The following is a 72,089-nucleotide window of genomic DNA, read 5'->3' as shown; positions in this document are numbered from 1 at the left end:
TAGTGCCTAAAACTAAATCAAACAAATGTCAGAAATAGAAAAGAAAACAAAAAAGGGAAAAACCCTTACCTGGGCTCACCTGGCGGCCCAGCTGTCCTAGCCCAGCAGGCCGGCCTAGCTGACTGGCCGACGCCAGTCGTCCCCTTCCTCGCGCCAGGAGGACAGGGGCACGCGCCCAGCACGCGCGTCCACGCGCGAGGCCACCTCCTGTCTGCCTGCATCCCTCCCTGATGCTCTGGACGACGCCACGCACCTCCCTGGTCTCCCTCTCACTCTTCCCCGTGCTTTCCCCCTCCTCTATTCTCTCTCTCTCTCGCACGGCCGAATGCCGCCGCCACCCCCGCTCACACTGCGCGCAGCCGCAGCCACCCCCGTGCCTCATCGTCATGACCACGAGCTCCACCAACCCATGTAGCACATCTCCACCGAAGAAAGCGATCCCGGACGGCCTCCATCGTCTCTACCGTCGCCTTCTCCACCATCGGCCGCCAAGGATCTTCTTCATCGATTCGACCACTCCAGCGCATCCCCGAGCCCACTAACCATCCCTGCAGCTCCGCGGTGAGCCGCTGAACCGATTCCTCCTTGCCCCGTCGTCCCTAGCATCCTGTAGCCGCCGTCCCCATGAGCTCTGAAGCTCGCCACCGTCAGGCCTTGTTGTTGCCGCGGCCAGAGCTAGCTATGACCGCAACCGAGCACTTCAACATGCTCAGAACGCCGTCAGGAGCCTAGAACACTCAGATGTTGCTCCTGCCGTGCGCTGCAGCATCGTTTCCGCCGACGCCCGAACTCCGGCTGCCGCGCAAGTCGCTGCCGCCGTTGATTTAGACCACCGGAGCAACTGCTTCCTGCACCCCTAGACGTGGAGCACTCCAGGCTTTTCGTAGAGCCTAGTCGCGCGCCAAACCGTCGCCGGACAGCGATTTCCGAAGCTCGCCGCCGTGTTCTGTGGTCACCGGCGACTTATCGCCGGCGTATCTGACTTGGCTATGACTTTAGCTGCTAATGACCCCACTAATCAACTCCTTGAGCCACCGCCACATGGGCCCCACGCCCTTAATTAACCATAGGTAATTCCTGTTCAATTTAATTTAATCACAGTGGCCCCACGCGTCAGCATTGACCCTACTAACGTGGCCCTTGACCGGTCCCACCTGTCTGTGACTCTAACCAGCCCTGAGTCACTGACCACTGGGCCCCACGGTTCAGGTTTGACCTGGACCAGCTCTTGTTGACTTGCTGACATCACACCGACGTCATGCTGACGCAATTAATAGTTTTCTGGATTAAAAATAGTCCAGGAAATTCCAGAAAATAGTATAAACTTCAAAAAATCATAGAAATTAATCTATAACTCAGAATGAAATAAGTTATATATGAAAAATGATCAGAAAAATCCAATCTATCAATTGGTACTGGTTTCGTGCATGATAAAGGAACTTAACCTTGCTTTATAGATCAAAACATGTTAATGCACTTTGGAAATTCATAGTTTGAATTTGAACCTTTGGTTCAAATCAACTCAAACCCTTCCGTTTCTAGCTGCATTAGCTCAAATCACAGCATATTGCCATGTCATGATCATGCATCATATTGTGCATTGCATTGATTGTGTCCTTTCTCTGTGTGCCGGTGGTTGTTCCCTCTCGATAGACGTGGTTCCGACGATGAGTTCGATGACACCGATGAGGAACTATACTATCTTCAGAAGTGCCAGGAAAGCAAACCCCCTTGTTCATTCCGATACAATCCCACTCTCTCGCTTCTGCTCTCTTTTACTGCATTAGGACAACAAGGGTTCAACTATTACATGCTGCGGTAGTTGAACCCCTTTCCTCCGCATGACCTGTCATTGCCACAGTAATTAGATGAAACCCACTAGCATGAGTAGGAGTTGTTTGAGCCCTGATGTGCCTACTCATTCATGCTTGTTTGTCATGCCTGCTATTGCTTAGAGTTGTGTCAGGTCTGATTCATCGGGGATGAATTGGAAAGTTGTGAACATGTCCTACTGCTGAGAGCTAAGTGTGTGAACACGATTTGGTAAAGGTAGTGGTGAGAGGCCATGTAGGAGTACATGGTGGGTTGTCTCATTGAAACCGTCCTCAGGAACTGAGTTATGTGTTTGTGATCCATGAACAGCTACTACCACACATTGGGCTCCGGGCACTCCAAGCTCTCTCGACTTATTAATCAACCTGATCTCTGTCCAGGAGTTGCAACTAGTTTCTGGTGTTTGTAGGTAGTGCTACTAGTCTACCAAGTGGCACCCGGTACAGGTGGGCTTGGGACAGACTAGGTGCAGTGGCACGGTGTACCAAATGGCACCCGAATGGTGGGCTTGGGAACCCTGCTCACATCGTTTGGGGCCGTGAGCGACACCCCGGCCGGATCTCCTTGCGGATGGAACCCGAATAGGCGATAAACCTGGACTAGAGACTTGCGTGGTTAGTTAGGTCATGGCCGACTCCCTCGCCAGGCTTTCGCTTGAAGGTTGACGAGATACACGACGTGTACATGGTGGTAAGTGGCGAGAGTGTGTGTGAAGAAGTACACCCCTGCAGGGTTAACATCATCTATTTGAATAGCCGCATCCGCGGTAATGGACTTCTGGGTTGCCTGTACAGTTCATAGATAACTTTAAGTGGATACTCTAAAATGCGCAAGATAAGCATGAGTGCTATGGATGGCGTTCTCGTAGGGAGACAGGAGTGGATCCATAGTGGTGTATGGTTTGGTGAATATGTGGACTCGTGTGCGCCACCTCAAAAGAGTTACTTGCAGTCGTAGTTCAGGATAGCCACTGAGTCAAAGCTGGCTTGCTGCAGTTAAACTCCACCACCCCTTTGTTGATGCTGATGCATATGTAGCTAGTTCTGATGTAAGTCTTGCTGGGTACATTTGTACTCACGTTTGCTTAATTTATGTTTTTGCAGAGAGACTTTGTCTCACTAGTAGTTCCGCGTGGACTTCGACGTTTAGCATGTTACCTCAACTACAATCTTGTGCCCTCGGCACGGTCTTGTAGATAGTCAGGCTTCTCAGCCTTTTTCATTTGTAGTTGTCTGTACTCAGACAAGTTAAGCTTCCGCATGTGCTTATTGCTTGTATGACTTGAATGTTGGGTCATAAGACCCATGTTTGTAATACTTGGCTCCTCGGAGCCTAATGAATAAATACTTTGAGTCATAGAGTTATGTTGTGATGCCATGTTGTATTTGCACATATCGAGCATATTGTGTGTATGTTATTGAAATGCTTGGTATGTGTGGGATCCGACAACCTAGTTGTTTATTCTTGGTAGCTTCTCTTATGGGGAAATGTCTCCTAGTGCTTCCACTGAGCCATGGTAGCTTGCTACTGCTCCGGAACACTTAGGCTGGTCGCCATGTGTCCTTCTTTGTTCCTGTGTCTGTCCCTTCAGGGAAATGTCACGCGGTGTCTACCGGAGTCCTGTTAGCCTGCTACAGCCCGGATTCTCCGGAGTCCTGTTAGCCCAGCTGCTACAGCCCAGATTCACTCGCTGATGACCGACACGTTCGTTGCTGGGTCATGTATGCATGTCCCTGTAAGTTAGTGCCACTTTGGGTGTACGACTAGACGACTAGTCATGTCGGCCCGGGTTCTCTGTCATATGGATACTAGCAACACTATCATATACGTGAGCCAAAAGGCACAAACGGTCCCGGGCCAGGTAAGGTGGCACCGTGGGAATACCGTGCGTGAGGCTGCAAAGTGATATGATGTGTTACATGCTAGATCGATGTGACTTATGATCGGGTGATAACCCACAAGTATAGCGGATCGCAACAGTTTTCGAGGGTAGAGTATTCAACCCAAATTTATTGATTCGACACAAGGGGGGCCAAAGAATATTCTCAAGTATTAGCAGTTGAGTTGTCAATTCAACCACACCTGGATAACTTAATATCTACAGCAAAGTATTTAGTAGCAAAGTAATATGGAAGTAACGGTAACGGTAGCAAAAGTAATATTTTTGGGTTTTGTAGTGATTGTAACAGTAGCAACGGAAAAGTAAATAAGCAAAGAACAATATGTGAAAAGCTCGTAGGCATTGGATCGGTGATGGAGAATTATGCCGGATGCGGTTCATCATGTAACAATCATAACATAGGGTGACACAGAACTAGCTCCAATTCATCAATGTAATGTAGGCATGTATTCCGAATATAGTCATACGTGCTTATGGAAAATAACTTGCATGACATCTTTTGTCCTACCCTCCCGTGGCAGCGGGGTCCTAGCGGAAACTAAGGGATATTAAGGCTTCCTTTTAATAGAGTACTGAACCAAAGCATTAACACATAGTGAATACATGAACTCCTCAAACTATGGTCATCACCGGGAGTGGTCCCGATTATTGTCACTTCGGGGTTGCCGGATCGTAACACATAGTAGGTGACTATAGACTTGCAAGATAGGATCAAGAACTCACATATATTCATGAAAACATAATAGGTTCAGATCTGAAATCATGGCACTCGGGCCCTAGTGACAAGCATTAAGCATAGCAAAGTCATAGCAACATCAATCTCAGAACATAGTGGATACTAGGGATCAAACCTTAACAAAACTAACTCGATTACATGATAAATCTCATCCAACCCATCACCGTCCAGCAAGCCTACGATGGAATTACTCACGCACGGCGGTGAGCATCATGAAATTGGTGATGGAGGATGGTTGATGATGACGACGGTGACGGATTCCCCTCTCCGGAGCCCCGAATGGACTCTAGATCAGCCCTCCCGAGAGAGTTTAGGGCTTGGCGGCGGCTCCATATCGTAAAACGTGATGAATCTTTCTCTCTGATTTTTTTCTCCCCGAACACGAATATATAGAGTTGGAGTTGAGGTCGGTGGAGCTCCAGGGGGCCACGAGGCAGGGGGGCGCGCCCAGGGGGCAGGCGCGCCCCCCACCCTCGTGGAAAGGGTGTGGGCCCCCTGGCCTTGATTCTTTCGCCAATATTTTTTATTATTTCCAAAAATAATCTCCGTGGAATTTCAGGTCATTCCGAGAACTTTTGTTTCTGCACATAAATAACACCATGGCAATTCTGCTGAAAACAGCGTCAGTCCGGGTTAGTTCCATTCAAATCATGTAAGTTAGAGTCCAAAACAAGGGCAAAAGTGTTTGGAAAAGTAGATACGACAGAGACGTATCAACTCCCCCAAGCTTAAACCTTTGCTTTACCTCAAGCAAGTCAGTTGATAAACTGAAAGTGATAAAGAAAAACTTTTACAAACTCTGTTTGCTCTTGTTGTTGTAAATATGTAAAGCCAGCATTCAAGTTTTCAGCAAAGATTATGACTAACCATATTCACAATAACATTTAGGTCTCATGTTTACTCATGTCAATGGCATAATCAACTAGCGAGCAATAATAATAAATCTCGGATGACAACACTTTCTCAAAACAATCATAATATGATATAACAAGATGGTATCTCGCTAGCCCTTTCTGAGACCGCAAAACATAAATGCAGAGCACCTTTAAAGATCAAGGACTGACTAAACATTGTAATTCATGGTAAAAGAGATCCAGTCATAGTCATACCCAATATAAATTAATAGTAATGGATGCAAATGACAGCGGTGCTCTCCAGCTGGTGCTTTTAATAAGAGGGTGATGACTCAACATAAAAGTAAATAGATAGGCCCTTCGCAGAGGGAAGCAGGGATTTGTAGAGGTGCCAGAGCTCGATTTTAAAGCAGAGGTAAATAATATTTTGAGCGGCATACTTTCATTGTCAACATAACAACCAAGAGATGGCGATATCTTCCATGCTACACACATTATAGGCGGTTTCCAAACAGAATGGTAAAGTTTATACTCCCCCTCCACCAACAAGCATCAATCCATGGCTTGCTCGAAACAATGAGTGCCTCCAACTAACAACAGTCCCGGGGGAGTTTTGTTTGCAATTATTTTGATTTGATTCGCATAAAGCATGGGACTGGGCATCCCGGTGACTAGCCATTTTCTCGTGAGTGAGGAGCGGAGTCCACTCCTCTTGAGAATAACCCGCCTAACATGGAAGATGCGGACAACCCTAGTTGATACATGAGCTATTCGAGCATACAAAACAGAATTTCATTTGAAGGTTTAGAGTTTGGCACATACAAATTTACTTGGAACGGCAGGTAGATACCGCATATAGGAAGGTATAGTGGACTCATATGGAATAACTTTGTGGTTTAAGGGATTGGATGCACAAGCAGTATTCCCGCTTAGTACAAGTGAAGGCTAGCAAAAGACTGGGAAGCGACCAACTAGAGAGCGACAACAGTCATGAACATGAATTAAAATTAATAAACATTGAGTGCAGGCATGAGTAGGATATAATCCACCATGAACATAAATATCATGAAGGCTATGTTGATTTTGTTTCAACTACATGCATGAACATGTGCCAAGTCAAGTCACTTAAATCATTCAAAAGAGGATACCACCCTATCATACCACATCACAACCATTTTAATAGCATGTTGGCACGCAAGGTAAACCATTATAAACTCCTAGCTAATTAAGCATGGCATAAGTAACTATAATCTCTAATTGTCATTGCAAACATGTTCATTCATAATAGGCTGAATCAGGAATGATGAACTAATCATATTTACAAAAACAAGAGAGGTCGAGTTCATACTAGCTTCTCTCATCTCAATCAGTCCATCATATATCGTCATAATTGCCTTTCACTTGCATGATCGAACGATATGAATAATAATAATAGTGTACCTGCATTGGACTAAGCTGGAATCTGCGAGCATTCAATAAACAGGAGAAGACAAGGTAATATGGGCTCTTGGTTAAATCAACAATAATGCATATAAGAGCCATTTCAACAATTTCATTATGGTCTTCTCTTATCGACCCCCAAAGAAAAGAAAAGAAATAAAAACTATTTACACGGGAAAGCTCCCAACAAGCAAAAGAAGAACAGGAAATATTTTTGGGTTTTCTTTTTAATTATTACTACTACAGCAAGAAAGCAAACTAGCTAAACGCTACAACTATTTTTTTGTTTTTATTAAGGTTTTTCAATCACACAAGAAGAAAGCAAGAAAAAGAAAATAAACTAGCATGGATATTACAGTGAAAAAGTATGAACACCGACAACTAGCAATGAGTGTGTGAACATAAATGTAATGTCGGTGAGAAATATGTACTCCCCCAACCTTAGGCTTTTGGCCTAAGTTGGTCTATTGCCATGGCTGGCCTAGCGGATATCCATAGTTGTAGTTGGGGTCGTACTGAGAAGAAGCCTCGAATTGCCACTGGTTGGCAATCGCCTCCGGATCCCACTGGTAATTGGACTGTCGTGGAGGATCGAATTGTGGTTCCGGATCTGGCTCTGTAGCTGACGTAGGGTTTCGGTAGGCGTGGATGGCAGCCAGCGGAATGAGATACTTGCCTGCAGACAAATCAAACAAGGAAGGAGCAGGCAAGGTAATAGTCTCAGGGTGACTTTTATCAAATAACAGTTTGTATTTAAGCTCCCTTTCCCTATTCTTAACAATAAAATCATGCGCTACCATACTCTTATAGTCTAGAAAAACAGTAGGCAACAACTTTTCTTCTTTCTCATAGTGCCTAATAGGTATGTTATAGTATGCAGCGAGGTGCGAGGCGAAGATGCCTCCGAAGATAGGGCCCTTAGTACGGTTAAGATTTAACCGCTTTGCAACAATAGCGCCCATACTAAATGTGTCATCACGAAACAAGGCATGGAACAAAATAATAATATCAGGGACACTCAAGTTTCCACAGTTTCCGCGACCAATTAAGCATCTACTAGCAAATATAGAAAAGTAACGTAGAACAGGAAAATGTATGCTAGTGATTCGTGCATCGGAAACTTTCCTCGTTTCCCCTACAGCAATTGTATCAATAAACCCCTCCACATTGTTACTATGTGGTTCCCTATGATACCCGGAAAAGGTAACTTGCAAACCTCACAAAATTCGCGAAGGGTCATCTCCTTATACTCATCATATAAATAGAAATCCACCGTAGGTGGTGTCCTCCTAGAATGGAAATGAAAATTTTGCACAAAGGTATTAGTGAGTAAGAGATACTGTTCGCGTTGGTCGCGGAGAAAGTCGGTGAGGCCTGCATTCTCAGCCAACTCATAAAAATCATCATAAATCCCGGCTGTTCTCAAGAAATCATCGCAAGGCCATTCACACGGCCGAACCTCCGTGGTGCGAGGCAAATTATATTTGGGCCTCTCTGCTTCTTCACTTTGCTTTTCCTTCGAGCTTCGGCTCGATGAGCCCCTCAAAAATCTTTTCATCATTTTCTGAAAATTTCTGAAATTTTTAGTAACTTCAAATAAAAGTGAACCAAGCTCAACAAAATTGATAGCAACTACTCCTACAAGTGCCTAGAGGCTATATCATGCATTAGAACTACTTGGAACCATATAAATTTGACATGCAAGCTCAAGAACATGGTCACCTAGGCAGCACAAATTTGCAATGAATAAAGCACTAGAACAAAAACTAATTGGACCATTGGAGGAGTCACATACCAAGGAACAATCCCCCAAAGCAGTTTTGTGAGAGGTGCTTTGAGCAAGGAGATCGAAAATCGCAGCAAAATTAGCTAGAACTCGTGCTTGAGCTGGTTGGTGATTTTTTTGGGAGGAAGAAGTGTGTAGGTGCAGGAATAAGTGGAGGGGAGCCACCATGGGCCCACGAGGCAGGGGGCGCGCCCAGGGGGGTGGGCGCGCCCTGGACCCTCGTGGCCAGGTGCTTGCTCCCCCTGATATGTTCTCAGTGCCAGATATTCTCAAATATTCCAGAAAAAATCATATTTCAATTTCGGGGCATTTGGAGAACTTTTATTTTCGGGGTATTTTTATATTGCACGGATAATTCAGAAAACTGACAGAAAATACTATTTTTACTTTATTTCAACTAAATAACAGAAAGTAAAAGGAGGGTATAGAAGGTTGTGCCTTCTAACTTCATCCATCTCATGCTCATCAAAAGTAATCCACTAACAAGGTTGATCAGGCTTGTTAACAAACTCATTCCGAATCGCATGAAACCGGAGAAATTTCGAATAACACTATGTTACCTCAACGGGGATATGCACATCCCCAATAATAAGAATATCATATTTCTTCTTGACAGTAGGTAGAGGAAATTCAAAACCTCCAAAAATAATCGATGAAAATTTTCCAATAGAGTTGATAATGTGGACTTGAGTTTGTTTCCTCGGAAAGTGTACCGTATGCTCATTACCATTAACATGAAAAGTGACATTGCCTTTGTTGCAATCAATAACAGCCCCTGCAGTATTCAAAAAAGGTCTTCCAAGAATAATAGACATACTATCGTCCTCGGGAATATCAAGAATAACAAAGTCCGTTAAAATAGTAATGTTTGCAACCACAACAGGCACATCCTCACAAATACCGACAGGTATAGCAGTTGATTTATCAGCCATTTGCAAAGATATTTCAGTAGGTGTCAACTTATTCAAATCAAGTCTACGATATAAAGAGAGAGGCATAACACTAACACTGGCTCCAAGATCACATAAAGCAGTTTTAACATAGTTTCTTTTAATGGAGCATGGTATAGTGGGTACTCCTGGATCTCCTAACTTCTTAGGTATTCCACCCTTAAAAGTATAATTAGCAAGCATGGTGGAAATTTCAGCTTCCGGTATCTTTCTTTTATTAGTAACAATTTCTTTCATATACTTAGCATATGGATTCATTTTGAGAATATCAGTCAAACGCATACTCAAAAAGATAGGTCTAATCATTTCAGCAAAGCGCTCAAAATCCTCATCATCCTTTTGCTTGGATGGTTTGGGAGGAAAAGGCATGGGTTTCTGAACCCATGGTTCTCTTTCCTTGCCGTGTTTCCTAGCAACAAAGTCTCTCTTATCATAACGTTGATTCTTTGATTGTGGGTTATCAAGATCAACATCAGGTTCAATTTCTACATCATTATCATTACTAGGTTGAGCATCAACATGAACATCATCATTAACATTATCACTAGGTTCATGTTCATTACCAGATTGTGTTTCAGCATCAGAAATAGAAATATCATTGGGATTCTTAGGTGTGTCTACAACAGGTTCACTAGAAGCATGCAAAGTCCTATCATTTTTCTTTTTCTTCTTTTTAGAAGGACTAGGTGCATCAATATTATTTCTCTGAGAATCCTGCTCAATTCTCTTAGGATGGCCTTCAGGATACAAAGGTTCCTGAGTCATTTTACCAGTTCTAGTAGCCACTCTAACAGCAAAATCATTATTCTTACTATTTAATTCATTGAGAAAATCATTCTGAGCTTTAAGTACTTGTTCTACTTGAGTGGTAACCATACAAGCATGTTTACTAATGAGTTTAAGTTCACCTTTAACTCTAGAAATATAATCACCCAAGTGTTCAATCATATAAGCATTTTGTTTTAATTGTCTACCAAAATAAGCATTGAAGTTTTCTCGTTTAACAATAAAATTGTCAAACTCATCTAAGCACTGTCTAGCAGACTTATAGTGAGGAATATCACCTTCATCAAATCTATAGAGAGAATTTACCTTTACTACCTGTGTCGGGTTATCAAGACCATGTGTTTCTTCAATAGGTGATGGATTAATACCATGTATTTATTCAACAGGCGGTAAATTAAGACCATGTATTTCTTCAATAGGAGGTAAATTCTTAACATCTTCAGCTTTTATACCTTTTTCTTTCATAGATTTCTTTGCCTCTTGCATATCTTCAGGGCTGAGAAATAGAACACCCCTCTTCTTCAGAGTTGGCTTAGGAATAGGCTCAGGAGTTGGCTCAGGAAGTGTCCAATTATTTTCATTAGTCAACATATTATTCAATAGAATTCCAGCTTCATCTGGTGTTCTTTCCCTGAAAACAGAACCAGCACAACTATCCAGGTGGTCTCTGGAAGCATCGGTTAGTCCATTATAAAAGATATCAAGTATTTCATTTTTCTTAAGAGGATGATCAGGCAAAGCATTAAGTAATTGGAGAAGCCTCCCCCAAGCTTGTGGGAGACTCTCTTCTTCAATTTGCACAAAATTATATATTTCCCTTAAAGCAGCTTGTTTCTTATGAGCGGGGAAATATTTAGCAGAGAAGTAATAAATCACATCCTGGGGACTACGCACACAACCAGGATCAAGAGAATTAAACCATATCTTAGCATCACCCTTTAATGAGAACGGAAATATTTTAAGGATATAAAAGTAGCGAGTTCTCTCATCATTAGTGAACAGGGTGGCTATATCATTTAATTTAGTAAGACTTGCCACAACAGTTTTAGATTCATAGCCATAGAAAGGATCAGATTCAACCAAAGTAATTATATCAGGATCAATGGAGAATTCATAATCCTTATCAGTAACAAAGATAGGTGAAGTAGCATAAGCAGGATCATATTTCATTCTAGCATTCAGAGTTTTTTGTTTAAGCTTAGCTAATAATTTCTTAAGATCACTTCTATCATTGCAAGCAATAAAGTCTCTAGCAGTTTCTTCATCCATAACGTAGCCCTCAGGCACAACAGGCAATTCATATTTATTGGGAGAGTCTTCATCATCACTTTCATCAATATTATCAGTTTCAATAATTTCATTCTCTCTAGCCCTAGAAGGTTGTTCATCAAGAAATTCACCAAGTGGCACAGTAGTATCAAGCATAGAAGTAGTTTCATCATAAGTATCATGCATAGCAGAAGTGGCATCATCAATAACATGCAACATATCAGAATTAATAGCAGAAGCAGGTTCAGGTGTCGCGAGCTTACTCAAAACAGAAGGTGAATCAAGTGCAGAGCTAGATGGCAGTTCCTTACCTCCCCTCGTAGTTGAGGGATAAATTTTTGTTTTCGCGTCTTTCAAGTTCTTCATAGTGACCAGCAGATATAAATCCCAAGTGACTCAGAGAATAGAGCTATGCTCCCCGGCAACGGTGCCAGAAAATAGTCTTGATAACCCACAAGTATAGGGGATCGCAACAGTTTTCGAGGGTAGAGTATTCAACCCAAATTTATTGATTCGACACAAGGGGGGCCAAAGAATATTCTCAAGTATTAGCAGTTGAGTTGTCAATTCAACCACACCTGGATAAATTAATATCTGTAGCAAACTATTTTGTAGCAAAGTAATATGGAAGTAACGGTAACGGTAGCAAAAGTAATATTTTTGGGTTTTGTAGTGATTGTAACAGTAGCAATGGAAAAGTAAATAAGCAAAGAACAATATGTGAAAAGCTCGTAGGCATTGGATCGGTGATGGAGAATTATGCCGGATGCGGTTCATCATGTAACAATCATAACATAGGGTGACACAGACCTAGCTCCAATTCATCAATGTAATGTAGGCATGTATTCCGAATATACTCATACGTGCTTATGGAAAAGAACTTGCATGACATCTTTTGTCCTACCCTCCCGTGGCAGCGGGGTCCTAGCGAAAACTAAGGGATATTAAGGCCTCCTTTTAATAGAGTACCGGACCAAGCATTAACACATAGTGAATACATGAACTCCTCAAACTATGGTCATCACCGGGAGTGGTCCCGATTATTGTCACTTCGGGGTTGTCGGATCATAACACATAGTAGGTGACTATAGACTTGCAAGATAGGATCAAGAACTCACATATATTCATGAAAACATAATAGGTTCAAATCTGAAATCATGGCACTCGGGCCCTTGTGACGTATCATCGGGGTCCTGACAACCGCCACCCCAGGCCATTAGGCCCATTACATACTCTAACACTACACCCCACCTGGACATGCAGCTTGTCCTCGAGCTGCAGCCTAACCAACTTATAACCATGACTCGACGCAACACAAACCTAACACCTAAAAACAAGCCTTTTGCATCTCGGCTTGTTTTATTACTCTCAACCTGAATTGGACTGGGACGATTTATTTTGGACACCTTAACAAAAAGTGGACACCATCCGCACGTCGGACGTGTTGGGGAACACGGTATTTCAAAAAAACTACCTACAATCAGGCAAGATCTATCTAGGTGATGCATAGCAAAGAGCGGGGAGAGTGTGTCCACGTACCCTCGTAAACCGAAAGCGGAAGCGTTCAATAACGCGGTTGATGTAGTCGAACGTCTTTGCGATCCAACCGATCAAAGCACCGAACGTGCGACACCTCTGTGTTCAGCACACGTTCATCTCGATGACGTCCCTCGAACTCTTGATCCAGTTGAGGCCGATGGGGAGTTCCGTCGGCACGATGGCGTGGCGATGGTGATGATGAAGTTACCGGCGCAGGGCTTCACCTAAGCACTACGACAATATGACTGAGGTGTGCAACTGTGGAGGGGGGCACTGCACATGGCTAAGACAATTGATCTTGTGTGTTCTAGGGTGCCCCCTGCCCCCGTATATAAAGGAGGGGAGGGGGATGCCGGCCGGCCCTATAGGGCGCGCCAGGAGAGGGGAGTCCTACTAGGACTCCAAGTCCTAGTAGGATTCCACCTGAGGAAGAGGGGAAAGTGTCACATCCTAGTTAGTTCATGCATTAGAGTGTTGCATCATGTCTACATTTCACAGAAACCTGAAATGGGGATGCCAGAAACCCCCAGCACCCCCCTGGAACAACTAGGGTTTACTAAAATTCTTTTCAATGAACCTGAAATGCCCTCCATAAATGTTCACCACCTTTGGTCTTGGCTAAAACCTCTGCCAAAAATGGTTTCATATTTTTGGAGGCCATCTTGGATTTTTTGCACAAGCCATAAGTATTTGCATTTGGGCATTTTAAATGCTATAAATATTTTCAAAAGCCCAAATAATCTTGAAGGTATTTTTAGGCTGTTGGGAATAATCTCAAAGGTGCCTCAGAATATTTTCAGGATTTTTCCAAATGAAATAGTATTTTTACTATTTCAAAACACAGTACAGAAATAAATAAAAAAGAGAAAGAACAGAAGGCAGAGAAACTTACCTGGCAGCCCACCTGGCGGCCCAGCACTGTGCTGGCCCGCGCCAGTCAGCTGCCTGCTCTCGCCAGAGCAGGCAGAGAGGTGATGCCGGCGAGCGCGAGCTCGCCACCGCGCCACCTGCTTGCCGCCCTCGCCGCGGATGAGCTGGCCGACCTCCCTCGACGCGCCCCGATCCCCTGGACATCGCCATTCTCCCCCCATCGCCTCTCCCTCGCCTTCTCCCCACCATGGCCGACGCCGCCGCAGCCACCCCACCGTGTCCTACAGCACCGCCGTTGCCCACTCCTTCGAGCAAGCCGAGCCCCGAGCGCCCGGTTGCCCCGAAGCTCCGTCACCGACCTCGCCTTCGCCGCTCACCGTCGGAGATCCCCTCCGCCGTCGCCACTGCTACAGCTCGTCTCCGACCTCGCCGCCTGCTCCGTCGCAACCGCCGTGAGCATGGCCACCTTCCCATCCTCTCCTCTCTCTCTCTTGAGCTCTGTAGCCACCGCACGAAGCTCACCCGTACGCGCCGCCGCACGAGCTCGTCGCCGACGAGGCTCCGGCCATCCAACGGCCACACCACCGTAGCCATTAGCTTCACCGCAACGCCAGGAACCCGTAGCACCCTCGCACGTTCCTCGCCGTGCTCTCTAGCTACGGTTCCAACCACGCCCGTACCCCGGCAGCCGCACGGCTCGTCGCCGGCGTCGATTCCGGCGACCCCGAGCTCCACTACCACCACCAGTCGACGCGGTTCGCCCCCAGCTACACGTAGGTACTCTCCGCCGTCCTTTTGGTCGCCGGAGGAGCAATCCCGCACACCACCGCCGCGTCTGGACGTCGCCGGCGGCTAAACGCCGGCGAGTCAGCGTGGTTTGACCACGGGTGACCCCCCCAGGGTCACTGACAAGTGGGGCCCGCCTGCTGATTAATCTAAGTTAGAGATTAAAATTAATCCTAATTAGCTAATTACCTAACAGTGACACTGACACAGGGGACCCACACGTCAGGTTTGACCTGGACGACCCCGTTGACCTGCTGACGTCACACTGACGTCAGGCTGACGCAGTAAAGCATTTACTGGAATTATTCTTATATTGGAAATTCCAGAAATTATCACAAACTTCAAAAAATCATAGAAAATAATCTATAGCTCAGAATGAAAAGATTTATATATGAAAAATAATCAGAAAAATCCATTCTATCCATATGTACTGGTTTCATGCATGATTAAGCAAGTTAACCTACTGTTTTATACAGAACAAGATAAAGCACTAATATGGGCCATTTATGAACTTGGAATTTGAATCTTTGATTCAAATTAGTCCAAACCCTTCTGGCCTTAGTTGCATTAGCCCAATACATCCATTTTGCCATGTCTCATGCATGCATCATATTGTTGCACTTGCTTGGTGTTGATTGTGCTTCGATGTGTTCATTGTGGTAGGTCCTGCCTCCAAGGATATTCATGAGTATCCAACTGAAGGGCAGTATCCCACCACCACTCTGTCAGGCAAGCAACCCATTGATCATTTCGATACAAACCCATCTTCTCGCTTCTGCTCTCGTTTACTGCATTAAGACAACGCGATTCAAACAGCTGTGTGTTGCGGTAGTTGAACCCACTTTCCTTTGCATGACCTGTCATTGCCACAGTAACTAGATGAAACCCACTAGCATGTGTAGGAGTTGATTGAGCCATGTTGTGTTCCTACAATGCTATGCTTGCTATGCTTAGAGTAGTGTCAGGTCTGGCTCATCAGGGTGATGAACTAGAGTGAAAGTGTGTGTGTCGGTAAAGAGAGTAAAGTGTTGAATACGATTTGGTAAAGGTATCGATGGGAGGCCATGTAGGAGTACATGGTGGGTTGTTTCATTGAGACCGTCCCTAGGAACTGAGATCTGTATGCGTGATTTAAGATTCAGCTACTACCACACATTGGGCCCGAAACCAATGGACCCCCTCGGCTTCTTAATCACCCTTGTCCTCTGTCCAGGAGTTGCACGTAGTTTCTGGTGTTTGTAGTAAGCTGGAGGCCGTGGACAGCGCTGACCAAGGGGTGGGCTGTGATGCGGTAGGCTCGTGGCACGGTGTACCGAGTCGCCCGTTTGGTGTCCGGGAACCCTGCACACATCGTTTGGGGCCGTATGTGGAAACCTCGGCCGGACTCCCTGCGGATGGAACCTAAATAGGCGATAAACCTGGACTAGAGACTCGAGTGTTTAGGTAGGCTGTGGCCGACACCCACGTTGGGCTTCCGCTTGAAGGTTGCCGAGTACACGTCGTGTAGCGACGATAAGTGGTGAGAGCGTGTGTGACGAAGTACACCCCTGCAGGGTATGAAACTATTCGAATAGCCGCGTCCGCGGTAAAGGACTACTTGGTCGCTTATGCAGTTCATAGACAAGTAAATGGATACTACTAAAAGCCTCAAGATAAGTGTGAGTACCGCGGATGGCCCTCTCGTTGGATGACGAGGGAGGATCCACGGTGGAGTATTGAGATGGTGATTAGTGGACTCGTGTGCGAAAACTATTTCACAAGTGGTGTATCGTAGGATAGCTTAGCCAAGAGTCAAAGCTGGCTTGCTGCAATAACCCCACTACCTTCTTGAGAATGAACATGTATAATAGGATCTGTTGTAAGACTTGCTGAGTACCTTTGTACTCATGTTGCTTTAATTACTGTTTTCAGACGACAACACCGCCCCTTCTGACGGGTTCTACGTAGAACTCGACGACGACGAGTGACGCGCCACCCAGGTGGTGATCTAGGCTTGTGAAGGGCCTATGTAGATAGACAGGCTTCGTCAAGCCTTCTTTCTTTCTAGTGTCTGTACCCAGACAGTTTGCTTCCGCATGTGCTTGTATGATTGTATGACTTGAGTGTCGGGTCATGTGACCCCTATCTGTATGAACAAGTTATGTAAGGCTCTCCGGAGCCCTTTAAATAAAGTACTTGGAGTTGTAGAGTTTTGTTGTGATGCCATGTTGTATTTGCACATATCGAGCATATTGTGTGTATGTTTGAAATGCTTGGTATGTGTGGGATCCGACAATCTAGTTGTTTATCTTTAGCAGCCTCTCTTATGGGGAAATGTAGTCTGGTGCCTCCTTGAGCGATAGTAGTCCGCTACAGCCCGGTTCACCGGAGTCCTGCTAGCCCAGCACTACTGCTCTGGACACTCGACTGGCCGGCATGTGAGTCATATCGTTCCTGTGTCTGTCCCTTCGGGGAAATGTCACGCGGTGACATCCGGAGTCCTGCCTAGCCTGCTACAGCCCGGGTTCCCGGAGTCCTGTTAGCCCAGTGCTACAGCCCGGATTCACACGCTGCTGACCGACACGTTCGATGTTGATTCATGTATGCCTGTCCCCATACGTTAGTGCCGCTTTGGGTTCACGACTAGCCATGTCGGCCCGGGTTCTCTGTCATATGGATGCTAGCGACATTATCATATATGTGAGCCAAAAGGTGCAAACGGTCCCGGGCCATGGTAAGGTGACACCCGTGGGAGTACCGTGCGTGAGGCCGCAATGTTATATGAGGTGTTACAGGCTAGATCGGTGTGATTTGGAATCGGGGTCCTGACAGAAAGAAGGAAGGGAGAGGGAGAAGGGAAGGAAAGGGGGGCGCCGCCCCCTTCCCCTAGTCCAAATCGGACCCAAGGGGGGGCGCGCGGCCAGCCCCCTTGTGGCCCTTCTCTCTCCCCACTAAGGCCCATCATGGCCCATTAGTTCCCCCGGGGGGTTCCAATAACCCTCCGGCACTCCGATAACTATCAGGTACCTCTCGGAACTCATCTGGTGTCCGAATAACATCGTCCTATATCATTCTTTATGTCTCGACCATTTCGAGACCCCTCGTCATGTCCGTGATCTCATCCGGGACTCCGAACAAACTTCGGTTCATCAAATCACATAACTCATAATACAAATTGTCATCGAATGTTAAGCGTGCGGACCCTACGGGTTCTAGAACTATGTAGACATGACCGAGACACATCTCCGGTCAATAACCAATAGCGGAACCTGGATGCTCATATTGGCTCCTACATATTCTATGAAGATCTTTATCGGTCAAACCGCATAACAACATACGTTATTCCCTTTGTCATCGGTATGTTACATGCCCGAGATTCGATCGTCGGTATCATCATACCTAGTTCAATCTCGTTACTGGCAAGTCTCTTTACTCGTTCTGTAATGCATCATCCCGTAAATAACTCATTAGTCACATTTCTTGCAAGGCTCATAGTGATGTGTATTACCGAGAGGGCCCAGAGATACCTCTTCGATACACGGAGTGACAAATCCTAATCTCGATCTATGCCGACTCAACAAACACCATCGGAGACACCTGTAGAGCATCTTTATAATCATCTAGTTACGTTGTGACGTTTGATAACACACAAGGTGTTCCTCCGGTATTCGGGAGTTGCATAATCTCATAGTCTGAGGAACATGTATAAGTCATGAAGAAAGCAACAGCAGAAAAACTAAATGATCATTATGCTAAGCTAACGGATGGGTCTTGTCCATCACATCATTATCTAATGATGTGATCTCATTCATCAAATGACAACACATGTTTATGGCTAGGAAACTTAACCATCTTTGATTAACGAGCTAGTCAAGTAGAGGCATACTAGGGACAGTCTGTTTGTCTATGTATTCACACATGTACTAAGTTTCTGGTTAATACAATTCTAGCATGAATAATAAACATTTATCATGATATAAGGAATTATAAATAACAACTTTATTATTGCCTCTAGGGCATACTTCCTTCAGGACGTGCACGTGAACAGCCACCTGGATCCCATGGACACCATCTGGACAAAAGGAGTGCATGTGTATGGCCACCTCGAAGTGGTCGCAAGAGAGACCAGCAGAGGCGCCCTCGCGGCAGCCGGCGGAATGCAGTGGTGCTACGTGGTGCGCTCCTGTCGGTGACACCCTGCCTTCTCCCCACCGGACGGCTGTTGGTCTGCACCGCACAGAGAAGAGTGGAGGGCTTGCGATGGAGAATGACTAGGAGTGGTGCGCCCCCCCAACCGTCGATGTCGCAGACTTTGAGGTCGCTGCCCGCGGGGAAAACAACATGCCCACAATCCCCGACGCAGCGGACGAGATCGAGGTCCATTGCGCAGTGAAGCGCAACTGGGAGGAGCAGCAGCTTCTGACCACGCATCTTCCGCACACGCCGACGCGCTAGGACGCCGCGCGCAATAGCCTGCAGCCTCACCGCCGCCGACACGTGGCGGGTAGTGATCCAAGCCGGAAGTGTTGACGGCAACAGTGGGAACTTGATCTGCTGGATGGGGACGCCCTGGGGAAGTGGTGATGGCGACGGCGGGAACTTGATCTGGTGGATCGGGACTCCCGCCGGCGCGGTCGATGCGGGGCTGGAGCTGACCGGCGGTGGCTGCTGCAGTGCCGCACCGGGCAGCGGCAACGGCGGAGCACCAGGGGCGGCGGAGGCCGCCAGGAGCGGCGGCTGCCACTGCAGCCAGGGCGGGGCGATGGTGGCGGTGGATGTCAGCTGCAGCGGCCCGGCGAACGCGGCAGAGGCTGCCTGGTGCGGCGGCTGCCACAGCAGCCATAGCGGCGCGATGGCGGCGATGGGTGGCGTAGCCGGGTGCGGCCCGTAGGACCCGGCCAAGAACAGGGGGATCTCCTGGATTGCTTGGGTTAGGTCCCGTAGCGCCTCGGCGCCTCCTCCAGGGTGAGGACGATGGGGGCGGGCGTGACAGAGGATCCCAGCGCAGGCAGGAGCGGGCCGACGGTCGTGGTGGTCGCCGGAGGCGACGAGATGACCGACAACGGAAGAAACAGGTTGGGCGGCGGTGAAGACATGATCAAACCGAAGCTAGCTGATACCAATTGTTATGTGGCTACTAGAAGGAGGGCGCGAGAGGGCCGGCCGGGGGCCTTTTTGCCCGCGGCCGGGCAAGAGGGAAGGGATTTTCTTCTTAATTCTTGCTTGATTAGATTGATACATCTCCTCTCTTTATATAGAGAGGTTTACTTGACTCCCAAGCAAGGCTTACTTGACCCCTAAGCAAGCGACTCTTATCTCTAATTAACCCTAAGACTAACGGGCTATACCGCCATCCCAGGCCATTAGGCCCATTACGTACTCTAACATCTGCTCTCTATGAATCATCCCTATGCCTCCATACGAAATGTCTTTTCTTTGGTGTTTGTGGAAGGCTAGGAATGATTGACTTTTTCAAAGGAAAATCTCATTCCCCCATCAGTTGCACTTCATGGAAAAGGCAATCTCTGATTGTTGTAATATGGTTGTAACTCAAAACCCCAGCCATGTTGATTCTTAACGAACCATAACTTCCCCCAGGCCCAAAGTTGTGCCTACTCAGGGTGCTACTATTTCTTCAGATCTTCTTATTGCAGGTCCTAAGATTTACTCTCACGCCTCGTGGAAGAACACTAAGATTCCAGGAAGATCACACTTGCAGGATACAAGGCTTGGGAAAAAAATTCATTTCGTGGATGGTGCCTCGACTAGCAGCATCATGATACAAGCCTCCATGGCGTAGGCCCCTTCCTCTCTTCTGGCTGAAGCTGGAGCTCTCTGGCTTGCTGCGGTTGTTGCAAAGTAGCTTAATTTGCAGGAAGTTACATTTTTCAAAGACAATTTGACTTTGGTCAAAGCAGCAGCTCAAAAAAGCATCACTGCTTCTGAAACTAGATGGCAGATCTTGCAGATTTCTTCAGCTACACCAAGCAGATTTCCAGAGATATTAATGGTGTAGCCCACAATTGTGCTCATCAGGTTTTTGCTAGCAATGTGGAACCTGTCTTTAGTTGTAGTATCAAACAAGCTCATAGCCAATTTAGCTGCCCTTTCTTACAACATCTGTTAGTGCTTGATTGCCCAAGAGTTGTAATCCATGCTGTAACATGTACATGAGCGTAGTTTTAAATGAATTTGGCACCTTGAGCGCTGCTCCCTTGTTCAAAAAAACTAAAAAAAGCTTTCTGGCAAGCTACAGAGAAACAACCTTGGGTAAAACATTAGCATAATGCGCCTAATGGCATCACACAACACAACATAGAAATACCTTGCTGGCAATAGTAAAGTTCAACTCTTTGTAATCCTGCATTCTCATGGTCGAAGGATATGTACCAGTCAGATGACTCATGAAAGGACAATAAAATTTCGACTTCTGAATTTGGAATTGCATTTAGCTAGGAAATGTGTTCCCCTTACAAACTTTGTTATATATACAACCATTACTATCATCGCAGATTATGTTAAGCCATTTTATGAAATACAGATAATTGCTAAAAGTAACAGGCTAATTAAAACAAGATGTTCAGCCATTTTCTAAAGATGTTTCCAGCTACTTAAAACAAGTCAAAACTGGAACATGCATATAAGCCAAAACATAACTGCATCATTAAAGATAAGTTCCAAGTAAAGTCATAGAAAACCAAGATCCATTCTCTAGTGATGTGATCCCGTTCATCAAATGACAACACATGTCTATGGCTAGGAAACTTAACCATCTTTGATTAACGAGCTAGTCAAGTAGAGGCATACTAGGGACACTCTTTTGTCTATGTATTCACACATCTACTAAGTTTTCGGTTAATACAATTCTAGCATGAATAATAAACATTTATAATGATATAAGGAAATATAAATAACAACTCTATTATTGCCTCTAGGGCATATTTCCTACAGTATCCCACTTGCACTAGAGTCAATAATCTAGATTACATAGTAATGATTCTAACACCCATGGAGTCTTGGTGCTGATCATGTTTTGCTCATGAGTTTGGCTTAGTCAACGGGTCTGCAACATTCAGATCCGTATGTGTCTTGCAAATCTCTATGTCTCCCTCCTTGACTTGATCGCGGATGGAATTGAAGCGTCTCTTGATGTGCTTGGTTCTCTTGTGAAATTGGGATTCTTTTGCCAAGGCAATTGCACCAGTATTGTCACAAAACATTTTCATTGGACCTGATGCACTAGGTATTATACCAAGATCGGATATGAACTCCTTCATCCAGACTCCTTAATTTGTTGCTTCTGAAGTAGCTATGTACTCTGTCGAATTTCGGGTTCCGGCAAACCCTTGTGAGGTTCGAACTCTGGGGTGCGCACAAAGAACACTCTCTTCCTAGCTCGCTCGCTCAACGATCCCACGGCCTAGCTTGATGGACCCAGAGAACAAGAGACACAAGGGTTTATACTGGTTCGGGCCACCTTGCGGTGTAACACCCTACTCCAGTGTGTGGTGGATTGCCTCAAGGGGCTGAGGATGAACTAGTACAGTAGATGAACAACCTCCGAAGGAGAGGTGTTCTTGGGCTCGATGAGCTGGTGAGATGGTCAGGGTGGAATCGATCCATCCCGTCTATGGTGGTGGCTAAGTCCTATTTATAGTGGCCTTGGTCCTCTTCCCAAATTTTAGGCGGGAAGGGATCCACAACGGCCAAGTTTGAAGGGGGGAAACTAGTACAAGCTATCCTGATGAAAGGTGGTCTTCGCCTGCCAAAGGCTCTAGTGGTGATGCTGTTGTGGGCTCCGCGATGACCTCCGTCCTGCCGTCCTTCTGTTCTTGATCTTGTTGCACCGATATGGAAAACCTTTGCCTGATGCCTCGGGACCCCGCGCCTGCGCTTGCCTCCTTAGCACCAAAGAGGAAACGGGTACACTGCGCCCACTGGTTCCCGCCTAGCCTTGGTCGCCATGGCTCACGTCACGCGAACCTCACGAGGTGTCCCTTTCATAGATATCTCCGCTCCTCGGGAGACAGCCTAGTGAGGCCACCCCTAGGGAGGTCTTGGTATCATCTGCCTCGCGAGGGTCTTGTGTTGCCGCTGCTGAAGCTGGGCTATACCAGGCCGCTGGTAGAGCCACGCCTCGGGCCGCAGGCAGGCAAGTCTGGGCACCCCCGGTCCCAGAACGCCAACAGTAGCCCCCGGGCCCAAGGCGCGCTCGAACTTGGCTTCGAGGCGAAGCCCAAGGGCAAGTGCGGAGCACCGCGGGCCCCAACCGCCTATGGCCTTTATTGACATGTGGCAATTGATGGGACGTGGGCGCATCCGCTTCCCCACGCTGCCTCGGCAACCGTTCGACTTGACGAGACCCTGCTACATGCAGAGGAAAACCATCATTACCTGCGATCGTGGAGGCCAGCGGTTGGCCTCCTTCTGGCTATAAATGAGGAGAGGAGCGGAGCCCCCGTCGCTCATCTTCTTCTCCATGCCGCCTGCTTCTTTTTCTTCCTCCTCGCCTCACCATCTTGCCGCGACACTCATGGCACCGACGAAGAGGTTCTCGGCCGCGGAGAAAGGGAAGGCTCGCCAGGAGGGGGCCTGGCTCGCCACCGCCCAAAAGTGGGCGAGGTCGCCCCTGTAAGCATGCTACGACCCCCGCCATGGCTCCTCGGGGGCGCGGTCGCATCCTTCGGGGGGCGGTGTCGTCCCCGGCGGCCGCAGCGGTGCCTCCTCCCATGGCGAGGGCCGCTCTAGGCGGAGCAGCCCTTGTGCCGAGGGGAGGCGTGTCGTGGTCGCCCGGCCTCCTCGGTCGCGCTTCCATTCGGCGGAGGTGCTCCCGGAGTTCGTTGTGTCGTCGGAGAGCCCGGCAGGCACCTGGCTCCAGCTCCCGCGCTCCTTTGCCGGTGAGTTGCCGGCCGAGGGTCTTGGCGGCCTCTGGCTGCAAGCCGACGGTTGCTGCAGCCAGGCCTCATGGGTCGCGGTGGAGACCTCCGTCACGGGCAACGTGGCCCTGGCCCACGGCTGGCAGACATTTGCCCGTGCGCGCGGCCTTAGTGGGCGGTGCACCCTCCACTTCAAGTATGACGGCGCCGCGACCCTCTTTGTGAGGGTTTTCGGGGAAGATGGTCGCCGCGCAGGGTGCTGCCCCGAAGACAGCGGTGGCGGCCACGAGCTCGGCCTAGGCGACGGCCGTGATGATGTTGAGGGTGAACTCGCCCTTGGCGACGGCCGCGGTTTGCCTAGAGGCGGCAGCTTGGCCGCGGTTTGCCTAGTGGCGGCAGCTTCTTCGCCAGTGAGAGCACCAGCAGCGGCGGCTACGACCAGCCGCCTCGCCGCCGGGCCCGCTTCAAGGATGGTGGCGGGTCGTCTCGCCGCCACGCGGCGGTGAAGCGCGAGAGGGGCTCAGACTGAGCTGAGTCCGGCGAGCCCATCGGTGCCGGGCCTCATGAGCCGCCACGGCCGCGCGGGCCGCTTTTTTTTGGCTTTTCCCTCCTTCCTGCACTTCGAAAGATGTAGATGGCCCTGCTGGGGCGTGTAATGAATTGTGGTCTTTATGCTATTATGTTATGCTTATTGTTCCGACATTGTTCGTGCTCCACGCAGATGTAAGAGGGGCAACTTAGCTTAATACGCTCGGGGTTGGTTTCCGTCTCATGAGGGCGCGCCTCCTGGCATCTGGTGAGGCTTCCTTGCTGCCAACTCGGGAGCCGCTGACCTCGGGAGGCACCGTGAAGTGGCAAAATTTTGTTAGAACATCTGTCGGGTGCCTTGTTCCTCCTTGCGCGAGCCCTCAGGCATGGGCTAATCATGGCTTAGCGCACCGCGTCGCGGTACCCGTTGGGGCATGGACTTAGGAGGGTGCGCCAATCACGAGCTCGATCGAGGGCGCCTCGCGAAGATCAAGGGAGCCGAAGCTCTGGGTTGGTAGGGATTTGGCGAGGTGTGTCCGTGGTTTAGGCTAACCCAGCGCACGCACACACCTACCCAGCCCCCGCACGAGGCACGCGAGGGAGAGCGTCGGGCAACTGCCGTCCTCCCTGGCGCAAGGCAAAGAAGCGAGTGAAGAAGTAAAAGAGAGGGGAACTCAACCAAGCAATCGAGAAACGCCAGAACTCCAAATTTCATTAAAAGGTTGCAAACCAGCTACAAAAAGCAAATGAACAGCCATGTCCGGCACCTAGTCTAGTCTTCTCACCAGCGCGGAGCTAAGTGTTGCCACTAGGACGTGGGAGGGAGCCCCCGAGGCCCGAGGGCGGCACTCCGGAGACTCCGGGGCGTGTACAGCCCCACTCATTATTACGTGAGAGTGTCACGAGCGGAGACCTTCACAGGCACTGGGCCTTGCTTCATGGGTACAACTTCCGGGGGTGCTGGATGTTCCAGGCATTCTGGATGGGGATCCCATCCTGCGTCTCCAGGCGCGCGGTGCCATGCCTGGAGACGCGGGCGATCCTAAATGGGCCCTCCCACATGGGCGAGAGCTTGTGCAGCCCTTCCCTGGAGAGCACCCGCCTCAGGACGAGATCGCCCACCTCGAGCGTCCTGGAGCGGACGTTGCGGCAGTGGTACCACCGCAGCGCCTACTGGTACCTTTCTGCATGGAGCAAGGCTTAGCGGCGACGTTCCTCCCCCAGCACGAGGTCCATCCCCCGCATGGCGTGAAGGAAATATGCCCTAGAGGCAATAATAAAGTTATTATTTATTTCCTTATATCATGATAAATGTTTATTATTCATGCTAGAATTGTATTAACCGGAAACATAATACATGTGTGAATACATAGACAAACAGAGTGTCACTAGTATGCCTCTACTTGACTAGCTCGTTAATCAAAGATGGTTATGTTTCCTAGCCAGAGACATAAGTTGTCATTTGATTAACGAGATCACCTCATTAGGAGTATGACGTGATTGACTTGACCCATTCCGTTAGCTTAGCACTCGATCGTTTAGTATGTTGCTATTGCTTTCTTCATGACTTATACATGTTCCTATGACTATGAGATTATGCAACTCCCGTTTACCGGAGGAACACTTTGTGTGCTACCAAACGTCACAACGTAAATGGGTGATTATAAAGGTACTCTACAGGTGTGTCCAAAGGTACTTGTTGGGTTGGCGTATTTCGAGATTAGGATTTGTCACTCCGATTGTCGGAGAGGTATCTCTGGGCCCACTCGGTAATGCACATCACTATAAGCCTTGCAAGCATTGTGACTAATGAGTTAGTTGCGGGATGATGTGTTACGGAACGAGTAAAGAGACTTGCCGATAACGAGATTGAACTAGGTATCGAGATACCGACGATCAAATCTCGGGCAAGTAACATACCGGTGACAAAGGGAACAACGTATGTTGTTATGCGGTCTGACCGATAAAGATCTTCGTAGAATATGTGGGAGCCAATATGGGCATCCAGGTCCCGCTATTGGTTATTGACCGGAGACGTGTCTCGGTCATGTCTACATAGTTCTCGAACCCATAGGGTCCGCACACTTAACGTTACGATGACAATTTTATTGAGTTTTCATGTACCGAAGGAGTTCGGAGTCCCGGATGAGATCGGGGACATGACGAGGAGTCTCGAAATGGCTGAGACGTAAAGATCGATATATTGGACGACTATATTCGGTCTTCGGAAAGGTTCCGAGTGATTCGGGTATTTTTCGGAGTACCGGAGAGTTACGGGAATACGTATTGGGCCTTATTGGGCCATACGGGAAAGAAGGAAAAGGGCCTCAAGGGTGGCCGCACCCCTCCCCTTGGTCTGGTCCGAATTGGACTAGGGAAGGGGGGCGCCCCTTCCTTCCTTCTCTTTTTCCCTTCCTCTTTTCCTATTCCATATGGGAGGTGGAATCCTACTAGGACTAGGGAGTCCTAGTAGGACTCCACACTTGGTGCGCCCCCTCCTAGGGCCGGCCTCCTCCTCCCTTGCTCCTTTATATACGGGGGCAGGGGGCACCCCAGAGACACAACAATTGATCCTTGAGATCTCTTAGCCGTGTGCGGTGCCCCCCTCCACTATATTACACCTCGATAATACCGTTGCGGAGCTTAGGCGAAGCCCTGCGTCGGTGGAACATCATCATCGTCACCACGCCGTCGTGCTGACGAAACTCTCCCTCAACACTCGGCTGGATCGGAGTTCGAGGGACGTCATCGAGCTGAACGTGTGTAGAACTCGGAGGTGCCGTGCGTTCGGTACTTGATCGGTCGGATCGTGAAGACGTACGACTACATCAACCGCGTTGTGATAACGCTTCCGCTGTCGGTCTACGAGGGTACGTGGACAACACTCTCCCCTCTTGTTGCTATGCATCACCATGATCTTGCGTGTGCGTAGGAATTTTTTTGAAATTACTACGTTCCCCAACAGTGGTATCAGAGCCTGGTTTTATGCGTTGATGCTATGCACAAGTAGAACACAAGTGAGTTGTGGGCGATATAAGTCATACTGCTTACCAGCATGTCATACTTTGGTTCAGCGGTATTGTGAGATGAAGCGGCCCGGACCGACATTACGCGTACGCTTACGCGAGACTGGTTTCACCGTTCGGAGCACTCGTTGCTTAAAGGTGACTGGCGGGTGTCTGTCTCTCTCACTTTAGTTGAACCGAGTGTGGCTACGCCCGGTCTTTGCGAAGGTTAAAACAGCACCAACTTGACAAACTATCGTTGTGGTTTTGGTGCGTAGGTAAGAACGGTTCTTGCTAAGCCCGTAGCAGCCACGTAAAACCTGCAACAACAAAGTAGAGGACGTCTAACTTGTTTTTGCAGGGCATGTTGTGATGTGACATGGTCAAGACATGATGTGATATAATGTGTTGTATAAGATGATCATGTTTTGTAACCGAGTTATCGGCAACTGGCAGGAGACATATGGTTGTCGCTTTATTGTATGAGATGCAATTGCCATGTAATAGTTTTACTTTATCACTAAGCGGTAGCGATAGTCGTAAAAGCAATAAGTTGGCGAGACGACAACGATGCTACGATGGAGATCAATGTGTCGCGCCGGTGACGATGGTGATCATGACGGTGCTTCGGAGATGGAAATCACAAGCACGGTGCTTCGGAGATGGAGATCACAAGCACAAGATGATGATGGCCATATCATATCACTTATATTGATTGCATATTATGTTAATCCTTTATGCATCTTATCTTGCTTTGTTTGACGGTAGCATTATAAGATGATCCTTCACTAAATTATCAAAGTATAAGGGTTCTCCCTGAGTATGCACCGTTGCGAAAGTTCTTCGTGCTGAGACACCACGTGATGATCGGGTGTGATAGGCTCTACGTTCAAATACAACGGGTGCAAAACAGTTGCACACGCGGAATACTCAGGTTAAACTTGACGAGCCTAGCATATAACAGATATGGCCTCGGAACACGGAGACCGAAAGGTCGAGCGTGAATCATATAGTAGATATGATCAACATAGTGATGTTCGCCATTGAAACTACTCCATCTCACGTGATGATCGGACATGGTTTAGTTGATATGGATCACGTGATCACTTAGATGATTAGAGGGATGTCTATCTAAGTGGGAGTTCTTAAGTAATATGATTAATTGAACTTAAATTTATCATGAACTTAGGCCTGATAGTATTTTTGCAAATTATGTTGTAGATCAATAGCTCGCGTTGTTGCTTCCCTGTATTTATTTTTGATATGTTCCTAGAGAAAATTATGTTGAAAGATGTTAGTAGCAAAGATGCGGATTGGATCCGTGATCTGAGGATTATCCTCATTGCTGCACAGAAGAATTATGTCCTTAATGCACCGCTAGGTGACAGACCTATTGCAGGAGCAGATGCAGACGTTATGAACGTTTGGCTAGCTCAATATGATGACTACTTGATAGTTTAGTGCACCATGCTTAACGGCTTAGAATCGGGACTTCAAAGACGTTTTGAACGTTATGGACCATATGAGATGTTCCAGGAGTTGAAGTTAATATTTCAAGCAAATACCCGAGTTGAGAGATATGAAGTCTCCAACAAGTTCTATAGCTAAAAGATGGAGGAGAATCGCTCAACTAGTGAGCATGTGCTCAGATTGTCTGGGTACTACAATCGCTCGAATCAAGTGGAGGTTAATCTTCCAGATAAAATAGTGATTGACAGAATTCTCTATTCACCATCACCAAGTTAGTAGAACTTCGTGATGAACTATAGTATGCAAGGGATGACGAAAGTAATTCCCGAGCTCTTCGTGATGCTGAAATCGACGAAGGTAGAAATCAAGAAAAACATCAAGTGTTGATGGTTAACAAGACCACTAGTTTCAAGAAAAGGGCAAAGGGATAGAAGGGGAACTTCAAGAAGAACGGCAAGCGAGTTGCTACTCAAGTGAAGAAGCCCAAGTCTGTACCTAAGCCTGAGACTAAGTGCTTCTACTGCAAAGGGGCTGGTCACTGGAGGCGAAACTGCCCCAAGTATTTGGTGGATAAGAAGGATGGCAAAGTGAAGAAAGGTATATTTGATATACAGATTATTGATGTGTACTTTACTAGTGTTTATAGCAACCCCTCGTTAATTGATACTGGTTCAGTTGCTAAGAGTAGTAACTCAAAACGGGAGTTGCAGAATAAACAGAGACTAGTAAAAGTGAACAAAGGTATATTTGATATACAGATTATTGATGTGTACTTTACTAGTGTTTATAGCAACCCCTCGGTAATTGATACTGGTTCAGTTGCTAAAGAGTAGTAACTCGAAAACGGGAGTTGCAGAATAAACAGAGACTAGTAAAAGGCGAGGTGATGATGTGTGTTGGAAGTAGTTCCAAGATTGATATGATCATCATCGCACACTCCCTGTACTTTCGGGATTAGTGTTGAAACTAAATAAGTGTTATTTGGTGTTTGCGTTGAGCATGAATATGATTTGATCATGTTTATTGCAATACGGTTATTCATTTAAATTAGAGAACAATTGTTGTTCTGTTTACATGAATAAAACCTTCTATGGTCATACACACCAACTAAAATGGTTTGTTGGATCTCGATCGTAGTGATACACATATTAATAATATTGAAGCCAAAAGATGCAAAGTTAATAATGATAGTGCAACTTATTTGTGGCACTGCCGTTTAGGTCATATTGGTGTAAAGCGCATGAAGAAACTCCATACTGATGGGATTTTGGAATCACTTGATTATGAATCACTTGATGCTTGCGAACCGTGCCTCATGGGCAAGATGACTAAAACGCCGTTCTCCGGAACTATGGAGAGAGCAACAGATTTGTTGGAAATCATACATACAGATGTATGTGGCCCGATGAATATTGAGGCTCGTAGCAGGTATCATTATTTTCTGATCTTCACAGATGATTTGAGCAGATATGGGTATATCTACTTGATGAAACACAAGTCTGAAACATTTGAAAAGTTCAAAGAATTTCAGAGTGAAGTGGAGAATCATCGTAACAAGAAAATAAAAGTTTCTACGATATGATCGCAGAGGTAAAATATTTGAGTTACGAGTTTGGCCTTCAGTTAAAACAAAGTGAAATAGTTTCACTACTCACGCCACCTGGAACACCATAGCATAATGGTGTGTCCGAACGTCATAACCGTACTTTATTGGATATAGTGCAATCTATGATGTCTCTTACCAATTTACCACTATCGTTTTGGGGTTATGCATTAGAGACAGCTACATTCACGTTAAATAGGACACCATCAAAATCCGTTGAGACGACGCCTTATGAACTATGGTTTGGCAAGAAACCAAAGTTGTCATTTTTAAAGTTTGGGGTTGCGATGCTTATGTGAAAAAGTTTCATCCTGATAAGCTCAAACCCAAATCGGAGAAATGTGTCTTCATAGGATACCCAAAGGAGACAGTTGGGTACACCTTCTATCACAGATCCGAAGGCAAGACATTCATTGCTTAGTATGGATCCTTTCTAGAGAAGGAGTTTCTCTCGAAAGAAGTGAGTGGGAGGAAAGTAGAACTTGATGAGGTAACTGTACCTGCTCCCTTATTGGAAAGTAGTTCATCACAGAAATCTATTCCTGTGACTCCTACACCAATTAGTGAGGAAGTTAATGATGATGATCATGGAACTTCAGATCAAGTTATTACCAAACCTCGTAGGTGAACCAGAGTAAGATCCACACCACAGTGGTACGGTAATCCTGTTCTGGAGGTCATGTTATTTGACCATGACGAACCTACGAGATCCATGTATGAGAACAAAGTATGGACTTTGATTGACTTGCCCAATGATCGGCAAGCCATAGAAAATAAATGGATCTTCAAGAGGAAGACGGACGCTGATAGTAGTGTTACTATCTACAAAGCTAGACTTGTCGGAAAAAGGTTTTTGACAAAGTTCAAGGTGTTGACTACGATGAGATTTTCTCACTCGCAGCGATGCTTAAGTCTGTCCGAACCATGTTAGCAATTGTCGCATTTTATGAAATCTGGCAAATGGATAAACAAAACTGCATTCCTTAATGGATTTATTAAAGAAGAGTTGTACATGATGCAACCAGAAGGTTTTGTCAATCCTAAAGGTGCTAACAAAATATGCAAGCTCCAGCGATCCATCTATGGACTGGTGCAAGCATCTCGGAGTAGGAATATACGCTTTGATAAGTTGATCAAAGGATATAGTTTTATACAGACTTGCGGTGAAGCCTGTATTTACTACAAAGTGAGTGGGAGCACTACAACATTTTTGATAAGTATATGTAAGTGACATATTGTTGATCGGAAATAATGTAGAATTATTTTGCAAAGCATAAAGGAGTTTTTCAAAGAAAGACCTCGGTGAAGCTGCTTACATATTGAGCATCAAGATCTATAGAGATAGATCAAGACGCTTGATAAGTTTTTTCAATGAGTACATACCTTAACAAGATTTTGAAGTGGTTCAAAATGGAACAGTCAAAGAAAGAGTTTCTTGCCTGTGTTACAAGGTGTGAAATTGAGTAAGACTCAAAACCCGACCACGGCAGAAGATAGAAAAAGAATGAAAGTCATTCCCTATGCCTCGGCCATAGGTTCTATAAAGTATGCCATGTTGTGTACCAGATCTATTGTATACCCTACACTGATTTTGGCAAGGGAGTACAATAGTGATCTAGGTGTAGATCACTGGACAGCAGTCAAAATTATCCTTACTGGAATAAGGATATGTTTCTCGATTATGGAAGTGACAAAAGGCTCGTCGTAAAAGGTTACGTCGATGCAAGTTTTGACACTAATCTAGATGACTCTAAGTCTCGGTCTAGATACATATTGAAAGTGGGAGCAATTAGCTAGAGTAGCTCCATACAGAGCATTGTAGACATAGAAATTTGCAAAATACTTACGGATCTGAATGTGACAGACCCGTTGACTAAAATTATCTCACAAGCAAAACATGATCACACCTTAGTACTCTTTGGGTGTTAATCACATAGCAATGTGAACTAGATTACTGACTCTAGTAAACCCTTTGGGTGATGGTCACATGACGATGTGAACTATGAGTGTTAATCACATGGTGATATGAACTATTCATGTTAAATCACATGGCGATGTGAACTATATTATTGACTCTAGTGCAAGTGGGAGACTGGAGGAAATATGCCCTAGAGGCAATAATAAAGTTATTATTTATTTCCTTATATCATGATAAATGTTCATTATTCATGCTAGAATTGTATTAACCGGAAACATAATACATGTGTGAATACATAGACAAACAGAGTGTCACTAGTATGCCTCTACTTGACTAGCTCGTTAATCAAAGATGGTTATGTTTCCTAGCCATAGACATAAGTAGTCATTTGATTAACGAGATCACCTCATTAGGAGAATGACGTGATTGACTTGACCCATTCCGTTAGCTTAGCACTCGATCGTTTAGTATGTTGCTATTGCTTTCTTCATGACTTATACATGTTCCTATGACTATGAGATTATGCAACTCCCGTTTACCGGAGGAACACTTTGTGTGCTACCAAACGTCACAACGTAAATGGGTGATTATAAAGGTACTCTACAGGTGTCTCCAAAGGTACTTGTTGGGTTGGCGTATTTCGAGATTAGGATTTGTCACTCCGATTGTCGGAGAGGTATCTCTGGGCCCACTCGGTAATGCACATCACTATAAGCCTTGCAAGCATTGTGACTAATGAGTTAGTTGCGGGATGATGTGTTACGGAACGAGTAAAGAGACTTGCCGATAACGAGATTGAACTAGGTATCGAGATACCGACGATCAAATCTCGGGCAAGTAACATACCGGTGACAAAGGGAACAACGTATGTTGTTATGCGGTCTGACCGATAAAGATCTTCATAGAATATGTGGGAGCCAATATGGGCATCCAGGTCCCGCTATTGGTTATTGACCGGAGACGTGTCTCGGTCATGTCTACATAGTTCTCGAACCCGTAGGGTCCGCACGCTTAACGTTACGATGACAGTTGTATTGAGTTTTGATGTACCGAAGGAGTTCGGAGTCCCGGATGAGATCGGGGACATGACGAGGAGTCTCGAAATGGCCGAGACGTAAAGATCGATATATTGGACGACTATATTTGGACTTCGGAAAGGTTCCGAGTGATTCGGGTATTTTTCGGAGTACCGGAGAGTTACGGGAATACGTATTGGGCCTTATTGGGCCATACGGGAAAGAAGGAAAAGGGCCTCAAGGGTGGCCGCACCCCTCCCCTTGGTCTGGTCCGAATTGAACTAGGGAAGGGGGGCGCCCCCTTCCTTCCTTCTCTTTTTCCCTTCCTCTTTTCCTATTCCATATGGGAGGTGGAATCCTACTAGGACTAGGGAGTCCTAGTAGGACTCCACACTTGGTGCGCCCCCTCCTAGGGCCGGCCTCCTCCTCCCTTGCTCCTTTATATACGGGGGCAGGGGGGCACCCCAGAGACACAACAATTGATCCTTGAGATCTCTTACCGTGTGCGGTGCCCCCCTCCACTATATTACACCTCGATAATACCGTTGCGGAGCTTAGGCGAAGCCCTGCGTCGGTGGAACATCATCATCGTCACCACGCCGTCGTGCTGACGAAACTCTCCCTCAACACTCGGCTGGATTGGAGTTCGAGGGACGTCATCGAGCTGAACGTGTGTACAACTCGGAGGTGCCGTGCGTTCGGTACTTGATCGGTCGGATCGTGAAGACGTACGACTACATCAACCGCGTTGTGATAACGCTTCCGCTGTCGGTCTACGAGGGTACGTGGACAACACTCTACCCTCTCGTTGCTATGCATCACCATGATCTTGCGTGTGCATAGGAATTTTTTAGAAATTACTACGTTCCCCAACATGGCGTCCTGACGTGCTTCATCAAACACCAGGACCCACGTGGAGCGATGCCTGACCTCGTGAGGGAGAACCGCTTCGGCTCCCTAGACGAGGAAGAACGGAGTCTCGCCCGTCTGCTTGGTGGCGGTGGTGCGGATGGACCAAAGCACGGACTGGAGCTCGTCGTACCAGCCCCTGCCAAAGGCCTCGAGCTTCTTCTTGAAGGTCCTTGTCTTGAGGCCTCTCAAGACCTCCGCGTTGGCGCGCTCAGCTTGGCCGTTGCTTCTGGGGTGCGCCACTGAGGCGTAGCATATGTGCGTTCCAAGATTTGCACAATATGTTTTGAAGAGATTGCTAGTGAACTGCGAGCCGTTGTCGGTGATGATGCGGTTAGGGACCCCGAAACGGCTCTCTAGGCCCTTGATGAACTTGACCGCGGATCTGGCTAGGATGGTGCGGACGGCTTCCGCCTCTGCCTACTTGGTGAACTTGTCGACGGCGACGTAGAGGTAGCGGTAGCCCCCGGGCGCTCGAGGGAACGGGCCCAGGATATCCAGCCCCCAGACCGCAAACGGCCATGAGAGTGGGATAGTCTGGAGGCCCTGAGAAGGCTGGTGGATTTGCTTGGCATGGAACTAGCAGGCCTCGCAGAATCTGACCAGCTCGATTGTGTCGTTGAGTGCCGTGGGCCAGTAGAATCTACTGCGGAACGCCTTGCCCACCAAGGTGCGTGACGACGAGTGATGCCCGCAATCTCCACCGTATATGTCAGCTAGCAGTTCGTACCCCAGCTCCCTAGAGATGCATCGTAAGGAAACATCATTCGGTCGCTTTCGGTATAGCTCACCGTCCCAGATGCAGTAAGCCGTAGCTAGCCGAGCCACGCGTTCCGCGTCCTCCTCCTTCTCCGGCAGGGCCCCTTGCAGCAGGTACGTCTTGAATTCCTCGGTCCAGCACCCCTCTTGAGGCTCGAGCGCGAGGAGCAGGCGTGCTCCTGAGGTTGGGCCGCAGGCGGGGGCTCCTAAGGCTGGTGGCGGGGGAAGCTCGTCTCGAGACGGTGTCGGCTCCGCAGCTGGAGGGGTTGCTGAAGGCTTGAAGAGCCACTCCTCGAATACGTCGGGTTCCTGTGGCTGACGCCTGGATGCCCTCTTGGCAATATCGTCAGCTTCCTTGTTTGTGCCGCGGGGCACATGTTGCAGCTCCAGGCCCAAAAATTGCTTCTCCATTTTGCGTATCTCCGCGAGGTATGCCTCCATGTGCTCGTCCTTCGGTTCGTACACCTTGTTGGAGAAGTTGACGAGGAGCTGCGAGTCACCCTTGATGGTGAGGCGCTTTACCCCCAAGGCCGCCGCAGCCTTGAGGCTGGCGATCAAACCTTCGTACTCTGCGATGTTGTTGGAGACCTTCTCACCCCGCTGGAAGCAGAGCTGCATGGCATAGTAGAGTTTGTCCTTGGTGGGCGAGAAGAGTACGGCCCCGACCCTCGCGCCTTGGCGCGCGAAGGCGCCGTCGAAGTACATGACCCAGCCGTCTGGTGCTTCGCTCCCTGGCGAGAGAGACTGATCCTCACCTGCTTCGGGCGCTGGAGCGTCAGTCCACTCCGCCATGAAGTCGGCGAGTGCAGCTCCCTTGATGACCCTGGCGGTGCTGAACTCCAGCTGGAATGCCTGCAACTCAATGTTCCATTCGGCGACCCTTCCCGCAGCATTGGGGCTCCGGAGTACCCTCTCCAGTGGGTAAGCAGAGACGACTTTGATGGGGTGGCCTTGAGAGTAGTGGCGTAACTTGTGCGAGGCCACCAGGAGTGCGAGCAAAAGCTTCTGCGCCATGGGGTAGCGCGCCCGCGCATCTCGTAGCACCGTGTTGATGAAGTACACCGGGTGTTTGACAAGGACGAGAGCGTTGGTGGGGTCCGAGATCTCCTGAGGCTGGGGCGCTTCCTGAGGCTGGGGGCCCTCAGGAGGTCGGTCGCCTATCGGTGCTACCGCGACCTCGTGAGGGTGGTCTTGTGGGGCCCGATCATCTCCTGGCGATGCAGCGGCTTCAGTGGCGCCGTCTTGGTGCTGCATCATTTCGACCGAATGCGCGGCGTCGCGCGGCAGACTCTTGGCCTGGCGCTCCTCCCGGACGGCTACCAGCGCCGCGCTAGCGGAATGGGGCATGGTGGCCAGGTAAAGCACCAGGGGCTCGAGGGGACTGCTACCTCTTGAGCACTGCGTTGGTTTTCCCTTGAAGAGGAAAGGGTGATGCAGCAAAGTAGCGTAAGTATTTCCCTCAGTTTTTTTCAGAACCAAGGTATCAATCCAGTAGGAGGCTACGCGCGAGTCCCTCGCACCTACACAAACAAATAAATGCTCGCAACCAACGCGATAAGGGGTTGTCAATCCATACACGGTCACTTATGCGATAAGGGGATAATATTTTTGGTATTTTTATGACAAAGATGCAAAGTAAAATAAAAGCAAAGCAAAAAAGCAACGGAAATAACTAAGTGTTGAAAGATTAATATGATGAAGATAGACCGGGGGCCATAGGTTTCACTAGTGGCTTCTCTCAAGAGCATAAGTATTTTACGGTGTTACTGTTGAGCAATTGACAGAATTGAGCATAGTTATGATAATATCTAGGTATGATCATGTATATAGGCATCACGTCCGAGACAAGTAGACCGACTCCTGCCTGCATCTACTACTATTACTCCACACATCGACCGCTATCCAGCATGCATCTAGAGTATTAAGTTCATAAGAACAGAGTAACGCTTTAAGTAAGATGACATGATGTAGAGAGATAAATTCATGCATTGTGATAAAAACCCCATCTTGTTATCCTCGATGGCAACAATACAATACGTGCCTTGCTGCCCCTACTGTCACTGGGAAAGGACACCGCAAGATTGAACACAAAGCTAAGCACTTCTCCCGTTGCAAGAAAGATCAATCTAGTAGGCCAAACCAAACTGATAATTCGAAGAGACTTGCAAAGATAACCAATCATACATAAAAGAATTCAGAAGATTCAAATATTGTTCATAGATAAACTTGATCATAAACCCACAATTCATCAGTCTCAACAAACACACCGCAAAAGAAGATTACATCGAATAGATCTCCACGAGAGAGGGGGAGAACATTGTATTGAGATCCAAAAAGAGAGAAGAAGACATCTAGCTAATAACTATGGACCCGAAGGTCTGAGGTAAACTACTCACACTTCATCGGAGAGGCTATGGTGTTGATGTAGAAGCCCTCCGTGATGGATGCCCCCCTCCGGCGGAGCTCCGGAACAAGCCCCGAGATGGGATTCGTGGGTATAGAAGGTTGCGGCGGTGGAATTAGGTTTTTGGCTCCGTATCTGATCGTCTGGCGGTACGTAGGTATATATAGGAGGAAGGAGTACGTCGGTGGAGCAATGTGGGGCCCACGAGGGTGGAGGGCGCGCCTAGGGGGGTAGGCGCGCCCCCCTACCTCGTGGCTTCCTGGAAGCTTCCTTGACTTAGGGTCCAAGTCTCCTGGATCATGACGTTCCGAAAATCACGTTCCCGAAGGTTTCATTCCGTTAGATATTCTTTTTCTGCGAAACTCTGAAATAGGCAAAAAACAACAATTCTGGGCTGGGCCTCCGGTTAGTAGGTTAGTCCCAAAAATAATATAAAAGTGAATAATAAAGCCCAATAATGTCCAAAACAGAAGATAATATAGCATGGATCAATCAAAAATTATAGATACGTTGGAGACGTATCAAGCATCCCCAAGCTTAATTCCTGCTCGTCCTCGAGTAGGTAAATGATAAAAACAAAAAATTTGATGCGGAATGCTATTAGGCATAATTTCAATGTAATTCTTCTTAATTGTGGTATGAACATTCAGATCCGGAAGATTCAAGATAAAAGTTCATATTGACATAAAAATAATAATACTTCAAGCATACTAACTAAGCAATTATGTCCTCTCAAAATAACATGGCCAAAGAAAGTTCATCCCTACAAAATCATATAGTTTAGTCATGCTCCATTTTCTTCACACAAGAATGCTCTCATCATGCACAACCCCGATGACAAGCCAAGCAATTGTTTCATACTTTAGTAATCTCAAACTTTTTCAACCTTCACGCAATACATGAGCGTGAGCCATGGATATAGCACTATGGGTGGAATAGAATATGATGATGGGGGTTATGTGGAGAAGACAAAAAAGGAGAAAGTCTCACATCAACGAGGCTAATCAATGAGCTATGGAGATGCCCATCGATTGATGTTAATGCAAGGAGTAGGGATTGCCATGCAACGGATGCACTAGAGCTATAAATATATGAAAGCTCAACAAAAGAAACTAAGTGGGTGTGCATCCAACTTGCTTGCTCACGAAGACCTAGGGCACTTGAGGAGGCCCATTGTTGGAATATACAAGCCAAGTTCTATAATGTAGCGACCAGACCTCAAATGGTCTGTGCTGCTGTGCACCAGTGTCATCCCTGGATCAGTAATGCTGACACGCACAGTACAAATGGAGGATTTATAACAGAGTAGCAATCACACACTTATTACATCGAATATCTCCAAAGAGATAAGTATGAAAATATGGCTTAAGGCCATCTAATAACGATAACAGCGGAAGACTTGGAAGATAAGTGAGTCCATCAACTCCAGCGGCATCACTGAGTATAAGACCACGACCTAAGGCACCTTACTCGTCGTCTGAAAAGTCTGCAACATGAAACGTTGCAGCCCGAAAACGGGTCAGCACATAGAATATGCTGGCAAAGTAACACATAGAGAGCAATGAACAATGATAGTGCTATACTATATGCATATATGGCTGGTGGAAAGCTCTATGGTTACAGTTTTGCGAAAAGCCAATTTTATCCTACTGCAAAGGAATAAATTTTTATTTAACTATCATGGTGGTTGAAACATTGAGAAGGTACCTCCAACTCAATCCCAATTAAGTGTCATCATTAACCCAACAAAATTAATTATAAGTATCACGGTGATGAGATTCAAATGATAATCCAGGTACTAGATACTCAAGTTGTCCATAACCGGGGACACGGCTAATCATGATCAGTTTGTACACTCTGCAGAGGTTTGTGCACTTTTCCCCACAAGACTCGATCGCCTCCGCTTGATTCTCGCACTGCATGATGTTTGAGAAACGGATGACCGAGACACAGTCTTTCAGAAACAATCACTCTCTACTCTGGATGGACCGGTACACCTACTTTCCCCTACATCTGCTAGTCCACCTCTTCAAGAGATCCTGTAACCTACTCAGCTATGCTAGAGCCCATAATAGCTTGTGGCTGCACACGGAAGTTTCTAGCATGAATAATCTTATGATCCCTTTGAGCCTGGGTGGCGGACCTTATACATACAGGCAACACTGGGTTCTCCAGGTGCCTCAATCCACCCAGATGTGAGTTTTAGTTGCCACCTTAAGTTGAACCATTATTAACAATCTCACATCTGTCATGGATATCTCTCAAACCCAATCCACGTCTACGAGCATAGCATGGCAATAATAAAAGCAACGTAGAAGTAACTCCCAAGGGTTTGATAGTAAACAGGGCAATAGGTACTACCTCATCTACTTCCCAATACCCACAGTTTAATTAGATCCTAATCATGCAATGTGTTTGAGGAAAATAGATCTAATGCAATAAAAACTGGGTATGAACGGGGTATGATCAAAGTGTTACTTGCCTTGCTGATGATCCGCAAAACCTAGCGATTCGAAGTAACAAGCGGCACACTCCGGGTACTCTATCGCAAACAAACAAGCATACAATCAGTACTCATCTAATGCACAGGTAAAACTCGAATAAAAGATCCAACCAGAAAGTTCAACTTAAGAACTCCGGTTTGCAAAAAGAATCAACTCGAAATAAGCAACGAAAATCAAACGGTGGAAGAAAGAAACTTCGTTTGCTAATCTGGATCTAGGTCAAATTTTACTATTGCAAAAACTTGTTTGAGTAGATTAAACGGAAAGAGAATTTCGAGACGAAACTCTAGGCGCTTGAATCACCTGATTCCGATAAACGAGCGAAAAGTTAAACAGAATCGAAAATTCGATCAGAAATCGAATCTGAGAAAATAACGAGAAAAATCGGTCGAAAAGAAAAACGGACGAACGGTAAAATAACGGACGTTCGTTAACAGAGAAAAACCGACGAACGCGTTCGTCAAAACGAACGGTTCGGTGAACGCTCGTAAAATAATAAAACCAAAAAAAACCGATCTAGGGTTTTTTTTAACAAAAGGTTTTTTTTCAGAAAACCGGTCACAACGAGACGGCCGGCGGTAGTACCTCGGCGGCGGCTCGGCGAGGGGCTCCGGCGGGCGGGGCTCGGGCGTGATGGGCGGCGGGGCTCGGGGAGGGGCTCCGGCGACTCCCGGCGGGCGGCGACGAGGCAAAAGGCGGCGGCGGCGGCGGGCTAGATGCGGGCGGCGGCGGCGTGCTCCTCCGGCGGCGGTGACGAGGAAAACGGAGGGGGGTGCTATTTATGGAAGGGAGGCTTGGGGAAGGGGCATCCGAGGCGGCGGCGGCTTCCGTGCTCCCGGCGGACTCCGGCGGCGGCGGGCGTGCGGGAAGAGGAGAGGCGACGGGGCGGGCCGTCGGCTTGGGCTCGGCCCAGCCGGCGCGGGCGCGTATTTTTTTTTAATAAGTTCCGCAGAAAATATTGTGTAGAAAAATAAATAAAAATCAGAAAAATATGAAATAAATTTTCCCCGTCTAGTTAGAAAATCTAGAATAGGGTGAACATTTTTATAATTAAAAATAAATATTTCGAAAACATGCATATTTTTAAATGCAATAAAATTGCAAATAAAATCCAAATAAATTCCAAATAATGATTTTAACATTTTTCCTCCAGTATTTCAATATTTTGGAGAAGTCATATTTTCTCCTCTCGTTTATTTAAAATTGAAATATTTTTCCGGAGAGAAAAATAATTAAAAATCCCAATCCTCGTTTGAAAAATCAAATAAGAAAATTCGAGAAAAATCCCCAACTCTCTCCGAGGGTCCTTGAGTTGCTTAGGATTTATCGAGGATTTGTCAAAATGCAACAAAACATGATATGCAATGATGATCTATGTATAACATTCCAAATTGAAAATTTGGGATACATATAATGAAAAATTCCCACTAGTATATGAAAGTGACAAAACAAGAGACTCTCTATCATGAAGATTATGGTGCTACTTTGAAGCACAAGTGTGATAAAGGATAGTAACATTGTCCCTTCTCTCTTTTTCTCTCATTTTTTTGGGCCTTCTCTTTTTTTAATGGCCTTTCTCTTTTTTTTATTCCTCACTTGGGACAATGCTCTAGAAAATGATGATCATCACACTTCTATTTATTTACAACTCAATGATTACAACTCGATACTAGAACAAAGTATGACTCTATATGAATGCCTCCGGCGGTGTACTGGGATATGCAATGAACCAAGAGTGACATGTATGAAAGAATATGAACGGTGGCTTTGCCACAAATACTATGTCAACTACATGATCATGCAAAGCAATATGACAATGATGAACGTGTCATGATAAACGGAATGGTGAAAAGTTGCATGGCAATATATCTCGGAATGGCTATGGAAATGCCATAATAGGTAGGTATGGTGGCTGTTTTGAGGAAGATATAAGGAGGTCTATGTGTGAAATAGTGTATCATATCACGGGGTTTGGATGCACCGGCGAAGTTTGCACCAACTCTCAATGTGAGAAAGGGCAATGCACGGTACCAAAGAGGCTAGCAATGGTGGAAAGGTGAGGGTGTGTATAATCCATGGACTCAACATTAGTCATAAAGAACTCACATACTTATTGCAAAAATCTACAAGTCATCAAAAACCAAGCACTACGCGCATGCTCCTAGGGGGATAGATTGGTAGGAAAAGACCATCGCTCGTCCCCGACCGCCACTCATAAGGAGGACAATCAAAGAACACCTCATATTTCAAATTTGTTACATAATGTTTACCATACGTGCATGCTACGGGACTTGCAAACTTCAACACAAGTATTTCTCAAATTCACAACTACTCAACTAGCACAACTTTAATATTACTACCTCCATGTCTCAAAACAATCATCAAGCATCAAACTTCTCTTAGTATTCAAAACACTCATAAGAAAGTTTTTACTAATCTTGAATACCTAGCATATTAGGATTTTTTTAAGCAAATTACCATGCTATTTAAGACTCTCAAAATAATCTAAGTGAAGCATGAGAGATCAATAGTTTCTATAAAACAAATCCACCACCGTGCTCTAAAAGATACAAGTGAAGTACTAGAGCAAAAACTATATAACTCAAAAGATATAAGTGAAGCACATAGGGTATTCTAATAATTTCCGAATCATGTGTGTTTCTCTCAAAAGGTGTGTACAGCAAAGATGATTGTGATAAACTAAAAAGCAAAGACTCAAATCATACAAGACGCTCCAAGCAAAACACATATCATGTGGTGAATAAAAATATAGCTCCAAGTAAAGTTACCGATGGAAGTAGACGAAAGAGGGGATGCCTTCCGGGGCATCCCCAAGCTTTGGATTTTTGCTGTACTTAGATTATCTTGGGGGTGCCATGGGCATCCCCAAGCTTAGGCTCTTGCCACTCCTTGTTCCATAATCCATCAAATCTTTCACCCAAAACTTGAAAACTTCACAACACAAAATTCAGCAGAAAATCTCGTGAGCTCCGTTAGCGAAAGAAAACAAAAGACCACTTCAAGGTACTGTAATGAAATCATTCTTTATTTATATTGGTGTTAAACCTATTGTATTCCAACTTATCTATGGTTTATAAACTCTTTTACTAGCCATAGATTCATCAAAATAAGCAACGAACACACGAAAAACAGAATCTGTCAAAAACAGAACAGTCTGTAGTAATCTGTAACTAACGCAAACTTCTGGAACTCCAAAAAATCATCCAAAATAGGAAGACCTAGACAATTTGTTTATTGATCAGAAGCAATTGGAATCAATATTTTATCACGTTCTGGTGATTTTTAACAATTATTTTCGTGAACAGAAAGTTTCTGGAATTTTCTGCAAGATCAAATAACTATCATCCAAGAAGATCCTATAGGTCTAACTTGGCACAAACACTAATTAAAACATAAAAACACATCTAACCAGAGGCTAGATCAAATATTTATTACTAAGAGTCAAGGAAAAATATTGGGTTGTCTCCCAATAAGCAATTTTCTTTAAAGCCTTTTTAGCTAGGCATTAAGATTTCAATGATGCTCACGTGAAAGACAAGAATTGAAGCATAAAGAGAGCATCATAAAACATGTGACAAACACACTTAAGTCTAACATACTTCCTATGCATAGGCATATTATAGGCAAACAAATTATCGTAGCAAGCAAAAACTAGCATATGCAAGGAAGCGGAAAGGAACAATAGCAATCTCAACATAACGAGAGGTAATGTAGTAACATGAAAATTTCTATAACCATATTTTCCTCTCTCATAATAATTACATGTAGGATCATAAGAAAATTCAACAATATAGCTATCACATAACATATTCTCAACACGATCCACATGCATGCGAAGTTGAAACTCTTCCAAAATAGTGGCATTATCATTAACTAAAGTCATGATTTCTCCAAGCCCACTTTTATCAAAAAATTCATAAGATTGAATATTATCCAAATATGTGGGATCTAAAGTTGACACTCTTCCAAACCACTTTCAATATTATTGCAAACACTATTATCAATCTTATATTCATCATGGGGCTTAAATAAATTTTCAAGATCATAAGAAGAATCTCCCCAATCATGATTATTGCAACAGGTAGTGGACATAGCAAAACTAGCATCCCCAAGCTTAGGGTTTTGCATATTATTAGCATAATTTACATCAATAGAATTTATAAAAAAATCATTGCAATCATGCTTTTTATTCAAAGATCTATCGTGAATCACTTCATAAAGCACTTCATCACAGTTTTCAGATTCACGGATTTCAAGCAAAACCTTATAAAGATAATCTAGTGCATCCAAATCACTAGGAATTGGTTCATCATAATTGGATCTCTTAAAAAGATTGGCAAGTGGATGAGGATCCATAGATATTAGCTTCTCTGTTTAGGAATAAATACTCAACTATTTCAACCAAACGAGCAAACGAGCCAAGTAAGACATCAAGGAAAACGAAAAGACGAACGGAAAAAGGGCGAATAAAATGGCAAGGGTGAAGTGGGGGAGAGGAAAACGAGAGGCAAATGGCAAATAATGTAATGCGGGAGATAAGGGTTTGTGATGGGTACTTGGTATGTTGACTTTTGCGTAGACCTCCCCGGCAACGGCGCCAGAAATCCTTCTTGCTACCTCTAGAGCACTGTGTTGGTTTTCCCTTGAAGAGGAAAGCGTGATGCAGCAAAGTAGCGTAAGTATTTCCCTCAGTTTTTGAGAACCAAGGTATCAATCCAGTAGGAGGCTACGCGCGAGTCCCTCGCACCTACACAAACAAATAAATCCTCGCAACCAACGCGATAAGGGGTTGTCAATCCCTACACGGTCACTTACGAGAGTGAGATCTGATAGATATGATAGGATAATATTTTTGGTATTTCTATGATAAAGATGCAAAGTAAAATAAAAGCAAAGCAAAAAAGCAACGGAAATAACTAAGTGTTGGAAGATTAATATGATGAAGATAGACCCGGGGGCCATAGGTTTCACTAGTGGCTTCTCTCAAGAGCATAAGTATTTTACGGTGGGTGAACAAATTACTGTTGAGCAATTGACGGAATTGAGCATAGTTATGATAATATCTAGGTATGATCATGTATATAGGCATCACGTCTGAGACAAGTAGACCGACTCCTGCCTGCATCTACTACTATTACTCCACACATCGACCACTATCCAGCATGCATCTAGAGTATTAAGTTCAATAGAACAGAGTAACGCTTTAAGCAAGATGACATGATGTAGAGGGATAAATTCATGCATTGTGATAAAAACCCCATCTTGTTATCCTCGATGGCAACAATACAATACGTGCCTTGCTGCCCCTACTGTCACTGGGAAAGGACACCGCAAGATTGAACCCAAAGCTAAGCACTTCTCCCATTGCAAGAAAGATCAATCTAGCAGGCCAAACCAAACTGATAATTCGAAGAGACTTGCAAAGATAACCAATCATACATAAAAGAATTCAGAAGATTCAAATATTGTTCATAGATAAACTTGATCATAAACCCACAATTCATCGGTCTCAACAAACACATCGCAAAAGAAGATTACATCGAATAGATCTCCACGAGAGAGGGGGAGAACATTGTATTGAGATCCAAAAAGAGAGAAGAAGCCATCTAGCTAATAACTATGGACCCGAAGGTCTGAGGTAAACTACTCACACTTCATCGGAGAGGCTATGGTGTTGATGTAGAAGCCCTCCGTGATGGATGCCCCCCTCCGGTGGAGCTCCGAAACAAGCCCCAAGATGGGATCTCGTGGGTACAGAAGGTTGCGGCAGTGGAATTAGGTTTTTGGCTCCGTATCTGATCGTTTGGGGGTACGTAGGTATATATAGGAGGAAGGAGTACGTCGGTGGAGCAATGTGGGGCCCACGAGGGTGGAGGGCGCGCCCAGGGGGTAGGCGCGCCCCCTACCTCATGGCTTCCTGGAAGCTTCCTTGACTTAGGGTCCAAGTCTCCTGGATCATGTTCGTTCCGAAAATCACATTCCCGAAGGTTTCATTCCGTTTGGACTCCGTTTGATATTCTTTTTCTGCGAAACTCTGAAATAGGCAAAAAACAGCAATTCTGGGCTGGGCCTCCGGTTAGTAGGTTAGTCCCAAAAATAATATAAAAGTGAATAATAAAGCCCAATAATGTCCAAAACAGAAGATAATATAGCATGGAGCAATCAAAAATTATAGATACGTTGGAGACGTATCAGGGACGCGGTGCCACCATCACCGGTGGGCTGGTTAGGTATCTCTTGAGGTCTTGAAACACCGTGTCGGCCTCCGGGGTCCACTCGAACGGGCCCTTCTTCTTCATCATCTTGAAGAACGGGAGGGCACGCTCCCCCAGCTTGGAGATGGAGCACCCCATCGAGGTCACACAGCCCGCGAGCTTTTGCATTGCCTTGAGAGTCTGCGGCGGGCTCATGTCTTCTATTGCCTTGACCTTCTCGGGTTCACCTCGATCCCCCTATGCGACACGAGGAAACCCAGCAGCTTGCCGGAGGGGACGCCGAACACGCATTTCTCCGGGTTGAGCCACAGATCTACTGCGCGCAGGCTGGCAAAAGTCACCTCCAGATCCTGAATGAGGGTCCTTGCCTCCCGAGATTTTACCACAATGTCGTTGATGTAGGCCTCTGCATTCCTCCCAAGCTGTTGACCCAGAGCGATGTGCATCAACCGCTGGAAGGTCGCCCCAGCGTTACGCAGCCCGAACGGCATGCAGGTGTAGCAGTACACTCCGCACGGGGTTAAGAAGGCTGTCTTCTCTACGTCCTCCACCGCCATCTTTATCTAGTGGTAACCTAAGAAGGCATCTAGGAAACATAATGGGTCGCACTCGGCGGTGGAGTCGATGATCTGATCGATGCGCGGAAGCGGGAACGGGTCCTGAGGGCAGGCGTTGTTGAGGTTGGTGAAGTCGACGCACATGCGTTCCTTCCCGCCCTTCTTAGGCACGACGACGGGGTTCGCCAGACACTCCGGATACTGGACTTCACGGATGACTCCCACTTCCTGTAGCTTACGGGTTTCCTGGACGATGAAGGACTGCTTCTCTGTAGACTGTCGTCGTGCCTTCTGCTTTACCGGGCGCACATTAGGGCACACCCTTAAGTGGTGCTCGATTACTCCCCTTGGGACACCAACCAGCTGCTTGGGCTCCCAAGCGAATACCTCCTTGTTCGCACGCAGGAATTTCACCAGTGCCTTTTCTTGGTCTGGGTCGAGGTTGGCGCCTATGGTGAAGGTGGCTCCCGAGGTCCCATCATCATCGACCGGTACTTGCTTCGTCTTGGCCCGATCTTGCGAGAACAACTGCTTCTTCTTCGCTGGCATAGCCCCCTATGCCCCAGATACTGCTTCATCAGTGGGGCGAGCTGCCGCTGCGGCCCTGAAGGCGAGCCTGAGGGCCGTCAGGGCCTCCTTGGTGTCTCCGGCCACGGTGAGGACACCGCTGCTCCCCGGCATCTTCATGAGGTTGTAGGCGGGATGGGTTGCCGCCATGAACTGAGCCAGGGCAGGGTACCCGTGGATGGCGTTGTACGGGAGGCCGATGCGAGCGACGTCGAAGTCGATGAGCTCAGTGCGGTAGTTATCGCGAGTGCCAAAGGTGACGGGGAGGCGGATCTGCCCTAGGGGGCTTGTAGAACCACCGCCAACTCCGGAGAAGGGCTTGGTGTGGCGGAGCCGGCCGAGCGGCACATGGAGCAAGCTGAAGGCTTCCACGGAGAGCACATTGAGGCCAGCTCCTCCGTCGATGAGGGTCTTGGTGACTGCTACGTTGCAGATGGTGGGTGTGCAGAGCATCGGGAGCGCGCTCGAGCCCGCGGTGATTGCTGGATGGTCCCCTGAGTAGAAGGTGAGGTCGGCCTGGGGTGCCGCCCATCCCGGGGGAGCCCCTGCTATGCACGGGCGGCGCCCATCTGGCGGACGAACTGCTTGACATGGCGATCCAAGGGAGGGGCCTGCGAACCACCAAGGAGGGCTGCTACGGCGGGGGGCACCGGTGCCGCGAAGCACGCGGTGAAGAGGTCGTGTAGCTCCTCCTAGGAGGCCACAGAGGACTCCGGCAGGTTGAGCAACCAGGCGTGCAGCGCACCAGCGAGGGCCATGGGGAACCAGTTGGTCATGATCTGGTCGTCACCTCCAGCCTCCCAAATGGCCTCCTCGTACGCCTAGAGGAAGACCGCTGGATCCGCCGCGTCGAAGTAGCGGGGCGGCATCTCCGGCTTGAACTTGCGCGGCCACCGCACCTGCCCCAAGGCGGGGGTGAAGGCACAGAGCCCCACAACACCCCCGCGCGGGCCTGCCGCTCCGGCCAGAGGAGCAACGCTCGCCATGGGAGCTGGATGGAGAAGTGAAGCGGGTGAAGAAGCGGAGCGGACGGAGAGGCGCAGCTTCGACGCACCCCTACCTGGCGCGCCATATGTCGGATTTCGGGTTCCGGCAAACCCTTGTGAGGTTCGAACTCTGGGGTGCGCACGAAGAACACTCTCTTCCTAGCTCGCTCGCTCAACGATCCCACGGGCTAGCTCGACGGACCCAAAGAACAAGAGACACAAGGGTTTATACTGGTTCGGGCCACCTTGCGGTGTAACACCCTACTCTAGTGTGTGGTGGATTGCCTCGAGGGGCTGAGGATGAACTAGTACAGTAGATGAACAACCTCCGGAGGAGAGGTGTTCTTGGGCTCGATGAGCTGGTGAGATGGTTAGGGTGGAATCGATCCATCCCGTCTATGGTGGTGGCTAAGTCCTATTTATAGTGGCCTTGGTCCTGTTCCCAAATGTTAGGCGGGAAGGGATCCCACAATGGCCAAGTTTGAAGGGGAAGAGCTAGTACAAGGTATCCTGACAAAAGGTAGTCTTCGCCTGCCAAAGGCTCTGGTGGTGATGCTGTTGTGGGCTCCGCGATGACCTCCGTCCTGCTGGTCTTGGTCTTGTTGCACCGATATGGAAACCTTTGCCTGATGCCTCAGGACCCCACGCCTGAGCTTGACTCCTTAGCACCAAAGAGGAAACTGGTACACTGCGCCCGCTGGCGCCCGCATGGCCTTGGTCGTCATGGCTCACGTCATGCGAACCTCGCGAGGTGTCCCTTGCATAGATATCTCCGCTCCTCGGGAGACAGCCTAGTGAGGCCACCCCCAGGGAGGTCTTGGTGTCATCCGCCTTGCGAGGCTTGGCCCCTCACGAGGGTCTTGTGTGGTCGCTGCTGAAGTTGGGCCGTACCAAGACGCTGGTAGAGCCACGCCTCGGGCCGCAGGCAGGCAAGTCTGGGCACCCCCGGTCCCAAAATGCCAACATACTCCGCTTCACACGTAGATCCCGCCACGACACTTTGCTTAGAACTGCACCAACTGACAGCTCCACCATTCAATATAGGGATTTTTATTTCTGTGCCCCTGGTTCCTTAGCTCTACTCATTCATCCCACTCTGTTAACTTTTGCTCACTTTTCCCCACTCCCTTGCCCGAAACCCTCATAACTGGTTATAACGGACGTTGCCGTCGGGTCAATGCCTTTGACTGTTAGCTGACGAGTGGGGCCGTGTATACATCGTCGCATGCAAGACCGCGGTCGTGGGGTAGCACGTGACCATGGACATGCCCGAAACGTCCCATCATATAAAGAGGGCAACCACCTCCATCGCCCCTACCATCCCTTTCCCCAAATCCCCTCGCAGCGCCCAACGCGTTTGGGTCGGCTCATGCGCCCAACGCTGGCCCGACCCATTTTGACGGCGTCGAGAAAAAAATGTGCATGCATATTTAAAATAAAAACAACTTAATTAAACATTAAAGCCGGCCAGGAAGGCCGGCGAGAGTCCACACATCCACATTAGCATTAAAAGAAATTAAAAACAACCTAACTACAAGGCAGCGCGCTGCCCAGCGCGCCCTAGGCGTCGTCGTCGTCCTCGGGGTGGGTGAGGTCGATGAGCATCGGCGCAGGGCTGGCCCAGGGGAACGCCGTGTTCCAGGCGGCGGCGATGTAGGCCGCGGGCAGCTGTTTCGGCGGGGGCATGTTGGAACACGCGGTATGCTACGCTAGCGCCAAATAAAATTTTCTACCGCGCACCCAAGATCATGCTGCTGGAAATAGATCACGGGATCGGGTTTACCACTAGAAGCGCAGTCACCACAGCGGAAGTAGAGTTGGTGATGCGTGTAGCCGATCTCCCGGGCCGTCTCCTCCTCGCGTTGCCGATCTCCCGCGAACAGCGAAGACCCATGAACGGTGATCTCCCGCGAACGGCACCTCGCGGTTCCCTCGAACGGTTCGTCCAAGCACCGCAGATGTGATGCCTCCAAGGTATCCACACGTACGGGGAGCAGCGTCGAGCGGCGGACTGCTAGGTCCGGTCGCGCGGCATGGGCATGGGGAGTGGCGGTGGCTAACCAGGGTTCAATCCGGTCCCCTTAAGTGGTGTGCCCACTCCCCTTTATATAGACCTCCGAGGTGGGCTCAACACTTGAGCCCACTAGGAGTCCACATCCATTTTCCACTCAGATCCAATCCGAATGGGCTGCAGCCCCTTAAGTGTGCGACCCTATAGGTCCACGTACACATGGACACGACCAGAGTCGATAGTTGGTAGCGGCTCCTAGCAGAACGTGCCAACTCCCATGTGGGCGTAAAGTCGTTTGACGAACCTCAACAATGTGGCATATGCAACATTCCTTTTGCCTCACGATATTTGTTGTCGAGCTCAAGGCGAGTACTTATCACCCTTGTGTTAGCTCGACCCCTCTTCTCGAAACCATGATACAGATTCCCGAACTGGGTTAACACTTAACCCAAGTCGCATGGCCATGCTTTCCGAATCTGATCACTCGAGAGGGCCCAGAGAATATCTCTCCAAATAGGAGGGGCAAATTCCATCTTGGTCAACCATGTCTCGCGGCATGTCTCACGACTCACCTGAAAGCTACCTTTATAACTACCCAGTTACGGAGTAGCGTTTGATAGACCCTAAGTGAGTCGATCCTCATCCCGAGAACATGCGAGGACCTCAGGTCTAGGACATGGCATAGACATTGCACTTGAGACTAACAGATGACTATATCTCGCTGCGTCTCAAAGTAGGTCTGTCCGGCTCGGTGATCTCCATCCCCGAGCCCATACTATCGGTTTAGCATCTCCATGCACATGACTTGTGAAACATAGTCATCAACCGAGTCGTATACTAGTCAAGGATATGTGTCCGCATAACCTTATCAACTAGGGACCATTAAAACAATCATCATACAATACATAGTTGCACAAACAAGTCACATACTTATTGATACATATCATTGATGATGTTTAAGGACAATACAAAGGACTCATGAATACATATGGAAATATCATCATCACATGATTGCCTCTAGGGCATATCTCCAACAGGGCAGTGCCGGCGCGGGGGGCTGTGCGGCCGCCTGAAGGAAATATGCCCTAGAGGCAATAATAAAGTTATTATTTATTTCCTTATATCATGATAAATGTTTATTATTCATGCTAGAATTGTATTAACCGGCAACATAATACATGTGTGAATACATAGACAAACAGAGTGTCACTAGTATGCCTCTACTTGACTAGCTCGTTAATCAAAGATGGTTATGTTTCCTAGCCATAGACATAAGTTGTCATTTGATTAACGAGATCACCTCATTAGGAGAATGACGTGATTGACTTGACCCATTCCGTTAGCTTAGCACCCGATCGTTTAGTATGCTGCTATTGCTTTCTTCATGACTTATACATGTTCCTCTGACTATGAGATTATGCAACTCCTGTTTACCGGAGGAACACTTTGTGTGCTACCAAACGTCACAACGTAAATGGGTGATTATAAAGGTGCTCTACAGGTGTGTCCAAAGGTACTTGTTGGGTTGGCGTATTTCGAGATTAGGATTTGTCACTCCGATTGTCGGAGAGGTATCTCTGGGCCCACTCGTTAATGCACATCACTATAAGCCTTGCAAGCATTGTGACTAATAAGTTAGTTGCGGGATGATGTGTTACGGAACGAGTAAAGAGACTTGCCGGTAACGAGATTGAACTAGGTATCGAGATACCGACGATCGAATCTCGGGCAAGTAACATACTGATGACAAAGGGAACAACGTATGTTGTTATGCGGTCTGACCGATAAAGATCTTCGTAGAATATGTGGGAGCCAATATGGGCATCCAGGTCCCGCTATTGGTTATTGACCGGAGACGTGTCTCGGTCATGTCTACATAGTTCTCGAACCCGTAGGGTCCGCACGCTTAAAGTTACGATGACAGTTTTATTATGAGTTTATGTATGTTGATGTACCGAAGGAGTTCGGAGTTCCGGATGAGATCGGGGACATGACGAGGAGTCTCGAAATGGTCGAGACGTAAAGATCGATATATTGGACGACTATATTCGGACTTCGGAAAGGTTCCGAGTGATTCGGGTATTTTTCGGAGTACCGGAGAGTTACGGGAATACGTATTGGGCCTTATTGGGCCATACGGGAAAGAAGAAAAAGGGCCTCAAGGGTGGCCGCACCCCTCCCCTTGGTCTGGTCCGAACTGGACTAGGGAAGGGGGGCGCCCCCTTCCTTCCTTCTCTTTTTCCCTTCCTCTTTTCTTATTCCATATGGGAGGTGGAATCCTACTAGGACTAGGGAGTCCTAGTAGGACTCCACACTTGGTGCGCCCCCTCCTAGGGCCGGCCTCCTCCTCCCTTGCTCCTTTATATACGAGGGCAGGGGGGCACCCCAGAGACACAACAATTGATCCTTGAGATCTCTTAGCCGTGTGCGGTGCCCCCCTCCACCATATTACACCTCGATAATACCGTTGCGGAGCTTAGGCGAAGCCCTGCGTCAGTAGAACATCATCATCGTCACCACGCCGTCGTGCTGACGAAACTCTCCCTCAACACTCGGCTGGATCGGAGTTCGAGGGACGTCATCGAGCTGAACGTGTGTAGAACTCGGAGGTGCCGTGCGTTCGATACTTGATCGGTCGGATCGTGAAGACGTACGACTACATCAACCACGTTGTGATAACGCTTCCGCTGTCGGTCTACGAGGGTACGTGGACAACACTCTCCCCTCTCGTTGCTATGCATCACCATGATCTTGCGTGTGCGTAGGATTTTTTTTGAAATTACTACGTTCCCCAACAGTGGCATCTGAGCCTGGTTTTATGCGTTGATGCTTTGCACGAGTAGAACACAAGTGAGTTGTGGGCGATAAGTCATACTGCTTACCAGCATGTCATACTTTGGTTCGGCGGTATTGTGAGATGAAGCGTCCCGGACCGACATTACGCGTATGCTTACGCGAGACTGGTTTCACCGTTCGGAGCACTCGTTGCTTAAAGGTGACTGGCGGGTGTCTGTCTCTCTCACTTTAGTTGAACCGAGTGTGGCTACGCCCGGTCCTTGTGAAGGTTAAAACAGCACCAACTTGACAAACTATCGTTGTGGTTTTGATGCGTAGGTAAGAACGGTTCTTGCTAAGCCCGTAGCAGCCACGTAAAACTTGCAACAACAAAGTAGAGGACGTCTAACTTGTTTTTGCAGGGCATGTTGTGATGTGATATGGTCAAGACATGATGTGATATAATGTGTTGTATGAGATGATCATGTTTTGTAACCGAGTTATCGACAACTGGCAGGAGCATATGGTTGTCGCTTTATTGTATGAGATGCAATCGCCATGTAATAGTTTTACTTTATCACTAAGCGGTAGCGATAGTCGTAAAAGCAATAAGTTGGCGAGACGACAACGATGCTACGATGGAGATCATGGTGTCGCGCCGGTGACGATGGTGATCATGACGGTGCTTCGGAGATGGAGATCACAAGCACGGTGCTTCGGAGATGGAGATCACAAGCACGGTGCTTCGGAGATGGAGATCACAAGCACAAGATGATGATGGCCATATCATATCACTTATATTGATTGCATGGATCTTATCTTGCTTTGATTGACGGTAGCATTATAAGATGATCTCTCACTAAAATTTCAAGATAAAAGTGTTCTGCCTGAGTATGCACCGTTGCAAAAGTTCTTCGTGCTGAGACACCACGTGTTAATCGGGTGTGATAGGCTCTACGTTCAAATACAACGGGTGCAAAACAGTTGCACACGCGGAATACTCAGGTTAAACTTGACGAGCCTAGCATATACAGATATGGCCTCGGAACACAGAGACCGAAAGGTCGAGCGTGAATCATATAGTAGATATGATCAACATAGTGATGTTCACCATTGAAACTACTCCATCTCACGTGTTAATCGGACATGGTTTAGTTGCTTTGGATCACGTAATCACTTAGATGATTAGAGAGATGTCTATCTAAGTGGGAGTTCTTAAGTAATATGATTAATTGAACTTAAATTTATCATGAACTTAGTCCTGATAGTACTTTGCAAATTATGTTGTAGATCAATAGCTCGCGTTGTTGCTTCCCTGTGTTTATTTTTGTTCCTAGAGAAAAATTATGTTGAAAGATGTTAGTAGCAAAGATGCGGATTGGATCCGTGATCTGAGGATTATCCTCATTGCTGCACAGAAAAATTATGTCCTTGATGCACCGCTAGGTGACAGACCTATTGCAGGAGCAGATGCAGACGTTATGAACGTTTGGCTAGCTCAATATGATGACTACTTGATAGTTTAGTGCACCATGCTTAACGGCTTAGAATCGGGACTTCAAAGACGTTTTGAACGTCATGGGCCATATGAGATGTTCCAGGAGTTGAAGTTAATATTTCAAGCAAATACCCGAGTTGAGAGATATGAAATCTCCAACAAGTTCTATAGCAAAAAGATGGAGGAGAATCGCTCAACTAGTGAGCATGTGCTCAGATTGTCTGGGTACTACAATCTCTTGAATCAAGTGGGAGTTTATCTTCCAGAAAAAATAGTGATTGACAGAATTCTCTAGTCACCATCACCAAGTTAGTAGAACTTCGTGATGAACTATGGTATGCAAGGGATGACGAAAGTAATTCCCGAGCCCTTCGTGATGCTGAAATCGACGAAGGTAGAATAAAGAAAAACATCAAGTGTTGATGGTTGACGAGACCACTTCAAGTGTTGATGGTTGACGAGACCGCTAGTTTCAACAAAAGGGCAAAGGGAAAAAGGGGAACTTCAAAAAGAACGGCAAGCAAGTTGCTGCTCAAGTGAAGAAGCCTAAGTCTGGTCCTAAGCCTGAGACTAAGTGCTTCTACTGCAAAGGGACTGGTCACTGGAAGCGGAACTACCCCAACTATTTGGTGGATAAGAAGGATGGCAAAGTGAACAAAGGTATATTTGATATACAGATTATTGATGTGTACTTTACTAGTGTTTATAGCAACCCCTCGTTAATTGATACTGGTTCAGTTGCTAAGAGTAGTAACTCGAAACGGGAGTTGCAGAATAAACAGAGACTAGTAAAAGTGAACAAAGGTATATTTGATATACAGATTATTGATGTGTACTTTACTAGTGTTTATAGCAACCCCTCGGTAATTGATACTGGTTCAGTTGCTAAAGAGTAGTAACTCGAAAACGGGAGTTGCAGAATAAACAGAGACTAGTAAAAGGCGAGGTGACGATGTGTGTTGGAAGTAGTTCCAAGATTGATATGATCATCATCGCACACTCCCTGTACTTTCGGGATTAGTGTTGAAACTAAATAAGTGTTATTTGGTGTTTGCGTTGAGCATGAATATGATTTGATCATGTTTATTGCAATACGGTTATTCATTTAAATTAGAGAACAATTGTTGTTCTGTTTACATGAATAAAACCTTCTATGGTCATACACACCAACGAAAATGGTTTGTTGGATCTCGATCGTAGTGATACACATATTCATAATATTGAAGCCAAAAGATGCAAAGTTAATAATGATAGTGCAACTTATTTGTGGTACTACCGTTTAGGTCATATTGGTGTAAAGCGCATGAAGAAACTCCATACTGATGGGATTTTGGAATCACTTGATTATGAATCACTTGATGCTTGCGAACCGTGCCTCATGGGCAAGATGACTAAAACGCCATTCTCTGGAACTATGGAGAGAGCAACAGATTTGTTGGAAATCATACATACAGATGTATGTGGTCCGATGAATATTGAGGCTCGTAGCAGGTATCATTATTTTCTGACCTTCACAGATGATTTGAGCAGATATGGGTATATCTACTTGATGAAACACAAAGTCTGAAACATTTGAAAAGTTCAAAGAATTTCAGAGTGAAGTGGAGAATCATCGTAACAAGAAAATAAAAGTTTCTACGATATGATCGCAGAGGTAAAATATTTGAGTTACGAGTTTGGCCTTCAGTTAAAACAATGTGAAATAGTTTCACTACTCACGCCACCTGGAACACCACAGTGTAATGGTGTGTCCGAACGTCATAACCGTACTTTATTGGATATAGTGCAATCTATGATGTCTCTTACCAATTTACCACTATCGTTTTGGGTTATGCATTAGAGACAGCTACATTCACGTTAAATAGGGCACCATCAAAATCCGTTGAGACGACGCCTTATGAACTGTGGTTTGGCAAGAAACCAAAGTTGTCGTTTCTTAAAATTTTGGGGTTGCGATGCTTATGTGAAAAAATTTCATCCTGATAAGCTCAAACCCAAATCGGAGAAATGTGTCTTCATAGGATACCCAAAGGAGACAGTTGGGTACACCTTCTATCACAGATCCGAAGGCAACACATTCGTTGCTAAGTATGGATCCTTTCTAGAGAAGGAGTTTCTCTCGAAAGATGTGAGTGGGAGGAAAGTAAAACTTGATGAGGTAACTGTACCTGCTCCCTTATTGGATCACAGAAATCTGTTCCTGTGACTTCTACACCAATTAGTGAGGAAGTTAATGATGATGATCATGTAACTTCAGATCAAGTTACTACCAAACCTCGTAGGTAAACCAGAGTAAGATCCGCACCAGAGTGGTACGGTAATCCTGTTCTGGAGGTTATGTTACTAGACCATGACGAACCTACGAACTATGAAGAAGCGATGGTGAGCCCAGATTCCGCAAAATGGCTTGAGGCCATGAAATCTGAGATGAGATCCATGTATGAGGACAAAGTGTGGACTTTGGTTGACTTGCCCGATGATCGGCAAGCAATTGAGAATAAATGGATTGTCAAGAGGAAGACGGACGCTGATAGTAGTATCACTATCTACAAAGCTAGAATTGTCGCAAAAAGGTTTTCGACAAGTTCAAGATGTTGACTACGATGAGAGTTTCTCGCTCGTATCTATGTTTAAGTCTGTCCGAATCATGTTAGCAATTGCCGCATTTTATGAAATCTGGCAAAGGGATAAACAAAACTGCATTCCTTGATGGATTTATTAAAGAAGAGTTGTATATGATACAACCAGAAGGTTTTGTCAATCCTAAAGGTGCTAACAAAATATGCAAGCTCCAGCGATCCATCAATGGACTGGTGCAAGCATCTCGGAGTTGGAATATACGCTTTGATAAGTTGATCAAAGCATATAGTTGTATACAGACTTGTGGTGAAGCCTATATTTACAAGAAAGTGAGTGGGAGCACTACAGCATTTCTAATAAGTATATGTGAATGACATATTGTTGATCGGTAATAATGTAGAATTATTCTGTAAAGCATAAAGGAGTGTTTTGAAATGAGTTTTTCAAAGAAAGACCTCGGTGAAGCCGCTTACATATTGAGCATCAAGATCTATAGAGATAGATGAAGACGCTTGATTAGTTTTTCAATGAGTACATACCTTAACAAGATTTTGAAGTAGTTCAAAATAGAACAGTCAAAGAAAAGAGTTCTTGCCTGTGTTACAAGGTGTGAAATTGAGTAAAGACTCAAAGCCCGACCACGGCAAAAGATAGAAAGAGAATGAAAGTCATTCCCTATGCCTTGGCCATAGGTTCTATAAAGTATGCCATGCTGTGTACCAGATCTATTGTATACCCTACACTGATTTTGGCAAGGGAGTACAATAGTGATCTAGGAGTAGATCACTGGACAGCGGTCAAAATTATCCTTACTGGAATAAGGATATGTTTCTCGATTATGGAAGTGACAAAAGGCTCGTCGTAAAAGGTTACGTCGATGCAAGTTTTGACACTAATCTAGATGACTCTAAGTCTCGGTCTAGATACATATTGAAAGTGGGAGCAATTAGCTAGAGTAGCTCCATGCAGAGCATTGTAGACATAGAAATTTGCAAAATACTTATGGATCTGAATGTGACAGACCCGTTGACTAAAATTATCTCACAAGCAAAACATGATCACACCTTAGTACTCTTTGGGTGTTAATCACATAGCGATGTGAACTAGATTACTGACTCTAGTAAACCCTTTGGGTGATGGTCACATGACGATGTGAACCATGGGTGTTAATAACATGGTGATGTGAACTATTCATGTTAAATCACATGGCGATGTGAACTAGATTATTGACTCTAGTGCAAGTGGGAGACTGAAGGAAATATGCCCTAGAGGCAATAATAAAGTTATTATTTATTTCCTTATATCATGATAAATGTTTATTATTCATGCTAGAATTGTATTAACCGGAAACATAATACATGTGTGAATACATAGACAAACAGAGTGTCACTAGTATGCCTCTACTTGACTAGCTCGTTAATCAAAGATGGTTATGTTTCCTAGCCATAGACATAAGTTGTCATTTGATTAACGAGATCACCTCATTAGGAGAATGACGTGATTGACTTGACCCATTCCGTTAGCTTAGCACCCGATCGTTTAGTATGCTGCTATTGCTTTCTTCATGACTTATACATGTTCCTCTGACTATGAGATTATGCAACTCCCTTTACCGGAGGAACACTTTGTGTGCTACCAAACGTCACAACGTAAATGGGTGATTATAAAGGTGCTCTACAGGTGTCTCCAAAGGTACTTGTTGGGTTGGCGTATTTCGAGATTAGGATTTGTCACTCCGATTGTCGGAGAGGTATCTCTGGGCCCACTCGGTAATGCACATCACTATAAGCCTTGCAAGCATTGTGACTAATAAGTTAGTTGCGGGATGATGTGTTATGGAACGAGTAAAGAGACTTGCCGGTAACGAGATTGAACTAGGTATCGAGATACCGACGATCGAATCTCGGGCAAGTAACATACTGATGACAAAGGGAACAACGTATGTTGTTATGCGGTCTGACCGATAAAGATCTTCGTAGAATATGTGGGAGCCAATATGGGCATCCAGGTCCCGCTATTGGTTATTGACCGGAGACGTGTCTCGGTCATGTCTACATAGTTCTCGAACCCGTAGGGTCCGCACGCTTGAAGTTACGATGACAGTTTTATTATGAGTTTATGTATGTTGATGTACCGAAGGAGTTCGGAGTCCCGGATGAGATCGGGGACATGACGAGGAGTCTCGAAATGGTCGAGACGTAAAGATCGATATATTGGACGACTATATTCGGACTTCGGAAAGGTTCCGAGTGATTCGGGTATTTTTCGGAGTACCGGAGAGTTACGGGAATACGTATTGGGCCTTATTGGGCCATACGGGAAAGAAGAAAAAGGGCCTTAAGGGTGGCCGCACCCCTCCCCTTTGTCTGGTCCGAATTGAACTAGGGAAGGGGGGCGCCCCCTTCCTTCCTTCTCTTTTTCCCTTCCTCTTTTCCTATTCCATATGGGAGGTGGAATCCTACTAGGACTAGGGAGTCCTAGTAGGACTCCACACTTGGTGCGCCCCCTCCTAGGGCCGGCCTCCTCCTCCCTTGCTCCTTTATATACGGGGGCAGGGGGGCACCCCAGAGACACAACAATTGATCCTTGAGATCTCTTAGCCGTGTGCGGTGCCCCCTCCACTATATTACACCTCGATAATACCGTTGCGGAGCTTAGGCGTAGCCCTGCGTTGGTAGAACATCATCATCGTCACCACGCCGTCGTGCTGACGAAACTCTCCCTCAACACTCGGCTGGATCGGAGTTCGAGGGACGTCATCGAGCTGAACGTGTGTAGAACTCGGAGGTGCCATGCGTTCGATACTTGATCGGTCGGATCATGAAGACGTACGACTACATCAACCGCGTTGTGATAACGCTTCCGCTGTCGGTCTACGAGGGTACGTGGACAACACTCTCCCCTCTCGTTGCTATGCATCACCATGATCTTGCGTGTGCGTAGGAATTTTTTTGAAATTACTACGTTCCCCAACACCGCCTGTGCAGTCGCGGCTTGGCGCGCCTCCTCCTCGAGGTCGCGCTCGAGCATCTCCTCGTACTCGCCGTGACGGCGCTCCTCGGCGAGTCGTCGCTGGCGCCACATCTTGAGGTACGCCGCCTCCTGCTCCGGGGTCGCCCCCATCCAAACCGGTGGCGCGGACACCCACCCGCGCACCACTCCCGTCCAGGAGAAGCGCGCGATGGGCTCCGGCTCCGGCTCCGGCTGCGGCTCTGGGTCGGCCTTGACGAGCTGTCGGGGAGGGAACGGCGGGGCCACCGGCGGCACGACGCAATCCCTGGCCGCGGAGAGGGTGAGGGCCTGCGCCATGGTCGCCTCGTAGCGAGCCTCCTCTTCCTCCACGGCCTCCACCCTGCGCCGCTCGTCCTCCTCGCTCTCGCGGTAGACCGCCGCAAGGGCTGCCTGGTCTTCCTCCCGGACGACGAGCGGGGGCGGTGGCACGATGCGGTCGACCTCCCGCACGCCGCATCGCCTCGCCTCCTCGTGCTCGAAGGCGAACCACCTCGCCCAGTTAGGCGCGTCGGTGGCGTAGGTGGCGTCGCGGCGCTGCTTCGGCGTCAGCATTGCCTGCCGGCGCCGCACCTCCTCCGCGGGCGCCCTAGTCGACCGCGGCGCCGCCAGCACTGGGATCCTCTCTGGATCCAGATGCCAGTCGTGCAGCAGGGTGACGTTGGGGTAGGGCAGAGGGACGCGATGCTACCAGTGCCACTCTGCCTAGCGCACTGGCACGCTCACTCGCACCCTCTGTCGGCGAGCCGGCGCCGGCGGAGGCGGTACGAACTCAGAGGGGAAAGAGACGACGGGGGCCTTGCCCTTGGACTTGCTGCTGCCGGCGCCGGAGAAGAGCCCCATTTGGCTAGGGTTGGCTAGGGTTTTTGCTAGGGTTTGCCGGCGACGGGGGAGCGAGCTTGCCTAGATGGGGACGGCGAGTTTGGATGAGGACGGCCCCGCCACATGGTCGGCTTAAAAAAGGGCGATCGCCGTCGCTGACACGTGGGCCTGTGGTCATAAATTAAGCTGACCGCGAGTGGGTTGCCGCTAGGTGGGGACGCGACGGACAGCGAGAAGGCGCGCGTGGCGTCCGTTCGACGTCCGTGCCGACGCATTTGGGGCGTAAATTTGAAGTGATTTAGAGGAGGTCAAATAAAATTGAATTTGAGAAAATGTGCTCCAAATGAGCTCCTAGGCTAGGGTAAACAGTCCATTTGTAATCAAGTTTTTTGAACCTACTCTAAATGAGCCAAATGTTTTTTTATTAACACATATTCACTTTCCATAGTGTAGATTCGAAGTCTCACTATTTTTTGATTTTTTTGATTTTTTTTTAATTTTTCAAAAACAGAAGGTAACACCACCTCCTCTCCTTGAACTCTATGAAATCATGTACATGATAGCTCATATGTGTGAAGGTTTTCTCATGAAAATGACCATAGAGCAAGTTTATGATTTTTGGTTGGTAACATGTCACATAAGACAACATTGTGCGCAGGTTTTATATTTTTTGATTTTTTTTAAATTAATGGTGCTTATTTGACCTCGATCGTGCCAGCTAGGGTTTTTTCATGAAAATGACCATAGACCAAGTTTAGTATTTTTCCTCGTTAGTTTTTCTTATAAAACGACGAACGGCGAAGTTTTCATATTTTTTTGATTTTTTTAAATTAGTTATGCTCAGTCAAAGCCTTTGAAACCCCGTTGACCAGCTCAAAACCCCTCTAAACCCCGCGGGGTTTCGCCTAACCCTAGCTCCCAACATCAGCCGGCCGATCATACCCTCGCGCCAAGCGACAGCCCTCAGATCTGACCTTCTAGAAGGAAGTAGGTGGGCTGGCTGTGTGCAGGCTCCGCGCCGTTGGATCACAAGGACGGCTCCGCATCGTTGGATTGTGGGGCGATCCGCGAGAGGCGATCCTATTGGTTGTGCTCGGCTGCTCGCCCACCACTGACTCCGTGAAAAAAAAAACGTTGTTATTGGGCCCAAAAGGAAACCAAGCTCTGGTTGGGCCGTCGAATTGCGTCGTTTTTTTTTTACATCGTTTGCTCTGTTTTTTGTGAATGGCTCTGTATTTTTTCATCGTTTTTTGCATCGTTTGCTCTGTTTTTTGCATCGTTCTTTTTGTTCTATACAAATGTAAAATGACCAAATTTATAAGGGATAAATTTATTTTTATCATGTAAAATGGTCACAAACTATCAAAAAATGGGTCATTTTGCATTTGTATAATGGCCACAAGCCCTCTATCTCTTTTTATCCCTATGAATCATCCCTATGCCTCCATACCGAAATGTCTTTTCTTTGGTGTTTGTGGAAGGCTAGGAATGATTGACTTTTTCAAAGGAAAATCTCATTCCCCCATCAGGTGCACTTCATGGAAAAGGCAATCTCTGATTGTTGTAATATGGATGTAACTCAAAACCCCAGCCATGCTGATTCTTAGCGAACCATAACTTCCCCCAGGCCCAATGTTGTGCCTACTCAGGGTGCTACTATTTCTTCAGATCTTATTGCAGGTCCTAAGATTTACTCTGACGCCTCGTGGAAGAACACTAAGATTCCAGGAAGATCACACTTGCAGGATACAAGACTTGGGAAAAAAAATTCATTTCGTGGATGGTGCCTCGACTAGCAGCATCATGATACAAACCTCCATGGCGCAGGCCCCTTCCTCTCTTCTGGCTGAAGCTGGAGCTCTCTGGCTTGCTGCGGCTGTTGCAAAGTAGCTTAATTTGCAGGAAGTTACATTTTTCAAAGACAATTTGACTTTGGTCAAAGCAGCAGCTCAAAAAAAGCATCACTGCTTCTGAAACTAGATGGCAGATCAGGAAACATCTTGCAGATTTCTTCAGCTACACCAAGCAGATTTCCAGAGATATTAATGGTGTAGCCCACAATTGTGCTCATCAGGTTTTTTTTAGCAATGTGGAACCTGTCTTTAGTTGTAGTATCAAACAAGCTCATAGCCAATTTAGCTGCCCTTTCTTACAACATCTGTTAGTGCTTGATTGCCCAAGAGTTGTAACCCATGCTGTAACATGTACATGAGCGTAGTTTTAAATGAATTTGGCACCTTGAGCGCCGCTCCCTTGTTCAAAAAAACTAAAAAAAGCTTTCTGGCAAGCTGCAGAGAAACAGCCTTGGGTAAAACATTAGCATAATGCGCCTAATGGCATAACACAACATAACATAGAAATACCTTGCTGGCAATAGTAAAGTTCGACTCTTTGTAATCCTGCATTCTCATGGTCGAAGGATATGTACCAGTCAGATGACTCATGAAAGGGCAATAAAATTTCGACTTCTGAATTTGGAATTGCATTTAGCTAGGAAATTTGTTCCCCTTACAAACTTTGTTATATATACAACTATTACTATCATCGCAGATTATGTTAAGCCATTTTATGAAATACAGATGATTGCTAAAAGTAACAGGCTAATTAAAACAAGATGTTCAGCCATTTTCCAAAGATGTTTCCAGCTACTTAAAACAAGTCAAAACTGGAACATGCATATAAGCCAAAACTTAACTGCATCATTAAAGATAAGTTCCAAGTAAAGTCATAGAAAACCAAGATCCATTTTCTAAAGGAAAATGCAGACCAACATCTCACCAAAAACATGACTTCACGAGAGACGGATTAGTTTCAGAACATAAGCCAAACAACCAAGGATCAGCCAATAGATATTTAAGAAATGGACCTTAGTTAACGAATAAGATTTGCAAGCATTTGGGTGAAGCTTTCATGAATTATTAGCCCAGCCACCCAAACCCAAAAATAAAATAAAAGTAAGAGGCTTCATGTAGTGCTCCAGCTGAGCATTACAATTCCAACTGATATAAGCCCAACTATTAAGTCAAAATCATTCAAGGAAAAGAAGTCATAGATGTGAAATATCAGAAGCGTCTCACCTCCCTTGGGAGGCCGCGTAGTGCTTTATTGATTGATCGGGGCTTATCCCGTGTAGCGCATACATTGTTCTGTTGCAGACGTGGTTGGCAAGGAGAGAATAAAGAAGTAAGAAAAAGCAACAGTGAGAAGTAAATAAGCTAGTGGTAGACGGTGAGCGAATGCAAGCCTTCCGATCTTCTTCTCCGTCGTCGATCCCCAGCCGTTCATTATCTGAACCGGTACAGTTAACTGAACACTAGAACACCTTGCAAGTTCAGTCTGACAATGCCCCCTTGCGAGCGCGATCTTGCCTTCAAGTAGCTGAAGGTTGACTTTGCCATGCTTCGACTGTCTTCTTGAAAAAGGCTGGGAATGTATGCTTCATGAAATCCACATCTTCCCAAGTTGCATCATCCAGTGGAAAATTCTCCCATTGTACAAGCCATTGGACAACCGGTCGATTGTTGCGAGGGATCTGTTGGGTCTGAAATACGATAACAGGTTCAGTTCTGGTACGCTCTTCAGGATCACCTAGAGGTAAATCAGCACAGGGAACTGCATTGGGTCCGATGTGTTTCTTCAGCTGGCTGATGTGGAACACTGGCTGATGTGTTTGCAGCTACAGGTGATATGTCACGTTGCCCACATGATACAGTACTCGAAATGGTCCGTAAAACTTGCTTTGCAGCTTGATGTGAGAGAGAAGGCCGAAAGCATTCAGACGATATGGTTGAAGCTTCAAGTAAACCATGTCACCTACTGCGAGAGTCCTTTCGACTCGCTTGCAATCTGCATATTTCTTCATGCGCTGCTGGGCGATTAAGAGATTGTACTTCAGTGTTGACAGCAGTTGTTGTCTGCCAGTTAAGGAACACTATGCCTCACTGTCAGTAGTGCCTTCCATAGAGAACTCATTGATTTGTGGCTGTGGATATATATCCATATATAAGGCCTCGAAAGGAGTCTTTTGGAGAGACGAATGAAAGGAACTGTTGTACCAGTATTCAGCCATGGGTAAATGCTGGACCTGTTTCTTCGGATCAGTAGAAACCATGCAGCAAAGGTAATTTTCAATACACTGGTTCACACCTTGACCTTGCAAGTTCAGTCTGACAATGTCGCATTCTCCATTGGAGATGCATTTTGATGTATGAGTTCCATATCAAGAAAGACTTTCGCCAAAGATGTTTCCAGCTAATTAAAACAAGTCAAAACTGGAACAAAACCATATAAGCCAAAGCTTAACTGCATCATAATTCATAAACCAAGATTCGTTTTTTTAAAGAAAAGCCAACAAAGTGTAGACCGGCATTTCAATCAATAGTTTCAGAATAGAAACCAAACAACCATAAGGATCAACCAAACAACATATTTAAGAAATGGACCTCAATCAACAAACAAAATTTGAAATCATTTAGGTGAAGCTTTCACTGATTAGTAATCCAGCCACCCAGACCCAAAAATAAAATAAAATAAAATAAAATAAAGAGGCTTCATGTCATGCTCCAGCTAAGCATTACAAATTCAATTGATCTAAGCCCAACTGTTAAGCCAAAATCATTCAAGGAAAAGAAGTCATCCAATTTTAGCAAAGAAACCAATATTAAAGCACCGTGTCACATGCTGAGTATCAAGGCAAAATGAATATAAATCTGTTCTTAACAGTTCAACATGGAAAAAGAAGGACAGCAAGAACTTGAATAGCGAAAACAAACTGCTAACTATTGATAGGGAAAATGCTCTCAGGTTATTATTATACTCCCTCTTCTAGTTCTGGAAAAGTTGTTGGTTTAGGCATGGGTTTAATTAACTTTTTCCAAACTTTGACTCGCTATATTTCAAAATATTTTTGGATTGGGTATGTGAAAACAATGTGTAGGTTTATCTCATAAACTATTTTCAAAACAATATTGTCTTGAAGAGCTTTACAGTAATAATGTATAATAAAAATAAAGGTTATCTCTCATAAAGTATTTTAAAGAAGTATAAATTTGAAGAGTTTTATAGTTGAGAAAATAAGCAGTAAAAGTTGCATTATGGGGGCTTCTTCAGAACTAGACTAGAGGGAGTATGTTCATCATTGAGCAACACACACATATTGTGGTGCTTCCCCATCAACCTAAAGCCTATTTTTATTCACAAAAAAAACTAAAGCTTATTTAAAAGGTGTATACCATCCAATTTAAGAGATAATTTTTAATTCTGGAAAATTTAGTGGTTTTGATTTACGTTTTGTTAGTGTAAATAAACAGAAATTACTATGTAAAAGAGGGGGAGAGGTGGTAGATCTTACCAGTGTGTGTTACCTGATCTGACTGGAGCTAATGAGGGTTCCCAAATCCGACACCGAACCATCTTGCGGTTAACAGCTGAAGGATATTGTCTTTAACCTCGCAGTATCTTTGGGCCCAGCCTTTTGGTTCGGTGTCATCAACTCCTAAGCCAGGAGCCCGGTCCTTTGAGTCGAGGTTGATTGGATCTTTCCAATCAGCCACATAAGCGGACACGCGCCTCTTGAACTTGACTTTGAACTCCGGCCAAGCTTGGTATTTGTAGTGGTTAACACGTGCCAACGCAGTCCAGATGCTTTTGAAAGCAGGCTTGAGCTTAAAATGATGGACCACATTCATGAGGGATGGTTCCACGGCGTCGAGACGGACCAAGGATTTGTGCCGCTGCGGGTTCTTCAACCGGCAAGTGTAGCCCTGGCAGACCCCCTCTGGTGGATGTGCTGTTTGGCCCGAGGGGGCAAAGTCATAACAAGCAAGGTATATTTGGCCAACGCTATCATCAACAGAAATGACGGGCTCTAGCAAAGATTTTGATGGCTTCTCTAATCCTGCCCAGCTTGTTGAGAAGATGAACTCATCAACATCTATGACAGCCATCCATTGGCACGAAGCTTGCTGTGTGGCCGCGCAATGAGACAGACCAGCTTCTTGGACCTTGGTCCAAGGCCATGGCACGGTTGTGATGTTGAGCCCGGAGGATATGAGCTGCGCCACTAGGCCTGCCAAGTTGTCCTCGCTGCAATTATCGTAGATAAAGAACTGATCCACCCCAATCGCACTATGGTAGAGTGCCCACTCCCTGAGAAACTTGGAGATGTTGCGTCCCATTGTGCAGGCGCAAATTGAACTCTTGTGGGGAGTCAGCGAAGAAGATTCAGCTTGCTGTCGACGAAAGGTTGCAAGGGAGGGCATGGGATCCTCGCCGGTGACCCCTAGTGTGACAAGAACCTTGGTGCTTCCTCCTGACTTGACAGGTGTAGGCGGCGAGGGGCAGCGAGTAACTTGCTGTACTGAGCTGATTGCCGGCGTAGATGCCAGCATGGTACCGGCGCCGTCGCTGTAGCGATACAGGCACTGAAGACCTTGGCGGCCGCTGATTCCCTTAGCGAAGACGAGCACGTCGCCTCCGTCCAGAAGAGCCGAGTCAAACACTATCGGGTCGCTGCTCCAGTTAAGCAATGCGCGGCCCGGAGAAGGAGAAGGGGGATCTGGAGCAGCTGCGGCGGCCGAGGAGGTGGAGGAGTGGAGTAAGAGCGGCGCTTGGAGCTGCTGGAAGCTCTGCGCTGGCTCGGGAAGGCGGCAGACGTATGCGTGAAGCCCGGACGCCGGCAGCCTCCCGAGCGGTCTCGCCGGGGAGGACGCCCCACCCTGGAAGGCGCAGATGGCGTCGCCGGTAGGCTCAGTGTCGTCGAGGACCAGGACCTCCTGGTCGGGAAGGAGGACCGCATCCGCCTCCTGCGGCGGCGGCGAGTGGCCGGCGCGGAGGCGGAGGGGGAGAAGGCGCCGCGCGAGGCTGTCATCGCTGAGGCGGAAGGGCGAGTATTGGGATTGCGGGGACGGCGACGGCGACGGCGAAAAGTCGGCAGCGAACGGGAAGGGCGGGGGCGCCGGACTGTCGGCGACGAGCGGGAAGGGGGCGCCGAGGCCGAGGGGCAACGAGAAGACCGGGCGGCCCGAGTAGGCGTTGTGGCCTCCGCTTCCGGCTAACAGTAGGAGAGCTCCGACTGAGACGCCGCCGACGATGCGGCGCAGCCGGCTGCAGCGGCGGTGGCGCGGCATATTGGATTTGGCGGGAGCAGAGAAGGAGCTCGATTTGGCGGGAGCAGGAGCGTGGTCTGGCGGGAGCAGCGGGAGCTCGAAGGCGAAAGATTGAGATTTCGCGGGAGCAGGAGCAGAGCTTCGATTGCTGGGTTGCGACCGAGAAGACGGTCTCGATCGATCTGGGTCTAGGGTTTTCGACCCGACCCGAACACGGATTGGGTTTTTTTTTCCCGAGTCAGGCTGTCGGGCCGCTGGGTCGGTTCCACTTCCCGCGTCGGTCGGGATTGGGCTCCACCACGTCATTACGATCAGGCAGGCTGGTTTTTGCAAAACGTGTTTTCTTTTTTTGCAATATAAAACGTGTCGCCTTCTAACTTCAAATCTGCACCGAGCCTCCGAAGAGAGCGGTTAGGGTTAGGGTTAGGGTTTGCGGATCCATCCCGTATCCCCGGCCTGAACAGATACTTCAAATCGGGCCGTCCCGGAAAAAAATTGTGAGGTCCCGCATCCGCGAGCCCAATTCTGTCATATGTGCGGGCTTTCGCCCGATTTTGCCGATCCCCTTTCCGTTGTCCCGAACCCACTTCTGCCGGCTTCACCTCCCACCCCGCCGCCGCCGCCAATCCGTCCTCTGACCTCGCCGTCCTTCCTCGCGGCTCCGGAATTCAGCCGGATGGCCGCCCCCTGGTGCGTCATAACATGCGTCGCCGCGGCTCTATACGCCTGATACGTCTCCAACGTATCTATAATTTTTGATTGTTCCATGCTATTATATTATCTGTTTTGGATATTTAACGGGTTTTATTATACACTTTTATATTCTTTTTGGGACTAACCTACTAACCAAAGGCCTAGTGCAAATTGCTGTTTTTTTTTCCTATTTCAGTGTTTCGCAGAAAAGGAATATCAAACGGAATCCAAACGGAATGAAACCTTCGGGAGAGTTGTTTTTAGAACAAATGCAATCCAGGAGACTTGGAGTGGACGTCAAGGAAGCAACGAGGCAGCCGCGAGGTAGGAGGGCGCGCCCAGTGAGGTAGGCGCGCCCCCACCCTCGTGGGCCCCTCGTAGCTTCACCGACCTACTTCTTTCACCTATATATACTCATATACCCCGAAAACATCGAGGAGCACCACGAAACCCTATTTCCACCGCCGCAACCTTCTGTATCCGTGAGATCCCATCTTGGAGCCTTTTTCGGCGCTCTGCCGGAGGGGGAATCGATCACGGAGGGCTTCTACATCAACACCATGGCCTCTCCGATGATGTGTGAGTAGTTTACCACAGACCTTCGGGTCCATAGTTATTAGCTAGATGGCTTCTTCTCTCTCTTTGGATCTCAATACAAAGTTCTCCTCGATCTTCTTGGAGATCTATTTGATGTAATACTTTTTGCGGTGTGTTTGTCGAGATCCGATGAATTGTGGGTTTATGATCAAGTTTATCTATGAACAATATTTGGATCTTCTCTGAATTCTTATAGGCATGATTTGATATCTTTGCAAGTCTCTTCGAATTATCAGTTTTGTTTGGCCTACTAGATTGATCTTTCTTGCAATGGAAGAAGTGCTTAGTTTTGGGTTCAATCTTGCGGTGCTCGATCCCAGTGACAGCAGGGGAAACGACACGTATTGTATTATTGCCATCAAGGATAAAAAGATGGGGTTTATATCATATTGCTTGAGTTTATCCCTCTACATCATGTCATCTTGCCTAATGCGTTACTCTATTCTTATGAACTTAATACTCTAGATGCATACTGGATAGCGATCGATGTGTGGAGTAATAGTAGTAGATGCAGAATCGTTTCGGTCTACTTGACACAGACGTGATGCCTATATACATGATCATGCCTAGATATTCTCATAACTATGCGCTTTTCTATCAATTGCTCGACAGTAATTTGTTCACCCACCGTAGAATTTGCTATCTTGAGAGAAGCCACTAATGAAACCTATGGCCCCCGGGTCTATTTTCCATCATATTAATCTCCCGTCAACTAGCTATTTATGTCGTCGTTTATTTTGCAATCTTTACTTTTCAATCTATACAACAAAAATACCAAAAATATTTATCTTATTATCTCTATCAGATCTCACTTTTGCAAGTGGCCGTGAAGGGATTGACAACCCCTTTATCGCGTTGGTTGCAAGGTTCTTAATTGTTTGTGCAGGTACTAGGGACTTGCGTGTAGTCTCCTACTGGATTGATACCATGGTTCTCAAAAACTGAGGGAAATACTTACGCTACTTTGCTGCATCACCCTTTCCTCTTCAAGGGAAAACCAACGCATGCTCAAGAGGTAGCAACGCCCTGGACTCACACGGCCGCAACTCCTTCCGCTGCTGCTCCAATTCCTTCCGCCGTCGCTCCATGTGTTGCCTTCTAACTCCAAATCAACACCGAGCCTCCAGAGAGAGCGGTTAGGGTTAGCAAGGCGAAAAGGAGGCGACATGGTCCTTTTGCGTTTCGTCGGCTGTTGCTGGTTTCCTCTCCCTTCGTCGGCCGCTCCAGCAACGGTAGGGAGGAGGACTCTCGGATTTATCCGTCAGGTGTGTTCTTAGTAGGGTTAAGATTTATTAAGACGTTCTTGAGGCCGCGTTGCATCAACCAGACCATAGATAGAGCCGTGTGTCGTCAAATCAATCCGGTTCAACACCGCGAAGCATCACCCACCTTGTTGCGTCCCCTCCTGGCTTGTAGCATCGTCGGAGGAGGTTCGACATGACTTGGGTTGTTCTACACCCACAACCATCTCATCTGGGACGTCCCCTTTCTAATTGGCCTCCACAACGGGATTTGGCCGTCAAAGGCTCTCTCCATTCTATGTAAGATTTTTGAACTCATCCGGGGCGTCCCGTCTCTAGTTGATCCCCAGTGGCACTTTCCGTTTCTACGGAAGATTTGGGACTCGAAGAACACCCGCGTCTTCCAAAATGATGTCCAGTCCGCTGGCTTCACTGTTAAGAAAATAATAAGCGACTTCACCCTTTGGTCCTCTATTAGATTCAAATATCCAAGGTCTCCGCCACCTTGTCTCCGCGTCAATGCCTCTCCCCGCGATCAAATGCTCGAGTGTCTGCTCCTCAAAGATTGCCTCAACTCCAAAAGCAATCTCTTCCACATGAACATCACCCCCGGTAGCTCCTGCCCCAGCTGCGAGGATGTGCTGCACATGTTCATCCAATGCCTGCATGCTACTCGGGTTAGGCAAGAGTTGGGCCTTTCGAAGCTCACCACAATGGACCTCATCTGGGACGTTCACTCTCCACTTGGCCTCGTCAACGACATTTTGAGGCTCAGAAGGTCGCCTCCTTGTCTTGGCGTCAATAACTCTCCTCGCGCTCAATTTCCTGGGTGTCTACTCTTCAAAGATCGCCTTAGCTCAAAAGCAATCTCTTCCACAAGAACATCACCCCCAATTGCTCCTGCCATAGTTGCGATCATGCTTCTCGGGTTTGCAAGACTTGGGCCGTTCCACACACCCCACCATCGACCTCATCTGAGACGTCCCCTCTCCGGTTGGCCTCGGCGATGAGATTTGACCATCCGTGGCTCTCTCTCCATTCTATGAAAGATTTGGGATTCAAGGAACATTTGTGTTTTCCTCAACAAAGACCAACCCATGGGCATCCCTTCACCCTTTGGTCCTTGAGATTCAAAGATCTCGCTCAGAATGTCCCCGCCTTGTCTTGGGGTCAATACCTCTCCCTCACGCTCAAATTCCTGGGTGTCTGCTCTTCAGAGATTGCCTCAACTCAAAAGCAATCTCTTCCACAAGAACATCACCTCTAGTAGCTCCTTGCCCCAATTGCGAGCACGGTACTCAAGTCTGGCAAGACTTGGGCCATTCCATGCCCACTGCCATCGACCTCATCTGGGACGTCCCCTCTCCGATTGGCCTCGACAACGAGATTTGGCCATCCGTGGCTTGATGATCCACAAGTATAGGGGATCAATCGTTATCCTTTCGATAAGTAATAGTGTTGAACCCAACGAGGAGCAGAAGGAAATGGCAAGCGTTTTTCAGCAAGGTATTCTCTGTAAGCACTAAAATTATCGGTAATAGATAGTTTGATAGCAAGGTAATTTGTAACGAGCAACAAGTAGTAACGGTAACAAAGGTGCATCAAGGTAGCCCAATCCTTTTTATAGCAAAGGGCGGGCCGGAACGGTCTCTTATAATAAGTAAAGCGTTCTTGAGGACGCACGGGAATTT

At 46.8% G+C, this 72,089-nt stretch overlaps 1 protein-coding gene across 1 annotated transcript; it reads right to left on the bottom strand.

The window, feature by feature from the left end:
• Window positions 1-63,821: 63,821 nt before the first annotated feature.
• On the bottom strand, window positions 63,822-68,048 carry LOC109771957 (glycosyltransferase family 92 protein Os08g0121900). Its single transcript, XM_020330653.3, has one exon. The coding sequence runs from the start codon at window positions 67,886-67,888 to the stop codon at window positions 66,140-66,142; it is 1,749 nt and encodes a 582-aa protein (XP_020186242.1). The 5' UTR covers window positions 67,889-68,048; the 3' UTR covers window positions 63,822-66,139.
• Window positions 68,049-72,089: the final 4,041 nt, after the last annotated feature.

The sequence above is a fragment of the Aegilops tauschii genome, chromosome 6 (genome assembly GCF_002575655.3).
Source record: "Aegilops tauschii subsp. strangulata cultivar AL8/78 chromosome 6, Aet v6.0, whole genome shotgun sequence".
Taxonomy (NCBI): domain Eukaryota; kingdom Viridiplantae; phylum Streptophyta; class Magnoliopsida; order Poales; family Poaceae; genus Aegilops; species Aegilops tauschii.
This window is presented reverse-complemented; position numbering and strand designations above follow the sequence as displayed.

Excerpts from the sequence above, each read along its gene's own strand:
- LOC109771957 (XM_020330653.3), bottom strand. The coding sequence starts at position 67,888 with ATGCCGCGCCACCGCCGCTGCAGCCGGCTGCGCCGCATCGTCGGCGGC.